General features: G+C 43.4%; 3 protein-coding genes across 17 annotated transcripts in view; 1 reads left to right on the forward strand and 2 right to left on the reverse strand.

Moving 5' to 3' along the window:
* Window positions 1-1,426: 1,426 nt before the first annotated feature.
* On the forward strand, window positions 1,427-28,980 carry B4GALT4 (beta-1,4-galactosyltransferase 4). Of its 12 annotated transcripts, none has more exons than XM_015631248.3 (9): window positions 1,427-1,587; window positions 2,636-2,680; window positions 2,900-2,971; window positions 14,808-15,288; window positions 16,851-17,083; window positions 20,406-20,593; window positions 25,351-25,473; window positions 27,809-27,913; window positions 28,342-28,980. In XM_015631248.3, the coding sequence occupies exons 4-9, from the start codon at window positions 15,021-15,023 to the stop codon at window positions 28,481-28,483; spliced, it is 1,059 nt and encodes a 352-aa protein (XP_015486734.1). In that variant the 5' UTR covers window positions 1,427-1,587; window positions 2,636-2,680; window positions 2,900-2,971; window positions 14,808-15,020; the 3' UTR covers window positions 28,484-28,980. The 12 variants fall into 12 exon arrangements, with proteins under 12 accessions (XP_015486734.1, XP_015486777.1, XP_015486758.1 ...); XM_033517433.1 differs by lacking the exons at window positions 1,427-1,587; window positions 28,342-28,980 and adding exons at window positions 1,608-1,878; window positions 26,682-26,810 and having other exon boundaries at window positions 27,809-27,904; XM_015631208.3 differs by lacking the exon at window positions 1,427-1,587 and adding an exon at window positions 1,616-1,878.
* Window positions 28,981-29,976: 996 nt separating this feature from the next.
* Window positions 29,977-44,471, reverse strand: LOC107206030 (beta-1,4-galactosyltransferase 3). Of its 2 annotated transcripts, XM_015631330.3 has the most exons (7): window positions 43,924-44,471; window positions 36,898-37,133; window positions 35,067-35,257; window positions 34,334-34,456; window positions 31,536-31,640; window positions 30,406-30,569; window positions 29,979-30,309 (listed from the first exon to the last, which is right to left on the reverse strand). In XM_015631330.3, the coding sequence occupies exons 1-6, from the start codon at window positions 44,159-44,161 to the stop codon at window positions 30,428-30,430; spliced, it is 1,035 nt and encodes a 344-aa protein (XP_015486816.1). In that variant the 5' UTR covers window positions 44,162-44,471; the 3' UTR covers window positions 29,979-30,309; window positions 30,406-30,427. The 2 variants fall into 2 exon arrangements, with proteins under 2 accessions (XP_015486808.1, XP_015486816.1); XM_015631322.3 differs by having other exon boundaries at window positions 29,977-30,569; window positions 43,924-44,470.
* A 3,860-nt stretch (window positions 44,472-48,331) lies between these two features.
* Window positions 48,332-70,086, reverse strand: part of LOC107212820 (galactosylgalactosylxylosylprotein 3-beta-glucuronosyltransferase 1-like) — a 28,198-nt gene continuing 6,443 nt past the window's right edge. Inside the window, exons 2-6 of one of the 3 annotated variants that reach the window (XM_015646544.3) lie at window positions 57,654-57,802; window positions 56,798-57,333; window positions 55,302-55,598; window positions 54,711-54,818; window positions 48,332-51,677 (exon numbers count right to left, since the gene is read on the reverse strand). In XM_015646544.3, the coding sequence (XP_015502030.1) occupies window positions 54,732-54,818; window positions 55,302-55,598; window positions 56,798-57,333; window positions 57,654-57,765 (1,032 nt within the window). In that variant the 5' untranslated portion in view covers window positions 57,766-57,802 and the 3' untranslated portion in view covers window positions 48,332-51,677; window positions 54,711-54,731. Of the gene's footprint in view, window positions 51,678-54,710; window positions 54,819-55,301; window positions 55,599-56,797; window positions 57,337-57,653; window positions 57,803-70,086 lie in introns of all 3 variants that reach the window. The other 2 variants (XM_015646524.3, XM_015646535.3) reach the window with 2 other exon arrangements.

Below are 70,086 nucleotides of genomic sequence, written 5' to 3' on the forward strand. Positions count from 1 at the left end.
GGAAGCAGCGTCTGGATCTGACCATTACTTAACATCATTAAACTTGACTAAAACTATCAATAGGTGTGACTGATGCCACTAGAAAAGCAGTCATTCATACAGCTGTTACTGGACAACTACTAGCATATCTTTTAATTTTGGATTATCAACATTCTTTACTATTTACAAGCAGAAGGAATGTAATACTACCTTCCATTCTCCCTTAGACCTAATTTTTGGCGATTTTATTGTTTTGCCTTTATTTGATTTCCTACACTTTTAAACAGAGACTTTCTCCTCTCTGGTTCTTTCAACGGAAGTGATTTCTCTTCATAAAAGAAAATGAATTTTGCCCTTTTCTTGAAGGACTTTTGTACTGCTTCACAAGAGATTCCCCATGGGTGCAGCTATATGAGGTCTGGGTGGTATATTCCATATACACGATAGGCACATATACATTACTCTAGAGCAGGGTAGCACCATGGTGATCCTCACTGTTCCCATTTTGTTTTCCTCGCTGTGGTCAGTGAAACTGCTTTGTTATTTGATCACATAATTTAAAATAATTAGCCTTTTTGGCAGGTAGGAGTGTTTAGGTTGAAAAGGTTTGCATGATTAAACAATCGGTGCTAAGGTACAGCAATATGAACTTTGGTTAATCCATACAGTGATCTAATCCGTACTGTAAAAACACCTCTGATTTTGAGGGTTTTTTTTCAAATATTAACTTCCTAGTAACACAAAAACACCTTCAGCCATCATCTGCATGTGGGCACACAAACCCGAAGAGGTTTTCTGCACTCTTGATAAGAGTTCGACACCAAAAGCCCTATTACGATTTCACTTAAGGAAGACGAAAACCATTCTCGTTCCTGAGCAATTAGGTTTTGGAAGCAGGCATTTTAAGTTCTTATCACTAAGAACTCCTGCGGAGCCCCACTTAATTTTCACAGTAAAGAAGTCACATCACAGAGCCGCGGAATCACAGAATGGTTCGGAAAGGACCTTAAAGATTCCCTGGCTCCACCCCCGCCACGGGCAGGGACATCTTCCAAAAGATACGTTTTGAGAGGAAGTGAGACTCAGCTTCTGACGAGAGCCAGCCATGCAAATGATGTGATGCCCAAACCCTCGGAGCTCCCCCGCAGCTCCAAAAAAAACACCCCCACAAACCCCAGGCGGTTCAGCATTCCCGTAAATGGCAAGAACTGGCAGAATTCTGCCACCGCCACCAGCACCCCGGGCGTGCCGGGCCGCTGGCACCGACCGAGCGGCGCTGACAGAGCCGTGCCCGCCGATTTTGCTCGGGAAGCCCAGAGCAAACAGGCGGCCGAGGCCCTGCGGCCCCGCTATTCCCGGGACGGCCCGGGAGCGGCCGCGGCGGGAGGGGCGCTGAGGGGAGCGCGGGGAGGGGCGGCGCGGCGCCAGGGCGCCTGCGCGAGGGGGTGGGCGGCGGGCCGGGGGCCGCGGCGGGAGCGTGTCCCTGCCCCTGCGGCCCCGGGAGCGTGTCCCTGCCCCTGCGGCACCTGGAGCGTGGCCGTGTCCCTGCGGCGCCTGGAGCGTGTCCCTGTCCCTGCGGGCCCGGGAGCAGCGGGAGGCGGGGGCCCCGTAAGTACGAGCTCCGTCTGCAGAGCGGGGCAGCGCGGTGAGGAGCTGCCCGTCCTGAGGGCGAGCGGTGGAATTGCGGGGCCGGGTGTGGAAGTGAGCGCTGGGGATAACGAATGCCCGGCCGGTGATTCGGTTTGGGGTCGTTAGCGAAAGGGGTTGGTTTAATTGCACCTCCTCGGACTTGGAGCATCTGATACGTGGCCGAAACTGGGTCGTCTTGTGCAGCTCAGGAGTTACAGGGAGAACCCCTCATGGACATCACAGGCAGGATTTGAGGCTGTGATCGTACAAGTAAGTCTGCCGGGTCATAATGTTCATCATAGTATAGCTTTACTGAAATAATTAGGAATAGTTACATGTTTTAAAATTACGTACTCAGTAGAAGTACTTATTGTGCTCGGGCATTATAAGTAAGGAGAACGTCTGCAATGCACTTTTAAAATTTTTGCATTTTAAGTATGGCTTTGTATGGTTTTGCATTACAGTCAATGCAGTACCGGGTGTTAATTTCTCCATTTCACACGTGGAAACCGGAGCACCGGCAAGTGATGCTCTTCACTAAACATTTTCTCACTGACAGGATATAAATTATTTCATTTGCTGCTCCAGATGTTAATTTGGAAGAGCCAGAATTGCGAATCAGTGAGCTTGAAAGGAAACTTGTACAGGTTCACGGAAATAGTTGTTTGATGAAAATACTCCAGGTGACGATAGAAACAACTACCTGAAAAGAGGCTGTAGCCAGCTGGGGGTCGGTCTCTTCTCCCAGGAAACCAGTGACAGTACAATAGGACACAGTCTTTAAGCTGTGCTAGGGAAGTGAGGCTAGACATGAAAAAATCCTCCATGGAAAGAGTGATTTGGCACTGGAATGGGTTGCCGGGGAGGTGGTGGAGTTGATATCCCTGTGTTTATAAACAGACTGGATATGGCACTTAGTGCCATGGTTTAGTTGATAAGGTGGTGTTAAGTCATAGGTTGGACTTGATGATCTCAAAGGTCGCTTCCAACCTAGCTAATTCTGTGATTCTGTGAAATGTGTTTGCAGGTGTTGAGGGGAAGCAGAAGTGGGGCTACTAGCACGAGTATTCAAGTAGGTTTTATTTCTGAATCGTGATATAAATGCTTTTAAAGTAGAGCTCTGATAAGATTTGAAACCTTGTAGATGTTCAGATTTTCACGGCACTTTGGTAGTAATAAAATAATAATAAAAAAACGAGTTACAAAAAGGAGAGTATGTATATTCAGTTTCTTACTAATGCTTGCTTGTCTCTTGTGGATTTAACATTTTTTCTACCCCTTCATTTAACAGCTGTGGAAGTTCCCAGGGGACAGCTGAGGCAGTTTACAAGACCATTTTCAACAGAAAGGTTTAGAGAAAAAGGTGAAAGTTTGATGTCTTTGAGATAGCTACTGTTAAAAGAACCAGAAGAAATAAACTTTGGGATCAGTTTGCAGTCTTCAACTTAAATATTTGCACTTTCTGTCAGTAAAGTTGGTAGCTATTTGAGATGCTATTTCTCTAAATATTTGTTTTCTTTTCCAACTCAGTGTTGATTATGTAAGTCTTCTGTTGTTAATTACATACATGATTAAATTTAGAATACTTAAAAGTGCAACTTTGGGGTTTTGTGTTATACTTTCTCACTGTTCAACTTGGATAATGTTTCATGATGCTTTCTTTTACATTGTGAAGTATCACCTTTCATCCAAGATAATGTTACTGTGACTGAGTTTTCTTTATAAACACTTCCTTTAGGTATGATTGATCCTGTTTTTGATTGATGTGTGTATTTGTGAAAGCTGTGTTTCATTTGCACAAATACATTTCAGTTAGAAGTAAGACATTTGCTACTTCAACTTTTCAAAGCTTGGGTTTTTGTTTCTCTCTTTGTTTTGAGCTGGCATGTCCTTCTCTTTGAAATAGTATGTAGGAGAAAAATAGAAATTGAGGGGTGCTTAATTGCTGGTTTTCTATTATATGATTTGAAGTCTAAGTTACCTGTATGAGTTTGTTGAACTTGACTTTTGTTAGTTTGAAGGAAGTGTGCCTGGAGATTCTGTAGCTGGTCAAATGACTCAAGAATTTGGTTAAAAACCAATTTATTTATTTTTTTTTGGTAAATACGGACTTCAAAAGTTACCCACCAGGTCTGCAGCTGGGATAGCTGTTTTTTTTGTTGTGTTTTTTTTTTTTTTTTGCTTTAGAGACTGAAGGTTTTGCCCTGCATATAAATGGGACCTTGAAAATATTGTAAAACTATGGGAGAGAGCTTCCTTCACTTTTTTTCTTTATGGCTTTCAACATATTTAGGGTGTTTTATAAGTATTTTGTCTTCTGTTTGAAGTGCTGTGGCAGGCCTACAAGTAACATGCCTTACAGCTACAATTGGGTCATCTTGGTGTTGTGAGAGCAACAGCTGGGTAATATTTATTTGTCAGGCAATGAATTGTGGGATAAAGTTATCATGTAGTATAATTCAAATAATCCTTTTAAACTGATACAATGGTGATTGAAAATGTGTGCAGTTACAAGTAATAGCAATGTATTTGGATCTGATATTGGTGGGGCATTAGCAGCACTAATCTTGTGCTTCCCCTCAGTCTTCAGTCCTGTAGTTGACTTCTGAACTCTCGTATCTAATTTTATTCATCAGTGAGATGGGAAGGGGGTAAGACCTGCACAGTAGTGAGAAGTTAAGGGTTGGAAAGGAGCCACTTCCCCTGCTCTGTTTCTGAGTTAAGTATCATCCTTCTTGACCTCTCTTCTTCCTGGGAAGAGAGAGCCTGTAGACTGCTTGGTTGGAGAGACAGGAGCACTTTAGTCCTAAGAGGGTAGGACAGGATCAGCCCAGTCACATCTCCCTTAATTCTCCAGACTCCCAAGCAGGATCTGGTTAGGTGGGGGAAGGAAATTAGTAACTGAGTGTAAGAGTGATAAGCTGTCTCCCTCTGCCTGAAGTTTTTCTGAGCTGCTTGTCCTAAAGGTTTAATAATATCCTGACTCTCAGGACTATATTTTCCAAATCACTTCTGCAAGCACTTGATGAAAAATTCTTGTTGCAATGTTGTACTAGTTTTGAGCTCCAAAATACTATTCTAGGCCGTAACACTTCAGAAGGATTTGAGTTAGAGCTTTTAAATTGTATGTTTGAAACTTTTCTATGGCATAAAAATCCACCTGCGGATTGGTTGAAAACTGGCATAGGTGTAAATTGTGTTTTAACATGGAAAAAAAATCCCATACATTTAATAGTTTGACAAAGTCGTGCCATCTGTACAGCTTTTTGATGGATGTCTTTGCAGTAAGCCCTGGGAAATTTTAATCCTTACTGGGATAAGACTGCAAAAATAATAAACAAGTAGATCTGTTCATGTCTAAGGAAGCTTTAGCTGGAACGTCTTTGGTGTAGTTCTTATGCTGAAGCATCTTCATGAGAAACAAATAATGAGATTCTGTTCTCAGTTACTTTCATATTACATGTTCAACTCTGTTAATTTTCTTTTTTGTTTTTTACAACTTTGTTCACAGATACCTGTTAACTGAAAATTATAGATTCATTAAGTAACCACGGGCCTATACTGCTTCTGTATTGCTTTAGCTATCTGTGGTTGACTCTTTCATTTAAAAAAATGTATTGTGATGCTGAAGTAAAACTATGTAATATTGCAATATAGTAGTTTTCTCAGATGTTATTTTATTATGCAGGACAGAGTTGAGTGAGGAATTTGACCAGGAATGTGCTGAAGTGTTTTTGTAAAGTGTCAAGGCCTCTGACATCTGTCATCTATACTGACTGATGCCACTCCAGCAAGGCAGCAGCTGCCAGAAAAACACAGGGTATTGCTGAGTTGAGTCGTGACCCGAACATTCCATTACACATGAGGTTCCTGTGTTCACAGAAACCTATTTTATTATGTGTTTTTTTTCAGGATATTTCACTCATCTTGGATGGGAAGGCAGTTTTTATAAACTGCTTGTATTCCTTAAAAAAAAAATATTTCTGTGGTAAGCATTAGGGAGTGATGGGCTGTGCCAGAACTGTTTGCTGTATCCCTCACTCCGTCGCTTTGGCTGGGCTCAGGCTGACAGTGCCATGTCTTACAGTGAGGTCAGTGGCTCAGCTGTAGTTGTGTAACAAGAAGGGCCATTCATAAATGTGTTTCTTGGCCTAGACACGCTAGATTGCATTTCTTAGCATAGCACCAGAGTTCACTGAGCCTCAGGAAAGCGAAAACTGTGCTGCAGGATTGGAGTAGCACCTGCTCATTTGCTGTGGCTGGGGAGAACTCTCACCTGAGTCTATAGTAGTCAATCTCATGTTGTAGCAGGCAGAGCTGCCTTGAAGGAAGCTGCAGCCTGTGAAATCCTGGCCTGGATCAGCAATGGTGTGTCCAGCAGGATTAGGATAGTGATTGTCCCCCTGTATTTGGTACTAGTGAGGCCACACCTTGAGTCCTGTGTCCAGTTCTGGGCCCTTCACTGCAAGAAGGACATTGAGGTGCTGAAACCAGTCCAGGCAAGGGCAGCAGAGCTGGTGAAGGGTCTCGAGCGCAAGTCCTGTGTAGAGCAGCTGAGGGAGCTGGGGTTGTTTAGCCTGAAGAAAAGAAGACTCAGGAGAGACCTGACCTCTCTTTAGAACTACCTGAAAGGATCGGTCTCTTCTCCCAAGTAACAATCAACAGGACAAGAGGAAATAGCCTCAAGTTGCACCAGGAGTGATTTAGATTGGATATTGGGAAACATTTCTTTATGGAAAGGATTGTCAAGCCCTGGAGCAGGCTGCCCTTTGAAGTGGTTGAGTCACTGTTCCTGGAAGTATTCCCAAGACTTGTAGATTTGGTGCCTAGGGACATGGTTTAGTGGTGGGCTTAGCAATGCTGGGTTGGACTCGATGATCATAGAGGTGTTTTCCAAACTAGATGATTCTACAATTCCGTGGCCTGCATTCCTTGTCCCCCTGCACTGTTGTGGGTTGGTGAGTGGGTAAGGTGGGAATGAATGAGTGAAGCTAAGCCTGGGAAGAAGGAAGTGGAGAGGAAGTGTACTTTGTCTCCCACCATCCTACTCAATTTTTAATTGAGAACAAATTAATTTTCCTCAAGTTGAGTCTGCCTTGTCAGTTGGTAAGTGGCCTCTGAGTATTTACCTCCTCTTCTTCTGTTCAGGTGTGGTAGAATGAGAGTCTAGCAGCCAGAAAATCAGGAGCACACAGTCAGAGGACAATGGACTTCACACATACTGGTGCTCAGTGACTGCTGCATTTGTTTAATGCATTCTCTGTGGAGACAGTTGTTACTGATCATAAACCAGAGCAGTCTGGAATGCAGGGAATAGCACTCCTTGTTCAGGGTAATGTTGAGTGGAAGAACAATGGTATCCCTGTTAAGGATATGCAAGATAATGAGACACTCCTGTTCTCTTGTCTTGCATGTTAAAAATGTGTGGAAGTTCCTCTTTCAGTGCTTTTCTGCTGTGATGTTCTCTTTGTAGGAAACGAAATTATTTTATTTACATGCCAAGACTTTCCTCATCTGCATAATTGCAGTCGCTTCTTCTGTGGTGCCCACACTCCTGGAGACAGTAAGTTGTGTAAGCTGAAATATCCAGGCTATTGCCCTGGTTTCAGCTGGGATAGGGTTAATTTTCTTTCTAGTAGCTGGTACAGTGGTGTGTTTTTTTAGTATGACAATAACTGCTGATAACACAGGCATGTTTTGGTTTTTGCTGAGTAGTGTTTACCCCAAGTCATGGACTTCTCAGTTTCCCATGTTCTGCCAATGAAAATGCTGGAATGGCACAAGAATTTGAGAGGGGGCACAGCCAGAACAACTGACCCAGAATGGCTGAAAGAATATTCCATACCAAAGGGCATCATGCTCAGTGTATCAGCTGAGGGGAAGGCTGGTCAGGGGCAGCTGCTCAGGGTCTGGCTGGGCATTGGTGAGCAATTGCATCATATCCATTATATATTCTAATTATCATTAATGTCACAGTTATTCTAATTATTATTTTATTCCTTATCTGTCTTATTAAACTATTTTTATCTCAGCCTGTAAGTTTTCTCACCTTTAGTTTTCTGATTCTCTCCTCCATCCCACTGTTGGTGGGGAGTTGAGGGAGTGGCTGTGTGGTATTGCCAGCTGGGGTTAAACCACAGCAGTTATTTCCTGGTGTGTTATGTATTCTTTTATCTTCCTTTTTAGTTTGTAATTCAGGGAGTTGGAGCTGCCAGTACCTTTGTTCTTTTATATTGAGTATCAAGCAGTTAGCAAGTTATAAAGAGTGTGGAGTCAGCACATCTGTGTATCTCTTTGTACTCTTGACATAACTGGACTGTTTGAGGTGGTAGTGGCTATTACTGTAAATCAGGCCCCACAAGTGCACCTTAGTCTGTTTCTTTTTAACTCATATGTTTCCTCTTTAAAATTGCCTGTTTCCAGGCAGTTTGTAGAATGTTACCAGTTGTTGCCTGGAAATATCTCTTATTCTCCTAAAATAACCATTCCCAGTCAACTGAAAGCTGAACTACTGTTTTTCTGCTGGTTGTCATATCAGGGTTTCTGACATTTTTCAGTAGACAAAGAATTACAGAAAGTTTCTAGAAGTTCTGCTTGCTTCCTAATCCAGCTAGCTCCATGTTTTCATGAGAGCTTGTGCTGGTGCAGAGAAATTATGGTTTGTGGACTGGACCAGAGTGAAAAATGAGATGATGACAACTGAGACCCAGACTAGTCTGGCTTTGTGATTGAGGAAGCTTCTCCCCCAAATTCTTGTGCAATCCTGAAAATAGGTAAGACCTTTGTGGAACAGAGGAGGTGCCACTGACTCAGGAAGCCTTGAAATACCTACCTGCTTGGAGTGCATGTGTTGCACAAAGAGTTCAAACAGGTTTGAGTTACAAGAGGTTTAACACTTGTCATGAGGCTGTTCCTGTACTTTCTCTCCCATCCTTTACCACACTTCACCTTACCCTGTGTCTGCTAGGTCGTTGCAATGCTGCCTTCCTGGCAGTCTGAGGGAGGTTGCCTTTCATGAAAAGGGTCAGTGAGCCAGGCTGTTTACATAAAGTAGATGCTTTGGTCTGTGGTGGGACTGTCATCAATGGGTGTGTCTAGGTGATAACAGAGGAGTGTAGTGGGAGCACTGGGACTTCTCCACAGGTACGGACAAGAGGGTGGGCACAGGAGGGTATGCAAAAAGAATGACATCTCCAAGGAGAAGATGCCAGTAGGCCACTGATAGATTGTGGTTTGCTTTCTGGAGCAAAGGCTTGGACCTTTGCTTCTAATGGAAAGGTTAGGTGTGGGGATTATTTCTGAGCAGTATTGCTTCTGTCCCAATATGCCTAAGTGCTTGTGTGCTGTTTCTGCTGTGCTGGGAGGAAAGGAGGGAGGCTGGCTGCCATCCCGGGCTAGTTCATGAGCTGAGGGAGGGGCATGTGGGACAGCACCACGGAGCCTCTTTGGCCTGAGGAAAAGTGAGATTTGTTGGCTCTTTTTTTTTTTTTTTTTTTTGGCCCCTCCTTTTAATTTTTTTTTCCCCATCCTGAGATATTGAGCTGATTCTTTCCTACAGCCTGTGAGAGGTAACCTTTTCTCTTTATGGTGTGGGGTTTCCTGGATGAAAAGTTTCTGCTGCTTGTGAAGTGCTCTCCGTAGTTCTTGGAGTGAGTATTCAACAGGGAGGAGGGATGTGGCGGCAGCAGTAGGTGGTTTAATGTGCTTTCTTCATTTGGCTTGAAATTCTGAGAAGTGGAGTTTGTTTGAGGATTGGGTTTATTTTTTTTTGTTGTTTTTTTCTTTTGAAATAGCACCATTTCTCAGTGCAGTTGGTGGGTTTTAAATAGGAAGGGGCAATAGGATTATGAAAGTGTTACATAAAAGAGGTATTAAAAGCTATTGGTTTAACGCCCTACTAAGAAACAAATCTGTTGAAAAGAAGGAAGTGCCTATGAAAGGAACAGGTATAGACTCTTGTAAACCTTGAAGACTTGCACTGTCCTGCATAGAAAAGCTGATGCTGTACAGTGATCTTTCTACCTTGCCTCTTGTCAGGAATTTTATTTCTTTCTTGGTAGATTTCATGAAGAAGACTGCAACACTTCCTGATGTTTCTGGAGCTAACCCATTGCTACTTTTGATTTTGGCCTAGATAAAATAATAAATAATTGTCTGTTTAGTACAGAGCTGATTAAATGCAGTCCCAGGGAATTCTTTCATGCTTCATTTCCTGCCTGAACTTATTACAGTTTTTAGAGTTAGGTTGAAGTGAATGTTCGTTGCTGCTGAACCTGTTCTGCTGCCTTTGGAATTTGTGCGTGAGCTTGAGGAGATTGCAGAGGTTTCTAGAAAATCCTGCGTGGGAAATCTGTTTGTACTCAACCATGCGAAACAGGTAGTCAGAAAGTTGGCTCATGTAAATTAAAAATTAATTTTCCTTTCATCAGATGAAAATATCTTTCTGGAGCTGTCCTGCAGATGTTCCCTACAGGGTGAATTTTTTTAAATGTGAACATATGCAAAGTAAAATTTAGGCACCATGTTCTCACTGATTATTTATACTGTTAAGCATAACTTTTTTTGGATAAGTAATCAGGTGAATCTAGGCTTTACCATAATTATCACAGTGATAGTTTTTATCTAAAAATATATAATGGAAAAATCATTGGAACATAATGAGTTTTTATCAATTCCAATTATTTACCAAATTTTGTTCATAAGGTTACTTTCCTTCACTAATATTTGGATCAGGGCTATCAGTTCTCAGTCTTCTGGCTGATACTGACTTGTCCAGGAGTTCTGCTTCAATGAAAAAGAACAGCCTTTAGTCCTGTATTCTTGGGCATTTCTGAGCTTGGTAGTGCTACTGGTTTCAATCAGGAGGCAAATGCACAAGCTGACCCTGCAGCCCTTATATGGGGAACCAGTTTATTTGTATGTTGCTTGCTCATTCTGTGCTTACACAGTATGTCAGACTCCAATGCATGTATGTTTCTTCTGGGAAAACCCTGGATGAGTAGGGATGGGGTTAGGGTTAGTTCCTTGTTTGCCTCAGAAGAAGTCTTGTCCATGCTGGAATCTTGCTAATAGTTTGGACTACTTGGATGGAAAAGGGCAAGTTAGGGTTTCATGTTTGTACCATCAGGCTCAAGGATGAGAACGGTGAACACCCTTGATCCTGGAGGAGTCATGCAGCTCTGTGTACTGGATGGGTTCCTGCAGATAAATCTTTTATGAGCAGTGCCAGGAACCTTCCAACAAAGAATTAGAGTTTGGCATGTGATTCAAAACACATAGCAGGCTATAGAACTTGAGTTTTCTGAGCTGCAGAGCACAGGGACAGTTGTTGGTACAGGTGTGATATTGGGGAAGGCAGAATATGAACTATTTTTGTGCCTCAACATGATCAGGAGCTATTTAGAATTGTGTTACAGCATATGTCTAGATACAAATATATCTGTGCATGGATGGAGACCTTTCATCTTTTCCATAGATTTTAGAATTTTGACTGCCATATAACTGTGGCTTTGTTCTGTTTAATTTTTTTTAATTTTGAAATTGCTACTGTGCTGGTTTAGGCCTTGTGGTCTGAAGGACCATACCCTTCTTGCCAGCTGCAACTTTCTAAACTAGGTTTGGTTATGCTTCACTGAGAATTTTTTTGACAAGAAAGTTGCACTTTATGTTTCCTAAGAAAGTTTCTTTGGTGTATTTTATGAAGGTCACATACAACTAGAGTCAGGTTTCAGAGCTACGAGAAGAGTTTAGTTGCACCACAAGTGTTCTCCCACCCATGTTAGAGTGTTGGTCACGGTGACTTACGAAGTACAGGAGAAAAAAGAACCATGTTTCCAGCTTCTGAGATACTATTGTTTATAGGAAGATTTGTTCAGTATTGAATTATTGTTTGCACATGGTATAATGTATGACTAGGTAGCCTTTTTTCACCACCACCCCCAACCAATATATCAGCCATAATCCAGGGATATCAAAGATGAAAAGATGTGCTTCATTAACTACATAGGGAACAAAAGGAAGATGGGAAATTTATCAGTGGGACAGGGGACTTGATTGGTCAGGATGTGAGAAGGACTCAGCTGCTGAATTTCTCTTCTGCCACAGTTGTTACTGTCAAGACTATTAAGGCTGGAGTAGATTTTGCATTACTATTCTAGTCAGTATTTGATTAAGACTATGCCCTTAATAATGATTTTATGTTATGGATTATAACTCTGGCTTTTATACTACTTCTCCAAGTATGGCTTTTTAGCAGCAGGCCCTGAGCCTAACTTGTTTTTTCCTTTAACAAGGGCCAAGCTCTGGTCTTCTTGACTCTAGGTTAGCTGCCTGACTTACCAACCAAGGTACTTTAGGCTTGCTGGTGAAAGATGACTTTTTTAACTCAGGAGTCCTTTGTGTGAAATAGTAACACAACACCCACCCTCCACAGGGGCAATGGCCAAGGGTATTTTTTGTTTCTCTGACAGGCAGTTACTTATTGAGGATTAACTGCTTGCTTGTCCTTTTATTCTCAGTTATTGTCTTTTAAGTTCACAAGTTCTCAGTCTTTGGCAGGAGTCATAAAAGTGACAGCTCTTCACTGTGATTTTCTTTCATAAGGGTACAGCTCTTCCACAGTTCTTCCTCCTCTGTCGGTAGAATCAGCTTTGCCTTTGTGCACATGCCATTCTCATGTTTCAGGGGGAAAAAAGCCAGGCAAACAACCTTTTATTTTAACCTCTGAAGTAATAATGTAAGGTAAATTCATGGTTAAATTGATTAATCTGTGTTTTTCCACTTAAAATACCAAAATACCTATATGTGCCTGCATTTTGAAATACATGCTGTATTCTCTGTAGATAACACCAAAAAATCAGACTGCAGATTTCTGAAACGTGAATTATTGTCCTTCTGCATGAGTGTTGTGATGAGCTGAAGGTGACTTACGGTTTTGATTGTGTGCATATTTATGCTGCCCTGTTGAAGGGCTCAAGTGTATTTTAAGCAGGAGCAGCATTCTGTTGCTGCCACAGAAGCCAGTGGAAATGTGAATTCAGTTAATATGGGAAATTATTCACACTGACAGTAGTATAGTGTGAATATTTGTCAGGGACAAATAATGTGAACTTTTAGTAGCAACTACTTAGAGAATCTTGCTAAGCTGACAAAGGAAGTTGATATGTGTGAGATCTGGAGTAGGCGTTCAGGAGAGTAGAAACAAGATTGGTGCAGTAAGGTCATAGTTTATGTCCATAACTTTAACATCCTAGTACCTTAGCAATTTAACATCTGCTCTTCCTGATATTTTTATGAAAACAACAAAATATTTCAGAAGCTGCTTCTTCTGACTAATACTGCTGCCTGCCTCTTGGTGTTTCTTTATGTCTTTTCCCATGGATAGTTAATTTTTAACTTTATTTATGAACAAAAGAATTTCTTGTGTTAGACAGCACATTTGCACTAATCTGAGTACCAGTGGTGAGCAACTGTTGAACTCTTTTCAAAGATTGTAGTCCATTTCTGGGAAAGTGAGAAGCTTTCAATATAATAAATGCCTTTTGATAGTCATTTGCTGCACGTTTAGTTCAGTATTTTAACTTTTATGTTGTCCTTTTCACCCCAGGTTAATCTGGGGTGCACTTGGGTTGGGTGACGGTGAAGAAAACTCCCTCCTTGTGCATATACTTTGTGCAGTGAGATGTTTGGTTTGTTTTGGAGAAAATTACACCCTGTGAGGGAAGTGCTTCACCTGATGAATGCTGCATAGAAGCCAAGGTGCCATGAAAGGCAGCAATTTAGATCATGCCATAGAAACTTGTAGGTACAGTTTAGATAAGCAAATTCAAAGGTCTTTGGTTTAATAATTACAGGCTAATATTACCCATGGGGTCCACACTGCTCTCAGATGATTCATAGAGCTTATCACTGATTTCCTGTGTGCAACTATTGCAGGGTGTAAATTGATGGGGGAGGGTGGATGTTTTCTCTTTCGAGTCCCTTTCTTAGAGCATTGCTGTGTGTTGCATGTGAATGGGGAGAGCAGGTTGGCTCTTCCATGAACTGCCTGCCAGGAGGGGCAGCAGCTGGTAATTAATTCCCAGTGAACCCTAAAAGCTTGGGAGTTCATCTTGTTAGTCCTGGGTCAGGCTCCCATACACATTCCCATGGATCAACAAAATGCTCAGGAAGACCTAACGTATAAACTAGTGGAAATGGGGAGTTATTGTACTCCTTGTGCCTGTGAAATCACTCCAGGGTCTCATGTGTTTTAGAGGCTGGTATAAAATAACATTTTCCATGTTTTTGTGTTTCTTCTCTTTGGTCTATCCTGTTTCATTGCATTGTCTTTAATCACTGCTTTTGCTTCACTTAGCCTCAGTCCTTGTTCTTCTCAAAGGTGGCAGTTTTCTTCTGTGTTTTCTGTATCAGAGCTCTCATTTATTAAAATTTTATTCTTTCTCTGCTATGAGATGATAACAACAGCCAGAAGAAGAGTGGTAACTATAGTATGATGGCAGTGAAAGGCTGTATGAAAATGGAGCCCTTGAAAGAGGGCAGGAAGTGGAATAAAGGACTGGCTCCTCATAGACCTAACACTTTTAAAAAACTGAACCTTTGCCTTAAGGAGCAGGAAGATTTTCCTCCTTCAGTTGTTTGTGAGAGGGAGAATACTGAACAAACACCCAAAAGGTGGTACTGACAGGCAGCAGATAATAATGATTTCTGATACCAGTCAGGTGTTGTGGGGTTCATGCTGCGTTGTGCAGAGCAATGTAGCATCAATAATACTCTCTTCAGAAGAAAACAGTTTATTTCTTCAGAGATTCATATGGTTTTTATTTTTGATGGGCTTTACACATAGTCAGCAGAATCTCTTGCTTTCCAGCTGTTGTTAATTTTTGTAGGAACAGAAGTAGGAAAACCTATGTATTGCCAGGCACTGTACACAGACAACTTTGGGTAGTGGTTGCATTTTCTGATCTGAAAAAAAAAAAGAAAGATTGAGCGAGAAGAACAAAACAGGAAAAGTGATTTGCATAAAATCATGCAGCTGGTTTGTGGCTGAACTAAGACTGAAGCTCAGTTTCTTTGTTTCTGACCAGTTGTTCATACTTGCTGTTACTTTTGTGTATTGTCATAACCTTTTTTCATGAAATTTGTAAAGGTGTGGAAGTGGTAGAAACTAATTCTCTCCTTCCTTTTTTCTTTTTTTGTAGTCCAGGTTAAAGTCATATTTTGTGACATTTGAAGAGTAAACAATACTATGGCTCCATGAATTTCAAAACTGCAGGAAGTGCGGCAGCCCTCCCTACCTCCAGCTTTACTTCCCTACTGTTCTTATTGGGATCTGTGATTTCATCCCCACTGGATATGCAGTGACCTGCCTTGGCATCAGAGCAGAGGAAGCTGTTTGTGCATCAGGGAAAGCCATGGCCTTGGGCTTGAATGTTTTAAACCTCTTTTATAAGTTCAAAGTGTTGGTGCTTGTCACTTTATTTGTGATGGTGCTATGGACCACATTCGGTTACTTAGTGGACACCAGACAGGAACTTCCTAAAGCTAAGATTATGGTGGAGTTTTTCAGGAAGGTAACCAGCCTGGAGCACAGTCAAAAGGAAGAGAAGATTGAATCCACTGCAGATGTTCCCATGGTGAAATCATTTCAGAGTCCCTGCCCAGCTCTGTCTCCGTACCTGCGTAAGTGATGGTGTTTTCCTCTCCTCTCTGACAAGTTAATCCGCTGTACTGCTGCTGATTTGGATTTCTTCCTAGCCATATTCCAGTTGGATACCTTTTCTGTGAAAGAAATACAAGCAGTTGCAGGAAGCACTCCTGGGTGAGGGAGTGTCTTGTGGCACCCAGTGCCTGTGCGGGGTCTGGCTGGGAGAGCAGCTGCTGCTGCGCTCTGCATTTCTTGACATAACAGCTTTGGTAACACACCAGAAATGTGGCTACTCTGAACAGTGTTTGCATTCGGATGAGGCTTTGTCTCAGTCTGTCCTGGCCCCCTAAAATCCAGTGGGGTGGGCAGGAGGCTGGGAGTGGATATAGCCCAGACTGCTGATCCCACCTGACTGCAGGGGCATCCCATACCTTGTGACTGCCATTCATCATGCTCAGCAGTAAAAGCTCAGGGAAAGGAGGAAGGAGGGATGTTCATGGTGGCAGCATTTGTCTTCCCAACAATTGCTGTATGTGCTGAAGCCTTGCTTCCGTAGATGTGGCCAGACACCTGCCTGCCAATGGGGATAAATGAAGGCATTTTTCTTTTTCCCTTCTTTACGTGTGCATCTTCTGCTTTTTTAAAAATTAAATTATTTTTGTCTTAACCACTAGTGTTTTCATCTTTCTTCAGTTTTTTTGCCTTTTCATCATTAAATATACTTTTGTGTCTCTGTATTGACAATTGAAGGACTTCACAACTCTGTTGGAGATAGCACTAATTATAATGAAGGTTCAAATGGGTGACTGTTTTCATGGTTTGGGCATTTTTATTATTCTACTTTTTTCTTGGCTTGATACTGCTAGCAGCACCAGGCTCCTGCTTTGCAGGATTGTGTCATTATCTTCTTTCTTTTCCTTATTGTGAACCTGACTAGGGATTTGTTTGGGAAGCTGGATTCTTCCTTCTTTCCTGATGTAGTCCAAAAAGTTTGTCTCCCTGCACACCCTCACCCTGACCCCAAGATACATTTGAATAATTAAATGCAGCAATGGCTGTAGCCATCAGAGGTGCCTGTACCATACTTTTTCATGGGCTTGCTGAGTCCAGAGGAGATGGGATGATAGCTCAGTGCAAGAGAAGGGATGAAAATTTAATTTGGCTACAGAAAGCCTTGGTATGTTTTATCTTACTAATTCATAACCTTAAGCCTGCTGTGCTTTTTTTGTGCTTTTGGTACCAATGACTTCTTACAGCCACAGTCCTATGTCTCTTTGCCTTTTCTTCTCCTCTGCTTTGCCCTGGCAGTCATTTCTGGTGAGTCGTTCCGCAGTAGCTCGGAACTTCTCTTGGGTTTTTAAAAAATATTTTTATTTTATTGCTCCTATTTCACAGTCAGTTTAAGCATGCTTGACACCCTCTCCTTCCACTGCCTGCATAAAACACTTTTAGTACTACTTTTCTCTTGGAAGGGGCAGGGAAGCCACTTGGAGCTTGAACCTGGGCATCTTACTCTGATTACATAATGCCTCATTAAGTGATTGGACCAGCCAGAACCTGAAATGACTCAGGAAAGGTTCCTGTGCTTCTCTTACAGGAGGTGCCAGGAAACTCTCCTTCAAACCATCTGTTACACTGGAGGAAGTGCAAAAGGAGAACCCTCAGGTAGCCAAGGGCCGGTACCACCCTGTGGAGTGCTCAGCCCTGCAGCACGTGGCCATCCTTATCCCACACCGCAACCGAGAGAAGCATCTGCTGTACCTCCTGCAGAACCTCCACCCCTTCCTGCAGAGGCAGCAGCTGGATTATGGCATCTATGTCATTCACCAGGTGAGGCAGCTCTGCAGAGCTGTTTGGATGAGGGTTATGGCTGCATCCTGCAGCCTGAGGAGAGGCTTCTGCTGCCTCTGCTGTCTGACAACAGTCCTCCAAGCCTACCTCCCAACAATTCTGCTTACTGGGGGATGCAAAAGTGCCTGCAGCTACTGCTGGTGGCACTCCTGGATCTTAGGCCTGGGGAGTATTGGCAGTGTCTTTAACTGGTGTTCATTTCTCAGTCCAGGTAATTTGGTTCTCATGCAAGGTAAGCAGCCTTTGCCCTGCTAATGCGACTCACTTCTCTTGCAGTATCCACACATGTAACTAGGCTGGCCTGTTCTGTCTTCACATTTGGATAGAAGGTCCCAGTTTGTCTCTAGCCCTTCTCTCCCATCAGGCTCTTGTGCTTAGTAAGTCGTGTCTATCACGTGGTTTTACTTTTGCTTTCTCAAACTAAGCACGACAGCTCCTGCTTGTAGCTGCTTTATTTGCCCAGCAAGTGTGGTGGGAAGTTGTCATCATGGAAGAGCATCTTGTTCCTGAAGGATTTATTAATTTCTTTATTTGCATTCTTTGCAGAAATGCTGTTTCAGTAAAACTTAAGCAGACTTGCCACATTGTCTTTCAGCAAGGCGCCTATGTTCTAATTGTGTGTGCTAAAAGCATGATATATTTCTCTTTTGTAATCTGTTGTCTTTTTCTTGACTGTTATGTTTGCTTTCTTTTACTGTTGTTTACTTATATGTTCTGCTTTGGCTCCAGAAAGTCATTTGAGACAACAGAAGAAAAAGGTGATAAATTAAATACAGTTTCTCTGCCCTCCTGATTAAAGAGCTTAGAGTCAATAAATCAGTGTGAGACAGTGCTTTCTAGGTGAAAACTTCCACTCTCACACTTCTGCTCAGCTGAATGTCTCAGCAGAACAGCAATAAAAGTCATGGCATGATATTTTTACTTGGAATGAACTGTTCTTTCATTGTTTAGAGTCATCATGTGGCCTCTAGAGTGGAAAAATGAGGGCTTTTTTTCCTGCATTAATATGTACTATAATCCTACATTTACTGACTCATTCTAGCAGGAAGCAGTGGTTAGGAATAAATTATTGGGAGAAAGGCTATATCTTTTTAATTTATTGAAATATGTGGAGAACTGCTGTTGTCATGTCATGTTGACAAGGTTGGAAGGTTTCACGTAGCTTTTCCATGTAGACAGGCATGCCCAAAGACTGGAAAGTAGGTCTAACAAAACTCTCCTGGGGCAAATCCATTTCCACTCTCGATTTGTGATGTCATTAGTTGTTCTAAGTCTCTTTTGCAGAAAGACAAACAGGATTTAATTGTTAAAATACACAGTCTACTTTGGAGGCAGATTAAATGGACCTTTTGTAATTTTTTTTCTGAGCCACTGAAGGGCTTACTCCAGACTTCTTCTTTATGGGCTGCTTTTAACATCTTTAAAGTCATGCTTCTCTAAATGCGTGCATACGTGAATGCTGCACTCAAAACAATGTGAGTTTGTAATTCCTAAAGGGTGAATAATTTCTTTGCCTACATAAGCTGGTCTTGTGGTCAGTGTTATTTGTCCATAGAAACAAAGGGGAACAATTCTGTCCTCGATAAAAGATGAGTAAATTTTCTGTTTGTTCAGTGTGTGATCTGACATGGAAAACTGCCCTTCCTGGAAAGCAGTGTCAGCTGGCGTTTTGCTGCTGTGGTGGCTTGCACTGATGAGGAAGACAGAACTTCAGCAGATGAAAGAGGCTGTCCTGAATTAAGCTGTGTTTGATACTCAATACAAGTGATGTTCTCCAAATGTACCTTACCAGACATCTGATTTGTTCTGTTCACTCAATAACCTATGTTTTCATCCTCAGGAGGAGACTGTCTCATGGGTATTTTTATATACAAGACATTGTAAGAAAAATAAAACACACACACACACAAAAAAAAAAAATTCAGAAATTTGACATCCTGATTTTGGGTGAATTGTATCTAATTTTTTTACTGGAAAATTTCTCTCCAGAGGATGCATGCAATTGATTATCCATCCTGTAATTTCTCAGAATGTGCACTGTATTGAATTTTTTAGACTGCAGGGATGGAGTCGTAAATCCCATAAATCTTCTTCATTCCAGAGCAGATGGTTGTTTTAGTGAAAAAATCCTGCTTTAAAGCAAAGTGTTACTTTATAGAACAATAAAACATGCTTTGTATACAACAGCTTTTCCTTACAGCTCACCTTCTCTCAGCCAGGGGAGGCCAACTTCTTTCACATTTTCCATGGACCCTTCTAGAAAATTTCCTAGAATTCCAAGCAGTTTCTCTTGAAAACATTTTTTTATATTATTCTTTAAAGTACACAGGTTCCTTGCCCTGGAAAATTACTGTCTTACCTGTTTCTGGGAGGGTAGGGGTTGGTCCTGTGGCTCCTGAGTGGGAACTTGAGGCAAATCCTCACTTTGTCCTCAAGAGCAGAAAGCCTTCTGCAGACTGGTACAGTGTGCAGCCAGGTAAAAAATGAAAATATCAGGATAAGCACACATATTGCTCCAAAATGAATGTTGACATGATAAGCTTACAAAACTGCCAGGTGTATAGGGATATACTTGTACCTCAGAGGTGAAATTAGATTTTTGAAAAGTGAATACTAAGTAACTTATAGCAAAAGCAAAGACTAGTAAAAAGGTGGAGCTCTGTGCTAGGAGCATGCCTCCTGCAACAGCATCATCAGGTTATAGGTAGGAGGTAAAAATGAAGAACCTGCTTTTTATTCCCACTCTGCCACCTGTGTGTGAGCTGAGGAAGTACAGGGAGCTCTTTCAGCATTGCTGTCCTCCAAGCTGAGGGGACAGGCATAAATCGTTCATGGCAAGGGCTCTGACATCTAGAGACTAATTAACATGAGATTAACATGGGGTTTGGTTTTGTTTTGCTTTTATTAAAAAGAACTTCCATGAGCCATACTGATACAGTATTATGGAGTACCAGTTTCTAGACTGTACTGATACCTCTTCTGTTGTGGAGCCTGGTGGTAACTCCAGGACCAGGGGCATTTATGCCATGGAGCACTCACACTTGTGGTGGCCAGCTAAGCACAGGCTTTCCTGGCCCTGGCTGGGTGTGTTTGTGGTGAATAGAGGCTGGAGAAACACTTTGCACTGTTGACCACTTGGATGCTGTGCCCACTGCACTCTGTGCAGTTACTGTTCCCAAGGTGCTGGAAAAGCCATGCAAGTGTGGTTGCAAACCCTGCAATGGAACAAATACCCCAGAGCAGCTCTGGTTCAAAAGCTGTGGCACCTTCTTCAGAGTTGTTTTTCCATTCTTTTCCACAGGCTGGAAACACCAAATTTAATCGAGCCAAACTCCTGAATGTAGGATACCTAGAGGCCATAAAAGAAGCAAACTGGGACTGTTTCATTTTCCATGATGTGGATCTGGTGCCAGAAAATGACTTTAACATTTACATGTGTGACACACAACCAAAGCACCTTGTAGTTGGCAGGAACAATACTGGATACAGGTAGGAAACCAGGAATATGGAAAGAATACCAACAGGGAAATGCCATGTTACTGATAATGTTCCTCTTCTGATGGAGCTGTGTGCTGGTATCTACTCTTCCTCCTGACACCAGATTTCTGGAGGTAACACTTCACCTCTCTGGAGTACAGGAATGGACAGACACCTCTGCGGTCAGCCCTGTGGTCTGACCTGCACAAATTATCTCTGCCATTGTTCTGGTTTCTGGAGTTGAATTATGGGCTATTTTGAGGGGAAGGCAATGTGCCAGAGGATATGCAGAGACCTTCTGGCAAAGCTAGATACACATTTGTAGTTTTCTGATCCTGTGATTTGAGGGACTGATCTTACTATAACAGAACTCGCCACTTACTTCTGCTGTTGAAGAGATAATGTCTGATATTGAGAGCTCAGGTGTGGGAATTTGCCAAGGGATAGGGCTGTCCTTTAATTATTTGACTGAACAGTATAACACAGGATCATTCTGATTTTTAAATTAGTCCCCTAAGTGCTCATGTGATATAAATAGTTTAAAGTGAAAAGTCAGGTTCAGTCCACCTCAGAGAGAAAAAGCTCCTGAGCTTGGTGAATTTAATGACTGAAAGTGCTTTCATTGAACTGACTTCTTTCAAGATTCAGTTAATGTCACGTCACTCTAAATATTGATTAGAACTGGTCTTTTCAAAAGCTGATCTCAAAGTACTTTGAAGTAAAGCTCTGCTTTGCTTCTGCATTTCCTTTGTTAAATAAATGGGAAAGAGGTGGGATGTGCCAATAGCAACACAGAATAATGCTCACTTTCCAGCCATTTAGTGAAAACTGGAACAAGTACTTACATACTAGACTTGTGACAGGCTTTTGGAGCACTTGCAGAGCCTTGCTGAGTATTCCACTGGAATGCTGGTGGCTTGAATTTGATAATTCAACTTGAATTGAGAATTAATACTTTTTCTGTGTCACTGCCTGTGTTTACACTTCCATGAAGTGGGGTTAATAATGTTCTGCTTCCAAGGCATGTATGGAGGAATTCAGATTCTGACTCAAGAATGATACTTGAACTGAGCTGATACCACAGATTGAAATCCCAGTTGGGTAACCTCAGTGTTTTGCTGCAGCTGAGGTGAGCATACTGAGACATTGCTCAGATGAGGCAGAGAAAACTGAACCCATCCATGTTCTAGATTTACACAAAATGTCCTGGGTAGGAATGCGGGTTGGTTTGTGTTTTGTGGGATTTTTATGGTTTGGTTTGATTTTGGGATGTTTTTGGGGGAGGTGGTGGTGGTGGTTGTTTTTTGTTTTTTTGGTCTGTTTTTTGGTTTTGGGGTTTTATTAGTTACCTGATGTGGGGTGGGAGGAATTATTTTTCTTCCAGGGGACTATATTTTATTGTGATTCAGTGTGCAGTAATCTCAGCAGCTATGTGCCTTTGGAGAGGAGATCCAGTGCCTTATCTTTAGCTACATAAACTACAGCTCAGTTTTGGATTCTTTTAGACAGAAGACTTGTATATTAAAGCTTTGAAGATAAGGTTGGGAAAACTCTTATTTTAATTAAGGTTTTTCCTTGAGACCAGCACAACATCTTTTCCTCCTGACGATTCCTGTTGTATGTATTTGCTGTCCAATTTTAAAAATCCCAAAGGAGGTGATGTTCTCTTGTCCTCAGGAAAGGGGTGGTTACAGGGGATGTTACAGAGATGCATTTTTGCAGGTGATGCCAGCTGGGAGCAAGTTATGCCTGGGCCCTGCTAGTTCTGTGCTGCCTGAGGAGGGTTGAGTGGGCAGCACTGTCCTGGTTACAGGATCACAGAATGGGTGGAGTTGGAAGGGACCTCTGGGAATCATCCAGTCCAACCCCTCTGCCAAGGCAGGGTCACCTAGAGCAGGTGACATAGGAACTCATCCAGGTGGGTTTGGAATGTCTCCAGAGAGGGAGAGTCCACTACCTCCCTAGGCAGCCTGTTTCACTGCTCTGCCACCCTTCATGGAAAGAAGTTCTTCCTCATGTTGAGGGGGAACTTCTTGTGTTTTTGTTTATGGCCATTGCTCTTCATCCTGTCAGTGGAAACCATTCAAGGATCTGGCAACATCCCCTTGACACCTAGCTTGCAGATATTTTTTTCCATTGATGAAATCCCTGCTCAGTCTTCTCCAGACTAAACAGGCTCAGCTCCCGCAGCCTCTTCTCCTAAGAGAGATGCTCCAGACCCCTCATCATCTTTGTGGCCTCTGCTGGACCCTTTCCAGAAGTTCCTTGTTATTCTTGAACTGTGGAGACCAGAACTGAACACAGCACTCCAGATGTCGCCTCTTTAGGGCTGAGTAGAGGGGGAGAATCCCCACCTTGTCATGCTGGCCCCACTCTTCCCAGTGCACCACAGCTCTGGCTCCTTTGATGTCTGTCTTTGCAGTGGTGTAGGGGAATTACAGGGTGAATACAGGGGTGTGTATATGGATGTGTGTGCATGGGAAGTCAGTTTCCAAACTCAGGGGTGACTGGAATGGGATGTGGTCCTGTTGGTGGTTGTCCTGAAAGCACGGCTGGGAGGGCTCTGCCCTGCTGTTGCTGTATATGGGACCTCCTTGCTGTCCATTCCATTTGTTTACTGCATTCCTCTGGAGTACCCATAGCAGAAGTCTCAAGGTAGTAATATGCAATTAAAACTTGATGGAACTTCCTCTACCTTGTGGCTTATCTCCTCCAGGGGAAGAGATAAAGGAGAGGGAACAAATCTGTTTACAAGTCAGGCCTGACCAACCTGATAGCCTTCTCTGATTTGACTAGCTTGGATGAAGGTGTAGTAGTGGATAATGTTTATCTTAGGAAGGCTTTCAACACTGTCTCCCATAATGGCCCCATTGAAAAAGTGATGAAGTATGGACTGGTAAGTGGACAGTGAGATGGGCTAAAACTGCCAGAACTACTGGGCTCAAAGGGTTCTGATCAGTACAGCAAAGTCCAGCTGGAGGTCAGTCACTAGTAGTTTACACCAGAGTTTGATACTGGGGCTGGTACTGGTTAGTCTTCATCAGTAACCTGGAAGGTGCAGCAGATTGCACCCTCAGCAGGTTTCCATAGGACAGAAATCTCACAGGGTTGTTTTATGTAGCAGGGCCTTTGTCAGGCTGGAGAATGTGGCCAGCAGGAATCTGAACAGAGTTAAACAAAGGGAAATGTGCCTGGAGAGAAGTAACTCTCTGCACCAGTAGCTGCTGGAGGCCATCTGTCTAGAAAGCAGCTTTACCAGAAAGGATCTGGGGCCAGCAGTGTGCCCTCGTGACAGAGGCCAGTGGCACTTGTGGTGGGAGTTACCAACATGTTGAGGGAGGCAATTGTTTCCTTCTACTCAGCACCATGGAGATGATACCTGGAGTCTTGTGTCCAGTTCTGGGACATACTGGAGCAAGTCCAGGAGAGCCTGAGAAGATGATTAAGGGAATTGCAGCATATGACATGTCAGGGAGGCTGGGACTGCTGGGACTGTTTAACAGAGAGAGGGCAGAGGGGGATCTTAGGAATGTGTATACGTACCTGACGGAAGGAAGTAGAGACTGTGGAGCCAGACCCTTGTCAGTGAAAGGCAAGAGGTAATGGGCACAGACTGAAATACAGGAAATTCCACTTAAACATATGAAAAAGCTTTTTTTTTTTTGTTTTTTTACTATGAGTATGGTCAAATACTGGACAGGCTTCCCAGAGAGATTTTGGAGTCTCATTCCTTGGAGATGCTCAGAATCTGACTGAACAAGTTCCTCAGCAAGTTGCTCTTGAGCAGAAGGGTTGGATTAGACTATGGGTCCCTTTAGCATTCACAATTCCTCTGTGATGCTGAGTAAAAATCAGCCAGGAAAAACAGTCTTCAGGGAGGTTGTGTTGAGGGTCTTGTGTTTATTTATTTTCTTCTTTGGTGTTTCTCAAATTATATTCATGGTAAACTAGAACTAATAATAAGCCTTGTCTGGCATGTCAAATGCCATGAGTCCTTTCTAGCCTTGGCAATTTGTTCATCTGTTTAGATTCACATACATGTACAAATGCAATCTGCAGCTGTGTGCCCATCACCTCTGAGTGAGCTGGGGCAAGGTAGTAGAGCCTGTGCTGTAATGTTACGCTAAGGGCCAAGACAGAGAAGGGCATCATAAAAAGCAATTAGCAGAACGGCCTAAGAAGACAAATAAACATGATATGTAAACATCTTTTTAAAGCAGATATGTTTTTCAGGATGAGGAAGGTAAAAGTTAGAAATTAATCTCCTTTAGAGCTGAGCTCCATTACATTGGGTTACTAAGTAACTTGCACTGTACCTTAGAATTGGAATTGTTATTGCAATAGCCAGTAGCACATGTCCCCTTGCTGTGAGCTGATTTCTTTCCAAGTTTTTCAGATTCAGCTTTAAGATACCAGTGGCTCGCTGTTGTTACTGAAGAGCTTCCACAACATTAGTGCATAGCTTTGTTGCTTTTCTATACCTCAGAGTCCCTGAAATGAAATACCTTTTTGGCTGGCAAGGGGAATTGTGTAAAGAGAGAGAAGCTTCTGAATAAGACTCTGTTCTCTCAGTTGGAGAGGTAATTTTTTCTGACCTAAAGCATATCACAATCTTTTTGTGAAGAGAGGAAGAGAGCAGGACCAACTTTTAAGAATTTGTGCACCCTTAACTCTGTGAAAGACAAGTCTAGATCTGGAGTATCAGGGTGATGCTTTCATTGTTGATAGAATTCGGCTTAATTTTTCATTCTCTCTTCTTGTACATCTAGGTTACGGTACCGGGGATATTTTGGAGGTGTAACTGCTCTTACAAGAGATCAGTTTTCCAAAGTGAATGGATTTTCTAACAACTACTGGGGTTGGGGTGGAGAAGATGATGACCTTCGAATCAGGTAAACAATGAGGAATTAGTTTTAAGAAAGAATTCTAAGAGCCTCTGAGAGCACAACGCCCCAGGGGCCTTTATTCAAAAGTATTGCAGTGGAGATGGGAAGTGTAAGACTTAGTTCTGTAAGGAGTTTCCTCTTTGCAAGGGTTAGGTGTGTCCGATGCCCAATTCTCTTCTTCACAGCAATGTTGGCTGGATGTGGGTTAAGTTATTTGATTGGTTTGGTTTTGTCTCAGACACCCAACATTTGTATTCTTACTTGGAAATTGGTTATAATTGAAGTCTGGAGTGTGGTTTGCCAGAGACACAGAAATGTAACGAGTTCCAGTGCTTTGCTAGAACGTGGGAGTGTTTTGGTGGGACTGGGTGCTTTGCATTCATTGACTACTGGATTTACTCCAAGTAGGGCTTAGTTTATATTTGTGTGTGAAAATAGCAAATAACTTGAATTTTAGAAAGGCTGCATATATATGCCTATGCCCTTTGCTCTTGTGAAAACTCATCTTGCAGATGTGCCTGTCAAAGTAGGAAAAACCTGTTGGCTGGAGAGGTTTAGTCGGACAAAGAAGTCAGCCAAACTTTTATGTTGATCTTTTTCCCTTTGCTTAGGAATAAACCTCTAATCCTGCACTGCTGTTAGTAAATAGAGAAAAAGCCACAGCAAACAGCAGATAAGAACCCACAACTCCTCAAGCTCTGCTGGCAGAGCCTATCAGTTTCTAACTTGATTTATACTCAGTCATTTTTAAGTTGTTATCCTTTTCAGTTGCTTAAATACGCAAACAAACATTTTGGGGACATAAAATTTATATCCCTGGTGGTATTATGTAAAATACACAGAGGATTAAGTTTGTTAAAAGTTAGGAACTTCCAAATTAAAGTGTTTCTTGGTGTCAGTTCAGCAGATTGGTCAGCTCTGTCTCAAGAAATCTGAAAGGTCTGCTGGAGGCATGGATTTCTGTCCCTTAACCACAGATATTTTTTTCCTTCTTACTCCTGCCTAGACACACCAACTTCTCTGTGACCTCCTGGGAGCTGACTTTTATAGTTTAAGGGGGTGGCTTGGTGCTATTTTATTCCCTGACTTCCTATGCATGACAGTTCTTTCAGATGTTCCCATGGGCAGCAGGGAAGCAGCAGGATTTACTGAGTGTCTCTATGATGTTTGCAAGGGGTTGGAAACAAGTGATGTTTTTGTGTCGCACTTTGTAGCTTTGCAGCCCTTGAGGTCTTGGTGGGGAAACTGAGTCATGACCCAGTGTGTGCTCTGCAAACTGGACTTGACTTGTTCCATTTCTCTTGGCTGGGCCTTGGGCAGGGCTGGTGACCGAGTTTGCAGAGGTAGGTGATGGCAAGCTTGCTGTCTGAGGGGTTGTTGTGCATAGATCCTTGGAGCCTTCCCGAGGGAAGTCAGCAGATGGCAGCATCCCTTCGGTGCCCTCAGAATTCGGGGCCGGGGACTCTCGCATTCTACTGTTCTGCCTCTGGAACAAACGTGATGGTCTCTTGGGCTCCCTCCTAAGGCGTTTATCACAGATACTTCAGATCATTTGTTGTATTTGTTTGATAATTTACTGCTTCAAAGTCATGGAAATCTGTAAGGGGCTCAGTTTTTTAAAATCTCCATTTCCTGTTTTTCTTTCAGCTCACGAGTGTTTAGCAAAGAGGTGGATTATTCCTTAATTCCCTTGTCATAAAGTTTCTTCCTTTCTGCTTTCAGGGCAATGTTGTGCTCCACAGATATGTGTAACGTCAGAACTCCAGCTAAGTGCCTGATGTGAAGCATTTAAATCCGTGCACAGGGCTCAGTGCTTCTGGCATTGTTCTCAGAGAAATTTGCTTCATGTAAACAAATAAAAGTTTTGCAGCGGTCTGCCAGCTGTTGAAAAACAAAATTTTTACATTTTTAAATTTTTTTTTTATAAGTGGAGAGCTATCAAGTATAGGGGTTTTATTGCAGGAGTTGAGATGAACTTGTTGCTGAACATGTGGAGACTTGCTACAGGGCAGTCCAGATTAGTCCAGTCAATTCTGATATAAATGTACTGTGTTGTATGTGTGCTTAAAGCTCTACATCTCTACTGTAGTAGCTACCTGCTTCTGTTCAAAATAGGTGTATTTGTCACTCCTTCCAGACCTGTTCTCCAGGAATGCAACTCTGAGCCTCATTTATCTGGAAAAATGAGTTGTGGAAGAGATGCATATGAGCTTTTACAACTCTCTGTATTTGCTTCCATGGCATCTGCAAGAGATGAAGTCTCCAGTTGTTGGATTTTTTTCATTAACAGCTGGTTTATAGATCTTGTCTTCTTCACAGCACTTCCTATTGCTTCTTGCAGGGTTGAGATGCAGAAGATGAAAGTGGTGAGGCCGCCTGCTGATGTGGCCAGGTACACGATGATCTTCCACAACCGTGACCATGGTAATGAGGAGAATCGGGAGAGGTAGGTCAAGAATAGGTTTCTTGCATTGTCTTGCTCTGTGGCTGAGCCAGGCACCTGGGGGACAAGTTCTTTGCCCTAAGCCATACAGGCTTTTTGTGGTACCCAGAGGCTCTGGGGGACACCTCTGTGACAACACTGTTCACAGCTGTTTTCTCTACATGAGATCATCTAGAACTGACTGGGTGGTGTTCCCTAGAAACTTCCAAAATTACACTTACATAGGTATGATTTGAGCATGATTTCAGATTGAGCCAAAGGATTTTTTTCCCCACAGGTGGTTGTGCTGAAAACAGGAAAAACAGGATTTTGCATTCCCAGTAGATAGAAAATGGCAGTAGCTTTGCTTCCAATTTTACTGCCATTGGGAAAGAGCTGAAAACGCCTTTCCTGTGTGTGTCAATGAAGATTTTTCTCCTCTTTGTCCTCAGGATGAAGCTTCTCCGTCAGGTCTCAAGAACATGGAAGACAGATGGGCTGAATTCCTGTTCCTATAAACTGCTCTCTGTGGAACACAACGCGCTGTACATCAACATAACGGTGGACTTCAGTGTGCAGCCCAAGGTCTCATAGGGGCCAGCATGTCTCAGGTTATAGGAAATGCCAACAGATCTCCTTTGTGGCTGCTGTTAGATCAGATGACTTCCAGCACCTGCTTGGAAGAGTCCTTCAGTAGCATAGGAGAAAGTGTTCCTGCACAGCATCTCATTGACTGGTTGAGAGTTTCCTTTTGTGAGGACTGGAGTTACAGACTGACCCAATGGACAGGTCCTCATGTTCTTCTATGCACTTTTTGCTGGGACTTTGGAAAAAGTGTCCTTGTTTGGGCTGGTCCAGTGGAAGGACTTGAACAAAGTCCCTGAAAAAAAATTTGATTTTGCAACTATTTCTAAAGTTATTTGTGATCTCATTGAAAGTACAATAATTCTTCAAGAATGACAAACTTGATGAGAAAAGTTAAGTTAATTTTTTTCTAGCCTAAGGAAAAACTGCTTATGTGTGAGGGAAGGGCAGTAATGGTAATGGGTAAGGAGATGTTACAAATTTCTCAATAAATGCAGTCCACTGAACTCCAGAGTGTCTCGTCCTTCACACCACAGTGTCCCCTGCTGAGGGGCTGCTGACATGTCCTGTGGCAGTGCTCAGTCTCATTCTGCAGCAGGATGCCTGTTACTCTCCAGGGATCAGGAAGAAAAGGCAGTAGTCTGCTATGTTGGAGGGGGAGAAATTCCTTTCCACATATTTTAATGCTCTGGGCCACACTGTTAGCAGAGTACAATGTATTTGTATACATAGGCCATTATCATCTGTGAATCTTGCTGAAGAAACAGGTGAAAGGCTGTGGACAACCAGCTGTTCCACTGTGCTGCTGAATCTGTCTGTGCACAAGTCTTGGTTGGAGCACTTGACTTACTGCATTGTATTTAACTGTCTTTACGTGTTGATGCGAAGCCAGGCTTGGGGGAGTTTGTTTTAGGACATTATTCCAGTTGTGGAGAAGACTGAAACTAAATGTTTTTAAGTATAGTGGCATGGGTGTAGCTTTTCAGTGATGAAGGCATTTTGGTATCTTCAAGTAAAAAGCCAAAATACCCTGTGTCATATGCTCAAAATAACTAGATCTGGCAGGCAGTGCTACAGACTGAGTTGGCAGAGAAAGTTTACAGCAAGGGCAAGGGTTTGGGCAGACTGTGTCAGTCTCACAGTCAGGTAAGTACAAATGCATTCCTGCCAGGGTCAGGGCTCCACTGCTGACATGTTTGACCTAGAAGGAAAACTAGTATTTAATTTCTCAGAAGTATTTTATATTGAAGACAGCTCTGCCTTGAATAATACTTAATGTCTGAGCAACAGCTGCAGTAGTAGATTAATTTCTCTGCCCTGAGCAGGGGGTTACAGCCTCAGGTCCCATTCAGTCTGCATTCCTTGCAGCTAAAATAAAGTAATTTAAACAATGGTGATTTGGGTCAGGAAAAAAATTATCATGGATTTAAACTCTGGCTTGTCTGGTTTCAGGGCAACACTCTCTTTGTTATTACACTCTTATTCAGTATTATATGTAAAACTATTAAGCCAAACACATAACTCCATTTATTTTACTCAAATTCACAAAAGTTATTTTTAGAACTGTAGCTGGCTTCAACACCTTCTCAAAATACAACACGTCAGAGGCCAATCTGACAGAATGGCTTGCATCCCAATTAACACTTAAGTACAAAGCAGGACAGAGCTATCCAGCTACTGAACAAAGGTTCCAGAAAGTCTGGATCAGCTTACTGTCACAGAGACATGGCTCAGGAGTCAGTTTTACAGTGAGTTGGATGATTTTTAGGTAAGCCACAGACTGTTCAGTATCTGTCGTATCCTGTTCCTGGAGCCTCTTCTAAATCTGAAACGGTCTGAAGAAAAGTGAAAGGCAAAAGGGTTAATCTCAGGTGGGGCAGACTCCACAGGAAAACGGGAAGGATTGGCTAAATGCCCATGTGGCACCCAACCTCTGCTTTTGTTTTCAGTCTCTTAAGAAAATGGAGGAGCATATCCAATGTCCACAGTGATCTTGGTATAAAGAGGATGCTTAGTCCTGGAAAGGAGCCTGAACTGTAATGTATTCATTCCATCAGCTTTCCATGTTTTCCTGGTGTTGTGTCGGGAAGGAGGCCTGAGGGAGGAAGAATACCTGCAGTTAGAAGAAAGAAGGTAACATTTGCAGCTCAAGCTGCAGAAGAAAGAGTCTTCCAGAGGGCAGAAAAGCCCTGAGACAATTCTTCCCACATACAGACTGAACCGATTAGAGCGAGTTCATACTGAGTGTTCCAAACAAGGCGGACAATTTGGACTGGACCCTGATCAGAGAGGGAGACCAGTGAGGTAGCATCTACAGTCTCCAAATGCCACGAAGCTGTCAGCAGCTTACAGAGACCTGGGAGTGCAACGCAGAAGTTTGCAGCCACGGTGTACACAGGCTGCTGTAGGTAGGTTTTTGACAGGGTTGTTATGGAAACCTGAGTTTCGAGATGATAAAGAGAAATCTGCACTGTCGGTATGAGAAGCCTCCACCACACTTGACCCAACACCCTCCTCCAGCTCTTCTATATAAAACAGTCTTTGATAAAGTCTCTCATAGCACCTTTCTCATGTCTTCAAACTACAATATTGCTTTCTGCTATTTTAATGGCATGTTGTAACTCCACACAGACTGAACAGCAAGCTTTTAATATTGGGAACTTGTAACACAGTGCCTCTTCAAACTGAAATCTCCCTATTTACAAGAGAGGCAGTTATTTTTTCCTATAAGTTTTACTTCCTGTAAATATATAATGTTATATATGTTTATTATTAATATAATAATATATGTATAATCCTTAAATCTCATGTGTTAGTTTCCTAGCTGCCATGTGCCCTTCACAATAGAAAGAAAAGGCAGGAAACCAGGAGAAACCCTTCAAATGTGAAGACAGGAGCCGAATGATTCAGTTGAAACTGACTGGGCTCTGCTTTTAAAAAGCCTTCCTAAAGCAGAAAAAGCAGCAGTGACATGGGGCCATATGTAGCGGGTGCTGGGGAAGATGACAGCCACAGCCAACCTGCCACAAGACCCAGAGTAGCCCCCAGCCCCAGCAGGTACCTCCTCCAAGGCTCTTGGATCTCTGTCTCTTCACTGTAGTCCATCACTCGGTAGCGTCCAAGGTGAGGTGATGTCCGGACTATTTTCATTCCTGCTAAGTGAATCCTTTAAAACACCATAAACAAAAGTGTTTGCTTAGGCACAAAGATGCCACTCCCAGGCTTATGGTCAGAGATGATTTTCAGTGCTAATGCAATAAAAACAAAGCGCAGAAGCAGCACAGGGCCACATGATCTTCTCTAGTGGGCTCTAGGCCAGGCTTGGGCCAGAAAGCTCCCAGCTGCAGTGCACTTTGACAGGGCACAAGGGGATTAGAGCAAGCAGGGAATGAACTACAACCTACAGAACATTCCAGAACAGTTCCCCTGAGTCTGACAAACAGTCATTATTCCACTTGCTCCTAAGAGCAGAGCTTTTGCTGCCTAGAGGTCCATCACCTAAACTTTAAGGAAAAAAAAAAATAAATAAAGAGAGACCTCAAACTTTCAGTTTCTGAAAAGAAGCCAGTCCTGAGTTTCAAAACCAGATTAAGCCTCTCTATTCTTTGAGAAGTGCCAGTCATTCAGATGGCCTGATTCGACTGGCTCATAAAAGATTAGGGATAAATACAGGCACCAGACAAACATATGTAAACTCAGTTGCAGGACAGTTAGATAAGAAAAGAGGAACTGAAAGCTCAGAATTACAGAACAGAGCTTCTAAACCCAGAATTTTGGGTGACTTTCAAGCAACCCACAACCCACTTCCGATAGCATCTATGTTACTTTGCCAATAAAAAGTGCCTGTAATAGTGCTAAGGCTACCAAACCTCTGTTATCACATGACAGACCTTAGGCAGAGAAAATTCCTGTGAATATAAGAATGAATGTTTGCACAATTGAGGTTATCTAACTGGCATGTTTGCAGCATTTGACTGCATTCCATTGGGATCTGATACAGCAGGAATGTTATAAAGCTGAAAGGCTACAGAATTGAAAATACTTGTTCGGCTTGAGCCATCAGATGATTATAACACTTCACTGACAGTGTTATAATTCCATTATTTCAGATGGAGTTTTAGACAAAGTTTCTTGCTTTCTGAATATAAGCTTATGACACATTCAATGATAAAGAGACAAAAAAGCAAGAACACTAAACTAGCTTTGCTGTTACAGTTTTTTGCATTGCAAATGAGACTAAAACTGAACCGTTAATACATTCATTTACTGTTAAGAAAAGCCCAACAGATTTTCCTGTAGTTGAAAATGTTAACACATGAGTGGTTCTAATTAGAATAGTGTTTTCTTCTAATAAAAGGTAGATCCTGGTATTTGCTACAACTTGTATTATAGAGTACTGCAGTCTGCCAACTATAAGTAGCAGCTGGCAGTTTTTTTCATTAACTCTGCTTTTAATAAGCAGTATTCCAGGAAAAAAGAATTCATTTTTGCACAGAATTTTTTAAAATTGGACACTGAAATGTCAAAAAACCAGATTCATTAATTTTTTTGCGACATGGTAAGAATTTGCTTGAGCACCTCCTAAAATCCTGATCCCAGCTGGTCTTGAAGAACAGCCAGTTCATTCCTAACTTCTGCAGGTTGAGACTTCAGAATGTGAATAAATCATTAACAAGCGTTGTCCATGGCCTCCATGTATCTCTGGGCCAAAACATTGCTAATCATTAGTGTATGTTTTCTCTGAAAACATAGGCTCTAATTCCCTTCCAGAAAAGGCTATTTTGGGAGCTATATAATTCACTTGCCTTCCAGGATTCTCTTCAAAGAAGCGCACTCCTATGCATAAATGGCATGACTACCCTGGGTACCAAAAACCAAATTAGACGCCTAAGCTGTACTAAGAACAGCTGAATAGACCCAGCATTGTAGTACTTGATGTAAAGATCTATTTTCCTGGCATTCTATTCCTTTCATAAATGCTGACTCTCTAAACAACCATACAAACTTTTAGTTGGTTTTCTCTGAAAGGCAAAGGAGGAATTCTATGTTAGAAAAATCTGGCTTTCAATTCCCAGATGAATACTGCTTTGAAAAAAGCCCATGTAACTTGTCACATTATGCAAGACCAAAATAACAAAGGCTTCCATGGTTAGTTCAGTTTTATTAACTCCCCATGAGCCTGCCTCAGTGCTGGATCATAAAGGTGCAATTCCAAAGCTGAATAGAGAAGCTGCAGCCATGATTCTGTACTTGAAGAATTCGCATTAGGCAGAGCACCTGGAACTAAACTCATCTATAGAATGCTGCTGCCATGGTAACCAAAGTACAAGAAAAACCATCAACTCTTGCTGTCACTGACTCACACTGGTACACAGGCTCCTCCATCACCCAGCACTGCAGACAAAAGATAGAATTCCTTGTGTTCCTTAATGCCAAGTGTCAGTGATTAGGTAACACTTGGAGCAGCCTAAATGCACTTAAGTTAAATTCCCAGCTGTCTGAGAATTAGTTAAGTACCTTCTTATTCGTCAAGCTTGCAGGTTTCCTTTCCTCCCTTGAGGCTGTCAACATCAGTGGAGGCACTTGTCAATTACAAGTGGTTATAACCCCTTGAACTGAAGGTACAAGGATGTGAAATAACATTCTGCCCCCCAGAAAAGAGAAAGCTTTGTTTTCCCAGCACACAGTGACTGGTACTGAGCATCTTCTGACATTAAGAATCCCCAATACCAACAGCATTTGGGATTATAATGATACTGCAAGCACATTAAGGAATGATGTCTTTGGTTCCTTTTCTAGGGTGCTGCTAGGCTTCACCTGACAGCTTAGATCCATTTCAAGCCTGTCCTGTGCATGTACCTTGTAGCAATGTCATCATTTTCACCACCATCGCCCCAGTATGTATTGGGAAACCCATTCATCCTCATGTAATGTTCTGGAGTCAGAGCAGACACACCTCCAAAAAAGGATTTGTATGGCAATCTAAAAGAGAAAACAAACAGGCAAACAAACACCACCCTCCAAAAAAACCAACCAACAAAAACCTAAAGTTCACTACTGAAGGCTAATGCCTGTCCTCCACAACTAACAGTGTGATCTAAGTCACAATACATTAATTGCATAGTTGCAGGCACTGTCATGACAATGCCAAACCCCAAAACAGTAAACCCAGTGTAATTCCCACCATGTTCCATTCCCTTCATTGTTTCCCACTACCTTCCCCCAAAACTGACCAAAGTAAAGCTGGTTTCAAAATTCATATCTTGGATCAGTTTAAAGTACCTGTATCCTACCACATTATATTCCACATGATCAAATCTTCCCACCCTTTACTTTTTCTTGAAGAAATGTCAAAGTGAAACCTGCCAGTCATTTGTCAAGCTGATTTAACTGTGGAACAGGGAACTACAGGCAAGGAAACATTGAAGATTGCATGCTTGGGTCAAAAATATCCTTTTCTAGGAAGTCACTACTGCAAAACTAACGGACAAAAAACCTCATAAAATTTGTCTTTTACTGTTCCCACTCATACTTTCTAACAGAAAGTGAACCAACTGAAATATATCCACAGAAAGCAAATGGGGGCACTTACGTGTACTGAAACTTATCCATGGCACTGGCCATGTGCTTGGGATAATATTCATCACAAATGTACAGGTTATAATCATTCTCAGGCACCAGATCAATATCATGTAGGACAAGGCAGTCCCACTCTTCATCCTTCATGGCTTCCCGGACACCAACATTAAGCAGCTTTGCTCGGTTAAATGAACCAGTCCCTACCTGGAAAAGAAAACCGACATTTCTTCACCAGAACAACAAAGAGGGTAACTCAGTTAAAATTTGTTTTAGTCAAAAAGCTGTATTCAATTGAATAAATCAGTACTGGCTGCAAATTCCATGCTCCCAGCTTTGAAAATGTCATCCATCCTCTTTACAACATTCTCAGCAATTTTCAGCTTTGCTGTCAGGGGCTATACACTGCTGGCACCTGAAGAAGGCTGACTTTGAAGACACCTATAAGCCAATCCTCAGGTGCACATTTTCACAAAAACTCTTCTTCCCTGACTACTGTTTACTAAAAGTTACAAATGAGAAAAATATCTTGGTCAAACAAAAAATCTTCTTTGCCCTCCCAACAAACTATTGGTTTTAATTGATGAATCCAAAACTTGATCCCTTGCCACTGATCTTTTGCAACACCAGTCGATTTTGTACCATTCAGGTACAAAAAGCTGTTTGACCTGGGCAGGCTGCCCCACAGCAGGGCTAAGCCACATGTCTGTATTAGATACAGACTAAAATATCCAGTTCACTTCAGCATTTAGTCTCCAGGGTTTTCTCAGTAGTCACACTGACAAGCTAGAAACAAACCACATGCAAATCTCAAAAGGAGGAAAATAGAAATTATCACTGTCCTGGATTACAAAAGGAAAGTGCTACTGTGGGGAGTAACCAAACTCTGTATTCTACTTTCTTCTACATCATTTTCAGACAAAGTCTTAATGGTGGGTCGTTTGAAGCAGCTGCCCAGCAAAGAGCCATCCCTCAGGCTACAGTTGGGTGTTAAACGAGATAAAGAAAAAAGAAGCAGAGATAAGAAAACATCGAGGCAGGATGGTGCTTCTTTTTTTTCACACCAGGGACTCAGCTGTGGTAACTCCCTCTGGTGAAGCAGCAGTCCCACCTATCCTGAAGGGTCTCTGCCAAGGGGCATCATGAACTCAATGGCACCAGCAGAACAGCTGATTTTTGGTGGTTGATTGGCAGCAACAACTCCAAGGACTCCAAAAATATTCCATCCCTCACAGAACTACATCACTCCATTGGGAAACTCCCTGGCCTGGGGGAGGTACCATCTGAACCTGACCTCATATAATTTCCATCTGGGGACGTGGGACACCACCACTGCTCAAGGGACCCAGAGGAGGACCAGACCTTCTACAGGACCACTGTTTTTGACACTGCAACCATCACTTAATCAGACTGTGACCACCATCCTGACCCAAAGGGGGACAGTCTATACTCTGTCACTTTGAGCCAGTATTTCTGTATTAATGCATTTATTGTAATCTTTCTCTCAGGTTACAGTTCTGACTTGAAATCTTTCTCAAGGTGATTGTGTGGGGGTTCATTTCTCCCGCTGGTTTACTTTCAAAATAGCATAACCAATTAGTGACAAATTTATACCCCCAGGAAAAAAACTCACAACAGACCCAATTAATAGCAGAATGATGATCTTGACAAGTGGTATGGTATTTCAATCGTTAGCAGTCATGGAGATGGGACAGCATATCTGACCTCCTCTCAGCCCACGCATAAAATATTATTTCCACATCAGAAGAGTGGCATTTCTTGTTGAGAACCCAGCCCTTAAGTGGTGTAGCTGAGCTTCCCAGCAGGCACATTTGACTTGGATTTACCTGCTGAATCAGGTAGATAGTGTAACTTAGCTGCTGGCGCTGCAGGAAAGGATGGATATAGTAGAGAAGATGGCGAAGGTACTTCTCCTGGTTCCTGTAGGCCACAAGGATGGCGGATTTGTAGCGGGCAAAGCAGTGAGGTGGCCTGTAGTGGCCACCAGACTGAACAAAAGGATTTTTTTTCATGATCATCTTTTCACTAGGGAGCACCCTGAAGGTGATGGTTAATGGACCAACTGTAACGAGAGACAGAAAAAACAAGTAAGACCATTGATGTTTCTCCACCTTTTTTCAGACTTACCAGATCAGCTACCCATGTTTGCTCCTTCAGATAGCAGCCCCACCAGAGAAGAATTAACAAAACCCATGCAGATGTGGCCCTGTGATAAATTCCACTGCTGCCTGCTGGCCACCTCTCCCTGCTGCACAGCGAGTGGTGCCCGGCTCAGCACCAGGAGGACAATCTGCCTGCCAGGCATCCTGAGCCCTGGCACGGCCAGCAAGTCTCACTGGGCTGCTGCACAGCTGCTTCTCCCTGGGACTGGCTGCCTACTGCAGTCTTGTGTTGCTTAGATGAGATCCTTGAATAAATGTATTCGCTGAAAGAAATAGCGTTGAAAATTATTCAAAATGAACAGACACATCTGCTTTTGCTACCTATTTGGAAAATTTCTCTAAGCCTCTTTCAGAAGAGATTCAAGGACAGAGATGTGCAAGTGGATATTCAGCAGGTCAGGGCCAAAACAGTTTAAAGCCTGGATGAATACAAATGCTTTTGGAAATGTCAGCTCCACCTTTAAAAGCATTTCAAGTTCAATTTGATGTTATAATCACACGCCACAATGGCTGAATTTGCTATATTATTTCATTTTATACACTGTGATAAGCAGGCAGTACTTTAAAATGTTGGGAGAAGCAGCTGACAGAACTGAGAAAGAAGAAAGATGCTGTATTTTCTGAAACAGGCACAGGAGAGCAAAAGAAACTTTATATGATTGTTCCTCTACTCAGCACTTCGTTTTTAAATACAAAATATACTGGATACGTTCAAGAGTTTTTGCCTAGTTAAAAAAAATACACATTTTTACATGAATTCTTCCATTTTCAGATGGAAAAATACAGTAATAAGTGAAAAAGAATTCATATAAAGTGTCAATACCCATTTTAACACAAATCTCATTGTTACAATATGAATAAACAGATTCTACAATTATCTAAATGCCTGTCCTCCTGGGTAGTGAGAAAAGTTTCCAGAACTAGCAAAAAGACTTGTATTTATACACAAATCATAGTGTGTCTTAATGGTTTCCTACAACTGTGAACTTTTAAAACACAGATGCAAAACAAGATTAACATCCAGTGCTTAAATGAGCTAGGGAAAACTTTCACCCAAATCATAATTAGAAACTGGCAATTTTAAAGGACAGTTCTATTCAAAAGTTCTTTGCAGGCCATGCTACCAAAGGCAAAATGGTTTTTTGCACCAGAAGTCTGTAAGGCAAGTTTGTTGTTGGTGGTGGTTTTTGGTTTTGTTTTTTTTTTAAATAGCTATAAACAAGATTTTCTTTTCTTTCCAAGCTGATAACTAATGCTATGGTTGTCCTAAATCAGATTTCAGTATCTTGTAAGTCAGACTCCCTCTTAAACCACTGAAATAAATTATTCTCTCAAAAACCTTCAGATAATGAAGCCTGAGAGAGAGCAAATATTTAGACCTGGTGTTTAGAAACTGTGATTTGAGCAGGAGAAGGTACAGGTGTGTTTTAAGACTAAATAAGCACGTGAATCCAGGATATGCTTCTTCCAGTCCATCCTATGTTCAAAACTCTGCTACAATTCTAACAAAAACAAACAGAAAAAAAATTGAGCCTGCCCACACCCACATCCTGTTGAACTGACACAGAAGGAAGCAACAGCCCTTCAATGGTTTTGGGTGTTTGGGTTTTTTGAGGTTTGATTGGTTGGTTTTGGGTTGGGTGCAGGTTTTTTAGATCAAGAACAAGGCTAAATTTGCCATAAAATTCAAAGTGTCCATTCTGAACAGGGAACACTTTGCTCCTGTGAGGAAGTTGGTATGCCTCACATTTCTGAAGAGCAAACCCATATTTGATGTCTCCTTTCCTTCCTCAAGGAACACACAAATGGCATTTCCTGAAGGTCAGTCTGAAGAGCCACTGATCCCATTTCTCATGCTGTCAAAAACGTCTGGTCTGAATCCCACAGCATGGGTTTTGTTCATTTTATTTTGTTTGTAAGTTTGTTTTTAAAAAGAAGGCCTGACTTTTGCTTGTCAGCAAGATTTTTCAATAGCTGACTCTTAAATACCACTTTTCAGTCCTTCTCCAACTATTTAAAATACAAGAGAACTGGATTTTCACTGCATTACCCGCAGCAGGAAAGCAGAGTACATTGCCATATATTTGTACCTGAAACAGAAGGGTGGCTCTTCAGAGAATCATTCTGTGGGCTATGAATCTAGGTCACATTTACAGTGAAGATTTCATGATGTTATTTCCTACTTCTGTGCACACAGGCTCCTTTTCTACCTTTAAGACCCCCACGTATCAGTCCAACAGTGTTATCAGCTTGTAGTTTATGTTGCTGTTTAGATTTATGGACTTGCTAGTTATCAGATCTTTCAACTAAAGCACCATTAACCACTGATTTGATGACAACTTGAGCTTGCTAAAGAAGTATTACATTCAGGGATTTCAACTATAGATCATTGCACCAAGAAAAATATAAGAAAGGGAATTAATCCCTTTTATTCTCCCAAAAAGGCAGGGTTTTTTTTTCTATAAAACAATTGGGACTCTGTATTGCAGAGTAGGATTCTGTAGAAATAACCCTTAAATTCTAGAAAAAATAAGATCTTAATTTAAATGTAAGGGTATGAGTAAGATAATATGAACAGCTTCACTCCTGCTATCTCCTTCCATACCCAAGCACACCATTCAGTAGTGTGACATTTGCATTTTCCAGGTTTTTCAAAATATCATGTTCTCCCATGGTGCCTGGCCTCATACCTCAAACAAATCAGCTCAGAAACTTGATCTAGAATATGCCAAGGGAAGGAAAAAATATATCAGTGTGACTTATATCCCCAAAATCTCTGGCTGCCCTATGCTCCGTGGCTACAAGCTACATTCTGGCTCTCATGTCTCCCTGCCGTCCAACTAACAAAAGGCTAATGCAATCTAATCCAATTAAATCCCAAATGTGAACAGAGCAGTTGCAGGCTGGACCAAACAGGGATAAATAAAACTGCCAAAGCACAACCTTGGAAAAGCAGGAAAAACCCATCTTACACATAATAGGAAGCACAGGATCCCTGTTGAGGCAAGGTACAGAATCAACAGCCTGAATTATCCAAGCAGTTTTTCCATGGGCTGGTTCCTAAGACTTTTCTGTGCCTGTACCATCACACAGAGGGTGTTGAATGGATATGAAACTTCAGTGTATAGTGTTAGATCTCTCAATTCCCTGTCTGTGTTGTCAGCTGGTGCCAATGACAGCACACTCCCTGCTTGCTTCACGTTATAGGCAACATATTTGCCTATCAGGGGATTTATTGACTTTGACCGTATCTATCCCACCTTATGAAAATAACTCCAGGGCCTGTGAACTCCTTGCTATAGATTTAGAGTTTGCAGCTGTAATTACCAAAGCCAACCAGAATAATCAGAACTTACACGAGATGAACAAACAGGAACAGTAGCATGGGTGAATGCTGCATTTGACGCTGCAGCACCACACAACATTGCCAGAGTTAGATTTCTGTAATTCTACCAGTGCTTGGGGAAAAAAATTAAAAAACGAACAGCTTTCATTTAAGCATCAGTTTCTAATGATATAATACAAGGCTGCCTCAATGACATCTGAAAATAAATCTCAGCATTTAGCACTGCCACCTTTTTATTTCTCTTTCAATCCAAGAGAAGAAACTCTGGCAGCATTAGAAAATGTAGCAGGAGCTACCTAATACAACAGATGGTCCTGCTCATGAAAAGGTTATGACAGATGGGAGTGAAAGGCAGTAACTCCTATAAGAAGGGCTGGGAAAAAAATCCTTCCATAGCATGAGCAAATTATAAACAGCAGAGTTGCAGACTGAACTTTCAGCTATTAAAGTCCTTGAGGGCCGTACCAACTTGTTCAGCACATACCATGCATGAAGGAAGGTACCACTTTAAACCAAACCAGAATTAATAAAATAAAGCCAAGTCTTCTAACACAAAACTTCTTCCTCAAGCATGCAAGACAGTCAGATTTTGAATTTAAAAGCTACTTAGCTTTTATGTTTAATGAAGTGTAAACCTGGTATATAAGCACTTCACTTTTTCTAAAAACAGAGGAGGAAGAAACAGGCAATAGGTTATTTGTGTAGAAACTTTAACGTTTGAGGGAACTCGAGTAATTTATTCACAATATTAGTGAAGACACTGAATACCTGCAATACTTTTCAAGTTATTGGTCACAAAACATTCAGTGGACACCACTAGGTGTTTAAAAAGTACCTCTAGTCAGCAGGAATCTAGCTCCTCTTAGGCAGACATGATTAGCAATTATAGTTTAATTCTTACTTCACAGCCCTGGAAGAACCAAGTTGCTGCAGATTCAGGAGACAGGGAATAGACAGATAAGCTGCAAGCTGATTTACATTCAAATAGTTATCAAAATGATCTACTACATATATAAACGGAAGAAGTGCTGCACTTCATAAAAGCCCTGATGCAGAAACCATTTAAGCCATTTGGCATCCTTCCAGGCACTTTAACACACTTTAGAGTGGGCACAGTGACTTATTATCAGCTCTGAACTGGAGGCTGAGTCCTCAAGAATTGATTTGAAATCTCATTTAATAGAGTTTATGAAATTAATATTAAAAGGCATTGTTCTCTCCAATATAATGCTTCCAAGAAACATCAGTCTCATGAGAGATGATGGCAACAACTATTCAAAACATTTATAAAGTATTTATATCTCAATTCATATGTGCCCATCACATACAAAACAAAGGACACCTCCCTCACAAAATAGCACACTTCTCAGTTAAGAAAAAAGCAAAACACCCAGAAGAGGTTGGCAGGCAGTGATAGAAGTAATAATTTACACCCTATATTTACAGGGATATATCACTGAGTAAAAGCTAAGTTGTAGCAGAGACCTTATTTTTCTTAAGCTGAATTTTATCAGTGCTCCAAATTACTTGTGTTTCACCTCAACAATGGTTCATACGCTCAACTCAGTATTTTCATATAGCAAAGCTTACACAATTACTCAGCCTCATGGTTGGCTTTTTTTTCTCCCAGCCAGGTTACCATTTGTTTCTGTCTATGACTAACACTATGTTTCCATTTTAGCTCCTAAGACCACCTGCAGGACAATCCCGTTCTCAGCACTCAGTGATGGGCAGAAGAAGAGTCCTTAAAAAGATTTCCCAGCTCTAGGAGCACAGATTAGCGTAATTTTACTCTGCATCTGCTTTCTCCATATACATCACTACTTTTACTTATCTGATGGTTTGCAGGTAAGCTGTGGAATTGCTAGGTTCTTTCTTTTTGACACTAAAGCCATCTCATTTAACTCCTTAGGACAGAGGATTTTCATCAGTAGTGGAGACAAATTAGGTGCAGTCACATTTCTGCTGTGCTTTTTCAAATAAAACAATTCAGCCTGAAACAAGGAATTGTAGCTTCCTGGAACTGAAAGGGCTGCAGTGCACTGAGGCCATGACACCTGGCACCTGTGCAAAAAGGCTCTGTGCTATCAGGATTTCAGGATTTAGTAGAGGCATTTCTGAGGGAAATGCTGAAACACACACCCAAAGCTATATTACAATTTCATCATACATACTGTGTGTATTTAATTTAATTGCAAGCCACAGGGAAAGGAAGAAAACATCTCAAAAGAACAAGCATCATTACAAAGTTGCAGTCTGAACAGGCTCATCCAAAGGGTCCTAGCAGAGTTCTCCAACCTATAAGCAACTTGACACAAGAGCACTGGCTTCCCACAGAACTTCCACGTGAACCAAGGTCAACCATTTGCTCCTTATGGGCAGTGATCAGCTTTCCTAGAACAGCAGTCCAAGGCTAGGTGCATACAACATTTAGACATGCAGGAACCTGTGCAGTATGGAAAAACCTGACAAGAGCAACTTACTACACAGTATTCTAAGAAGCTGGTGGCCCCAGTCCAGCTGTAAGTGCATGCTGATGGAACTTAATCCATTCATGGCTGGCTGAGTCAAAGGGATTCGCTACTGCCTGAGCAGCATCACCACTTTATTGGCAACACACCTGCTTTATAGGTTTGACTTCATACTGACTTAATATTTCTCAATTGTTTTAGTAATGCAACAGCTGGATGAATGCTGCTTCAAAGATCAGCTCTGGTTTGGTACTGCTGTGAATACAAATTAACCTGTGACCAGACTTTTAAGTCTAACAGAGAAGTTTCTATGCCCAAAGGATGTGCAACAATCATAAACTAAAAGATTACTAGGAAGAGCAAGGTGCCAAACTACATTCTCATACATCCTACTTAAGCTTATTTCAAGTCAACTTAATCAATTTATATTGAACTACAGGCTTGATATAAGGCAAAGACATTTTGCTCCTCTCAAGAACCAGGAGTTATGGTCAAAGGTCAATATTATGCTGTTTCTGAATTGTTGGGTCATTTTACAAAGGACTTACAAGAAACAAAAAAAAACATTACTAACTTGATATTATAACCATGCACTGTTTTCCCTCTTGCTCTGCAGTCTTGACATCTATGTAATGATATTGCAACTCTTAATATTAGAAATTTGTAGGTCATTAAAGCACTTTTCCTCACATAAGCAATAAAAACAACACGAGTTGCTAACACAATAAAATTCTGTCAGTGTAAGTACATCAGCACACCTGTTTCAAAGTTTGAAGAAGATACAACTTACATTTATGACACGTTCAGGGTTATGACATACCAAAGAGGTTCTTTCAAACCACGTTCCCATGGTGTTTGAGGGTTCATACCTACCCAGGACCGGGGACTGCGCTGAGCAGTACGGCATGGTGTCCTCACTGGGAGCCCGGGTGAACAAGCTGAGGTTTGTGTACACATCATGGGGCTTCGAGTAATCCACCACCTGAGGCGAGTCTAAAAACCCGCGAAACACATTCGAAGGTCCACCTCGGTAAAGGATCAGGATAAATATTGCTTGGAAGACAAACACAAACAGGAGGAAACAATGATTTTCCACACGGGAGCGGAACATAGTTTTTAGCCCATGCTCCAGGATCAGGGCGGCGAGGAACTGAACTGCGTGCCACGGGCTGCCGTTCCACGTTCTGGGCTACATCGCTGTGCAGACCTTCTCCTTCTTCTCCTCCTCCTCCCCCTCCTTCTCCTTCTCCTCCAACTTTCTGAGGCGGCAGCGTGCTCCCCTACCTGGGCTTCATCAGGACGCCGAGAGCCAGACCTCCCCTTCCCGGTGCGAGCAGTGCCAGGCGGGCTGGAGAAGAGAACGAGCTGTCCAAGGCCCCCCCGCTCAGAGCCCCGGGGCAGCGGCACGGGCTCGCTGTGGCACAGGCGCAGCACCCGCCCTCCCCCGCCCGCCTTCCGGCGAGACTACAGCTCCCAGCATGCAGGGCGGGGCAGGGCGGGCACAGGCCGGGCCGTGCTGCCGCGCGGCATGCTGGGAGATGTAGTCCTCTCGCCCTCTCCCTCAGCGGTCGCCTCTGTGGGCGAGGAGGGAAGATGATGGGGTGGCTGCTGCGACGACCCCGTGTCGTCTCCTCGGTCAACAGCCGACTGCTGTGTCCACTTTAAATTGTTTATTAACCTTGTCAGGGAGGGATGAATGAAAATTTAGACATTGCAGTGGATTGCCCAGGGAGGTGGTGGAGTGTCCGTCCCTGAAGGTGTATAAGGAAAGACTGGACGTGGCACTCTAGTGCCATGGGCTAGTTGCCATGGTGGTGGTCAGTCATAGGGTGGTCTCGATAATCTCAGAGGTCTTTTCCAAACTGATTGATTAGATGATTTTGTGGAATGGATACACCTCAGACAGTGCCTAAAAGGGACCACAGCAGCCTGGCCACTGTGAGCGGCCTCCTGCCACAGCCATGCAGTCCCCAAAAAATTCAGCTTTTATGCCCCTCTCTTCTCTGGCTGATTTTGTAAAGAGATGGCGCTTAGATTGTGATGTCAGTCATCTGCTTGCTCTCATGTGCCCACTTTTGCTTAAACGCAGGAGAGGAAAATACGTTTTACAGATATTAAATTCCTACACAGCTTCAAAGAAGAGTCGGTGTTGGCCATGTTTGCACTGGGGAGAGAATGAAAAGGAAACCTGTACCTGTGTGGGGGAGCAGACTCCCTGAGCTCAGCATCCTGCTCCAAGGCATAGCCACTGGCTGGGCAGCCAGCCCACGTGTCCTGGCCCAGACCAGGCACAGCACTGAGCACTGGACAAACTGCCCAGACAGACTGCAAGTCTCTTTCCTTGGAGATATTCAAATGCTGTCTGGACACAGTCCTGAGGAATGTGCTCTAGGGGACCCTGATGGAGAGGGAGAGTTGGACGAGATGATTGCCAGTGGTCCCTTCCAGTCTTACCTGTTCTGTGACTTGTGAAGCATGTGCTGCTGTTTGCCTTCCAAATGGGATGGCATGGGAAGAAGATGGGGGGAGAGAGTGATATTACTTTTATGAGGAGTTGGGAGTACTCTTGCTTCAGAGTTGGACTGAGATGTATGGGACACATCTCTGGGAAACTTAATCTCAGTCATTCTCCTGCAAAGAACAACCCATTATTCAATTAAAGTGGATTGCTTAAGGCCTGGGTGCAAATTGTCATCATTTCACATTTAATTTTATCTTAATTGGGTTTTTAAATAAAAAATGTAGAGAACATTTCTTTTCCCCCCTGGCAAAGTCTTGCTTTACTGAAATCCACACAATGCTGCTGCCACAAAGGTTGCTTTTTTTATACACCACAATGAATCTCTAGTGTTTGCATTCTTCTTGTGCCATTCCCTCTACAATCACATCAAACCCACCCTGCTTGCCTTCCCCTCCATAAAACAAAGCAACCCTTGCCGTCTGCTGATAGCTCCAGCAAGTACAATGCCAAGGACAGGAAAGAATTAATCTCTGCATCAGCTGTGAAACAAAGAAAGGAATCAAGATTTTCATGGTATGACCTGGGGCTGCAGATGGCAATTGTTTCAGGGCCAGTAGTGCTATATGTTTCTCTTGCAGTTCCTCCTTGGGTCACAGTAGGAAATCTCAGTGTAGGAAGAATTTGGACAAAGCATGTCTGCCTCCCTCTGTCTTGGAGGAGGGAGCAGCTGGACCCATTAGAGCTGCCCCACATCAGTGGCACTGCTATCTTCCTTGCAGTAAGGGCTTAGTTGTAAAAACTGCCACCCTGTGCCAGTTCTTGGGCAGAAGCCCAAGGTCAGATGGAAACAGCCTACCCCAATCTGTATTTTCACCTGTGTGTATATTTTTTCTCCAGACTGGAAAACTAAATACAGCTAGGCAGATCAGCTGTTTGCAGAGAAGCCAGCCAGCACGTGTTTCTGTGCGGGCTCAGAGAGCTGAATCTCTAGGAGTGTCTCCCTCAGGAACCTTCCAAACCAACTGCAGTTCCTCTCCTTCCCCTTCAACCATCAGTACTGAAATGAGTGGATCATAAACCCAACCATGAGCATTTTCCTCACCAGAAAGCATGCAAGCCGGGACCGAAGAGCAAAATACAGGTCAGAACTACATGGTGCCAGCAGGTCTGAGCCTTTTCAAGGTCACAGTGCTCCTGTTTTAAACTGAGCTGTGGAAACTAGGGTGTGTTTTGAATTAAAAAGGAATTGGATTGCTTAAATGCAAAAAAAATAATGTAACTGTCTCCACTGAAGCATGGAAGGGAGGTGGCAGGCATTTTAGCAACCTTTGCTCAGAGATTTATTGAGGGCAGTGATGGAGGAAAAAATGTGAGACTGGATCTCTAAGAACCAGGCACCGAGCTGGCTTCACAGTCAAAGGTCTGACTTTTTCATTTTCACACTCCCTGGGAAATTAAATTGAATACATACAAAAAAACCCAACCAAAACCAAACCCAAAATACAAAACAAACCCCAAACCAAACCTAAAACCATCTTCAATAGAGCTTGAAATTAAGTTTGTCTAAGATCCTCTGGATTGTGCCAAGGGAGGGGGCTTTTCCTCCCTCCAAGTGTGGTTTCACCTCCAATCAGGCCTGAACATGATGAGAGACTGAGAACAGTGCCTCACTCTGTTTAATAAGATTCATTCTTGCTTGCTCTTTTTCTGTCCTTTTCTCCTCCATACCCTGTCTCCTGGGGGCTGCACTAGATCCTTGTTGAAAGCGCAGCAAAGTGACTTTGGGAAGCTTTACCTTGAAAATGCAGGGCCCGAGGAGGAGAGGAACAGCTGCTGTAACAGTGATTGATACCAGGCTGGGTGCTCATACAGTTCTGGTCAATGTGCATTATCTAGTGCCCTCTCAGTCCCCAGGGTTTCCATTAAGGAGAGAGGAAGGTAGCATTAGTCCTTCTACAAGTGGATGGTTTCAGCCAAACAGAGCTGTCCCTCATTTCTGGGGAGTGAGGTGGTTTTAAACCGTGGTACTGTGTTTTCTAGTGAGGTGGAAGTTTCAAGTACTTTGGCCACAGCAGTCCTTTCTCAACCTTTTGCAGGATCTTGACTTGTAAACTTCACATTGTTCTAGCAACACCTTTGTAAATGTGTTTTTTTTTATTACAGAGGTAAGAATTTGGCTTGTTCTCTAGTATGCTAAATTTTTAGAAAGACTTCCTCAGAAGAGTTTTAAAACTGCTTCCATGTTTCTGAGAGGTGGATGCCCTGCTGCTAAAAAACCCGGATAGCTGATGTCATGTACCTTGAGCAGTGATGGAGTAAATTAGTGAGCACTTTAGAAACAGGACCTGGATATCCAAGCTTCTTCCAGGCTTATGGAATAGCCAGCAGTGGACTCCTGACAAACAAACATTTCACTAATACAGCTTGTGACACCCTTCCCCTGGGATGGAGAACTGGCTGCCTGCCCTGTGTTTTGACCACCACTCACTACTGAGTCATGGTCAGCACCTTTACAGAGCAATCTCAGTAGAGATGGGCACCATGCCCAAAATGACTGCTAGAGATGCCATGAGACGATGGACTTTAGGCAATATTCTCCTGTCTCCTATTTCCTGTATCTCCATAATGCAGGCACCGGTCTCAGGGACCTGAAATTTTTTTCCTTGATTTTGTCTTGTAACATTTAGGTCAGAGGAAGAGTGCAATGAGTAGCCTTGAAATGAGAACACCTAAAATAGATACTTTTCCCATTATAGATTCTTCTGTGTTTTCCTGGAAAAGGAGCAAACACATAGGCTGCAGACAAGACAGTGCAATATCATACTATTCACATCATATTTAATAATGCTCTAGTACCATTCAATATAAATAAATAACCATTAAAAAGTACTTTCTCAACATTCTCTTTTGTTCATCAATAGTATTTTCTGCAACAGGAAAGGTTAGTAATATTCATTGGTTGGTGAGTTGGATGAATCTCAGAGAACATGAATATCAGGTACTAATATGCTAGTAAAAACTGGGCGCTGGGATGCCTTCTCTAGTTTAGACACTTCAGGCTTGATCTGTGGCTTCCCTCCTTACTGCACACACTTTCCCTGAAGCCTGTAACCCTGACAGCTGCTTCTGTCCTGGGCTCTCCCACGCTGCTCTGCTGGTGAACAACCATCTTAACTTGTGGTGCCTGTTACTTGCCCACTCTTAGCTGATACGCCTTGGCCAGCAGCAGTCCTTGCTGTCCTCAGGCTGCTGCTCTACAGGGAAAAGAGTACTTGTACTGAACAGGTCAATCTGTCTGCTAGCCTGGAATATCAGCTGTGTACATTCATGCTGTCCATACAAGGTCTTGGTTCTACACAGAGTAATGACTGACAGAACTTCTTGATTCACAGAGGGTCTGCTCCACAGGGCCAGGCTGAGGCAAGAATGGAGATGGTGCAATAGGTTGGTCTTGAGAGCCGACTCTGACCAAGACTGAACTAACAGAGTAGTACATACAGAAAGAGCAATTTTGCTTTCTTTTAAGGATGTAGAGAGAATCACTCTCTAAAAACGTGTGTGGTAGGAACTGTTGCAACAGGAATAGATCCTTGCTACAAACACTCACTGTCAGTGCCTAAACTGTATGTAGGACCTGTGTGAGATTAAAGGCCAGAGAATTAATCACCACATCTCTCCTGTTCATACAGGCAGAAACCTTGCCCGTCTCAGAGGAGAAAGTGGAGGATCATAGATCAACTTCTTTATTCCCTCGCTCTTGCTCATTCATTGAAACCACAAAGAAGGGGGCTTAATCTTGGATTCATGCTGGGTAGAAGCACTGAGCCCACCTGCCTGATGGCAGGATGGGCTGGCAAAGCCCACTGGAGTGCAAGCCCTGCTACCTTCTGCAGAGGGCAGGACAAAAAGCTCTGACAAATGCAGAGTGAAAAGCATTCTGTGGATGCTGGACTTCCTTTGTGCTGTCTGGTGCCTGTAAGTTCTGTAAGGACCTGTGTACAGCCCAGAGAATACATTGCTTTCTCAGCCTATTCAGTATTTTCTTCATGCTGAGACAGCTGGTAGGGTAGCCTTGTACTGCTGGAGTGTTCATCCAGACAGACCCTGGCCTTAGCCTTGCTAAATTCAGTCTCCATTTCTCTAGTTGTTGCCTATTCTTTGATTTCTCCTGTCTCTCTCTCTCTGAAAGGAGGTATCTCATCCTCTTTGCCTCTCCCATACTTTGGCCCCATCCTATAGCAGGATGTGTGGCTGCTCCTTCTCCATTGAGGGAATATGGACCAACTCCCTCTCTGATACCCTTAAAAGAGCCCCCTTCATGGAGGCTTCCTGAGATCCCAGGGGACTGTCTGCTGAGTGAGGCAGTCCTTTGCTCATGTTTTTACCTCACTGTGATTGCTTGGGAGCCAGAAACTTAGTGCCACCCACGTTTGTTGCATAAAAGAACTGTAATTTCTTTCGCTGTACTGCCCCCCTTGCTGTGTTTCTGATTATTTTGCCAGTTTAAGATACCATTGTAAAGAAACCCCAGGGAGCACAGAACATATGACATTCATTGGTGAACACCGAGCTCTACTGTTCTGAGGCAAGAGGGAAAATATTCTTTCTTCATGAATATGTCATGTGACCTAAGCTAAAAACCAAAACTAAACAAGGAATAGGCAGAGAAGAATTCTAGTATAAATAAATCAACAAATAAATAAGTTTCCTGCTAGCCCTAAATTTCTTGGGCAAGGGTTGACTCAGTTGCTTATAACTTTTTCCCAGCTGTGAAATCCTTGATGTATTTTGAATGCCGTAAGCCTTGTTTTTCATGGCCTGAGTGAAGCAGGTTTTAAAGATCTGCTCAGAGGGGTTTCTGGGTCATTCAAGGAATCTTCCTGGAAAAGTCACAGCGACACCACTCCCCACGCACACATATGGTACCAACACTTGTGCTTTTAATCCAGTGCATCCTTCCTTCGGTCCTCATTTGCACCTCCTGTTTTGTAGGCTGCCTCCCACCTGGCTGTCTTCCTGTTTTATTGAGGGAAAGGGAAACCCTTCTACATGACACTGACTCCTCTCTCTTCACAGCACCACACACTCCTTTCAAAGTTCAGCTGGAAAACCTTGCCACATTTGTTATTTCAGTTGTCATGTATGTGCTCAAGATAGGTTTCCCGATGATGTCTCTACATTCCTTGATGTCTCACAGCAGATGGGTGCAGGCTGAGGGTTCCTCTTCTCAGAGCACTTCTCACCCACCTCCCTCTCAGAGAGTTGTCTTCCTCTCTGGAGGTCTAGGAAACAAGTCCATGCACATGCTTTGAGGCTCCTGAAGCACCTGATGGTGCTGCAGCAGGCTTTCAGGCCTTGAACATGTTCAAGTCCACCCATCTTTGCCCCTGCTTTCTGCTCTCTGCAGCAAGACACAGAGGCATGACCTCTGAGGTACAATACCTGCCACATCTCCTGGAGCAGGAGAGGAGCTTCATCCAGAGGGATCTGTGTCTGGAGATCTGAGATGGCATTTTCCAAAAAAACCTTAAGCGAGGACAGTTCAAAATCTGAGCTGAGGGATAGGCACCAGATCCCTTCTGAACTCCCAAACCCCAGATGAGGTTTGTAAGCACAGCTTCCTCTCCAGCACTGAAGGCTGTGTATATATCGGAGTGCATCCCTCAGAGGAAGAGATTCTCATGCCAGCTTTGCTTTAAAGCTGTTTTGAGAGCACACCAGCTTCAGGCCAGCAAGTCCATGTTTGTGCTTTAGTGACAACTCCTTGAACTAGTGCAGTTTGCAGTTGCTGTACTGAAGCTCAGGTTTTGCAATATGCCAGGAGAGACCTTTGGAGGCACCTGCACCCCTCCTGGATTTCAACCTCTGTGCTGGCACAGCAGAGAATAAAGATCACATCTAGTAAGTTTTAATAAATGGTTAAAAGTACAGGGCCCAGCAGGGAAGGGAAGCACTTCTCTCCTAGGTGGGGAGAATCTCAGGGCACCACCTCAGCTCTGTCCCTCCTTATTACCACCTCATTGGGCAATGGGAGCTGTTTGGAGTGGTGACATTTGGGGGTGTTTATCATCCTCCAGCAGTGGAGCAGAGCTCTGGGCAGGACAGGCAGGGTGCACAGCTGCTATGGTTGCTGATGAACTTCGGGAACAATCACAGCCCTCTGCCTCTGTCAAAACAAACACAAGGTGAGGTAAGAAGGTGTAAATACAACATCCAGTGTAACAGGGTTATCCCCCTGGGTTAGGAAAACACCTTGCAGGCATCACTGAACAGGTTCCTCAACCACACTGTGCATGGCTTTGGGCTGGGATATGGCTGAAGAGCTGCTTGCTCTATCTGCACTAGAGTCTCAGCTGGGAGATTTTATTTACAAATTAGAGAAAATTTCTGACAGATTTGTTTTGTCTGCACTTAAAGTCATTATTTTAATTTCTTTGATAATTTTTTTTAAAGAAAGAGTAGGAGGATGAGATCTGAGGATCTCTATTCAGTCTGTCTGGAAGCTGTGAATGCAGATGAACCTTCTCTATTTCCAAATTTCACAACAGCAGGAGTCCTATGCTAACCTAAGTACACTCTTCTCTTTTGGATGCCTGTAAGTAAAAATTAGCAATAAGAATAGGTAGTTTTTATAACACCAGTCTTCTGTGATAATTTTCAGGATTTAAAAAAAAAAATGAGGTGAAATTAATCTCCATTTCCTGTTCTCAGAAGCCAAAGCCTGTGTTTCAAGGGTGTTTCACGACAGTTGGCAGGGATGTATGCTGTGATAGCTTTTGGCTGCTCTGTAGCAAGCAGCCATGCAAGTGGTCCAATTAGAGATTAGGAGAGTACCAAATCCCACACCAAGCAATGTCTGCCTGACTCACATCTGCAGGATTTAAAGGGAAGGAGGGCTCTGGGATGTCTTGGACTTAACTGGTTTGATCTGATCCTCAAGGAGGACTAATTGGCAGGAGGGAAAGATAGAAACATTCTTCCTATTGTGTTTAAGAACAGAAGAGCCTCTGGGGAGCAATTTTGCCTCTTTTTTTTTCTCAACACTGGCTTATCTAGATCATGTCTATCAAGGTTTTGAAGCTCAGCAGCCTTGAAGGTAAGAACCTCCAATACACTGTAGCTTTCAGCAGAGATCTCAATTTAAACTTTTAAGAGATGCAATCTAACAATTTTTCTTGATTGCCCTTGATTGTCAAGCAATTTACCTTGCATGTGTCTCCTAGAGTAGATGCCACCTGCCAACCTGATGTGTCAGAGCAGCTGCCCCACATGACAGAGAGTGGTACAGAAAGGATTGTGGTCAAAATGACTGCTAATGCAAGTACAAAGATCCTCAAAAATCTGCAGGACTGATCCAGCCAACAATCTGCTTGAAACCATTGGAGAGGATGGCTCTGATAAAGGTGCAAGTCCTGTTGGTGAATCAGTGGCAGTGTCTTGATCTTTTAGACTGGTTGCTTTCCTTTCCCACAACAAATGACTCATAGGGAGCCATTCTCATGATTCTCCACAGCTGGTGCCATTTCTTATGGAGGATGGCTGTTTGGCCAGGGAGAGATGTGAGGACAAAAGTGCCCATCCTTAAATGGCACATTTGTGAAAACATCATGTCTTCACTGTGCATCTCCAATGGAGCAGTCAACCCCTCCTTCTGCAAGTAGGCAAGGAGGGTTTAATCTGTCTGAGTTTTTATAGGCCTGCTCATCCTGTACAAAGTAAGTGATTCCTCCAGAGCAGTTAACTGGACTGTGAGTCTTTATGAGCTGAATTTGGGCAATCATAGCTTTAGGCAACTGCAGACTCAGCATGGGTGAGTGTGCAAAATGAGCCTGTTGCTGCTAGTGGATCTCACAAAAGCACTGGTGAAAAGAGGAGCTGCCGCCTAAGCACAGGTATCTTGCAGCATTAACGGGTTTCTAGGATATCTATAATATTAATAAAAAGCTGTCAGAAATGGTACAGGGTTTGTGCCCTATAGGAGGGCCAAGTAGACAACCCCAGGGTCCTTATGGTGGCACCAGATGTCTGTGTTTAGATAACTGGCTCCAGACTCTTCCATCTGCTGCTGGGTGTGCAGGCACTGGGATTGGTTTGCATTATTTTGTGTGGCTGTCACTCAGAGATGAGGAGGTGCTGTGGCAATGCTGAGTGCAGCTACTAGTGATGTACACAGGAGACCAGTGCAGGAGTTGAAATACTCATGACTACCTGTATAAAAGCTATCAGTTTTATTTCCACTTGTAGAGCTGAGCTGAGGTGTATATTAGGGTCAAAACTAAAAGCACTCCTGGAATATCTTCCAAAGTAGGACTAAATCATTCAGCATCCTGTGTCCTGACACAGATATGAGTCATTTCAGAAAGAGCTGGGTACTTCGAAATTGGGATGCTTTCATTCTTTTGCGATTTTTGGGGCAGGAATCTGCCATTGAGATCAGAGGGCATGGCATCTGGACACTTCATCATTATTCTCTTTGTAAGAACATATCAATGATCTCTGATACATTCCTGCTGTCACCTGTGGTGGTTGCCATAATCCCCCATTCTGCTGCTGAACCTGGTTCTGTGAGCTGCAAAGGCACTTCCTAACGCATCCACTATCTCTCCTCACCAGCAGATGTACTCCTAGCTCTGGTAGCATTGGTACCAAGCACCTCAAACTGAGAGAGTCTGTGTAGGTTGTGTTTTGCTGGTTCCTGTTTTGAGGTGCTCTAAGCATTCCATCAGCCTTTCCCTGCTGCACCCACACCACAGCTGTTTATGCAGGATAAAAGCTGAAGGAGGATGCATGAAGCATTGCACAGGTGGCAGGGCTGCTGGGACAAAAGGTTGCCTGCAGGAGTGTGATCTTGTTCCATGCTGTAGAACAACTCCCACACAAGAGGGAGTTTGGAGCTGGATGAAAGAGTCCAGGGGCAAAAAATTTGGCTTGTCATTAATACTGAGTGAAACTGGGGGATTCTGCTGTCACTTTTCTCTCTGTCAGGCAAAACTCCCATATGGTCTGTAAGGAGGCTTGAATGAGCAAGAAATAAAGAACATATGTGGATAAAGATGAGAATCAACTTTTTGTCCAAAGGGTGGCACGGTGAATTACTGGAGCAGTCACATAAGCAATTTTTGAGGAAATAATAGCAGAAATAAGGAAACAGGTACAGATTATTTGCCTTGCTGAAAACAATAAAGAAAAAGATACTCACACCTTGGAGCTGGCTCTCTGCTTACACCTCTACTCTGGGGTCTGTAAACCCACGCTTGCCTTCATTAACTAGAGTGGGCCTCTCAGTTCTTGTGTGCCAGACCAACACCTAGAGGGAAGCACAAAGAGTTCAGGTGTAATGAATAGCATGGAAACTATGAGAGTACTGCACCCATGGGGTGGAATCCTCAGGAAAGTGAGGCTCACAGATGTTTGAAGCATGTGATTCAAAGGGGCTGATCCTGGGACACTTCACCAGCATATGAAACAGTGACAAGGAGGGATCACTCTAGAGCAAAATTCCAGACTCAACCCTCTTCCAATCCTCCTGGATTTTGTAGAAGCAATCTGTACATCTGAGATTCTTTATTAACACAGAATGCCTAGCACTGCTTCTCAGGTCTCTTTGAGCTTCACATCTGTGAAGAATTTAGCAGGCTTTGTCCATCTGTCTGTCCCAGCATCATTTGGCACTGACATGTGCCAGCACAAGGCAGGCACACTGGAAGGTGGAAGAGTATGTCAGGAGGCTGTAAAAGCAGCCAGGACTAAGCAAGGAAATTGTATCTTTCAGATTTCTTGTACTACTCACCTTTGTGCAGTTAGCTGCTTTGGGCTCCAGCCCATCCATAGTCACTAAATCCTTCAGCAGACTGGTTTCCTGGTAGCCTCCCTTAACTCCCTCCAGCTTGAAACTGGCGTGAGGCTTCTCCAAAATCAACTTGATGCTGATAGCAAACCCAGCCATGTCAATAGCAAAGGGACGATTAGGGTCAAAGACTGTTTTCCAGCCCACCACCTTCCCTGCTGGGCTCACTTTTGGGGATTCATATCGCAGCCCCCCGACAAAAGCCACTGGCCAGACTGAGACTCGCCTTGTGTAGCGCATCTGTGTGCCAGAAGGAGACAGTGCTGTGAGAATTCAACTCTGCCACCTTTGTCCCAACCCATTAGTGCACCATCCTCTGCTTTCATTGGCACCTGTCCTCCCCCATTGACCTCCTACGCAGTCACAGTGCTCTCGGCAGCACAAGCTCTAGTTCACCTGTGCTGCTGCTTGAAGAGCTACAGCTTCCACAGCCATGAGGCAAATTCTTAGCACATTATTCTCTGAGCAACAAACTCACTGCTTTTCTGTGCCCACATGCAGTCCCTCAGAAGAATGAAAACCTCTGGTTTTCTCATCCTGTTTGAACGTCTACCTTTTTGTTATGGTAGAATTTTATCATTTTTGTAAATGCCAAATACGGCTTTTACCAGGCCTCTACCTCTGTATTATCAACTCCATTCCAGCTTCATACTCATGCAAGTAATCTCCCTGACTGATTCATCTTTGTCCTCATCTATTCCAATTTCCCCCCCACCTCCTGCCTTGTTTTTTCATCCATGGCTACTGCCTTGAAGTGTGAGGGTTTATTGAAATTGTCAGAAAGGAACTGGAAGGAAGTAAGAAAGGATAAGCTTAACAGAGACCTATCAACTCTGAAAACTAGAAATATGTTTGGTTGCATAATTCTGCTGTTTAAGTGGCTTAGTACAGTTTGGCTTAAATTGGTGACAAGAGAGTTTACTGGATTTTTTGCAAGTTTACAATAGGCTTGGCATCTCACAAAAGCCAGGTCTCCAGCAAAAGTCTGGGCAAGCTTCAGTGATCCCAGAGGCACAGCCCTGTTGTGGTGGCTGGAACTTGGAGAACTGAAGGGCAGCCAAGGAGTAAAGGTGAATAGAGAGTCAGATAACTTTTCTATCACCCCTACAGCAGGCAGATTTATGCCTTGCCAGAAGTTTGTCTTTGATGCTTATTTAAATTAGGTCAGCTCTCCCTGAGGAGAGGTATGAATTCTGAGGTACACATCATACGGTCCCTGGCAAGAGGAACTCTAGCTGGTGCAATGGTGTGTGAGTGGCTGTTCACATCTGCAGCCTATAGCATGGCAAATGTGTTCTTTGCCCTTTCAGCTTGCATCTGCCCTCTACCCAGCTGCCACTGCATGCAGAGTGGGCAAGGTCTTCTCAAGTGCAACTGGGCTCAAGAGTCTCTACAGCTCTATCCTGCTTTTCTGTCCCATGTAATTTTATATCTCTTACCTCCTCAAAGAGCTCCAGGCTGTAGGTGTTATCATCATCAGCAAAATAGACTACGCCTTCTGGTGGTGCGGTGTTACTGAAGCTGTCCCTCAGCCAGTGCAGCCCCAGGTTCCTCTGTAGTGTCCCCCTTGGGGTGTGGGATGGGATCCAGGACAGACCCAGCTTCAGGCTCTTGGGTGTCTCTACATTGAGGTGGGTGAAGTTGAGCCCAGCCTTCTCCAGCAGGTTGGATACAAGGTTGGTCCTCCGTGGAGAGTCCTCCACCACCACCCAGTGCAGGTTCTGTACGTGGAGGAAGGTGTTGGCCAGACGGGTCAGCTCAGCCTTTTGCACTGGCCGGGTGTAGGTAGGGGTGATAACAAAGATGGTTGGCAGGGTGTCTGACCATGGTGGAGGCCTGGAGTACACATAATTCTGGATGATTTTAGGCGTTGCCCCTATGCTTTGCTGCTGCCGAGTGCATGATGGGAAGCCTTCTTCTCTCAGGGCAGATGTACCATTAAGGAGAGCTTTAGAGGTCACGTTCTCGTCTGTCTCTTCTGGGACAAAACAAAGGAAAAAAGAGGAAAAGAAAGAAGATGTCAGAAGACTGATAACTAACAGGTTGCCTCCTGTCCAGGGAGGTACACATCTAACTGGAGTTAGTGCTACATCCTCTCTCCAAAGCCAGACTAATGTGTGTGTTTAACACACTCTTATGAACAGTTTGTGTTCCTGCTGTTGGCAAACCCCGAGGGGGCCTTCAGGCAAGTCTGTCTTTGTTTAAACTTTCCCATGAGAGAGCATCTCTGCTGAGGGTTTGCAGCAGAAGTCATCACAGCTACTAGCACACTGAGAACAGAACTTTTGCACTTACTTCTCAGCAGGCTGAGGTAGTGGGTGGTTGGGTACTGGTGCCACAAGGTTAGGAGAAGAGCCCATGGCAAGGCAATCAGGAGCGTGGTAAGAAGGTTACGTCTCCTCAGCATGCTGCAGGGAGCTTCCAATGCCCAGGCATCTCTCTACCTTTCAGAAAAGAAAAAGGAGTAAAGTCTCAAAAATACCAGTCACCAAAAATGCAGGAAGGCATGACAAATGTTTGGACCTGATCCAGCAAAGTGTTGCCTAAGTTTACAAGGAGCCCCATTAACGTTTCAGGTCCAAACTATTATCCAACTTGGCCAACTCTGGTGCTACTGAATAGAAGCTTTTAGCTATTTCTGTTGCTCTAAAGACCCTCCCATTATCCCATGATGAAACCGCTGTCCTTGAGTTTGAGTTATTCATGTTGCTGGTTCTGAAGACAAAGAGGACTGCTACTTGCCCCCTCTTTCAGACTTGTGTTTATTCCTGAGCTTTGTGGTAACTGTTTAATTTGCTTCTTTCATACAACTTTTTAGAACTGTGTGCAAGATTTGTGTGCCTGAATATGCAACTGGACAAAATAGTCAGATGTCAGGCATCCTCTAGATAGCCAGCACCTCTTAACACTTCTGTAATGTTAATTCATCCTCCTTAGGCGGATGCATTGAGGCAATCAGGCATGCACGCTATCACCTACTAAGTGTTCCATGAAATCCCTGCCTTGGTCATTCCACAGTGCTGGTGATGCCTGTTGAATGTTTAATTATCCCAGATGCCTTTCTATTTCTGGTTTGTAGTGTTTGGCTATTGCAGCATTTAGCTGAAATCACAGACTTTGGAGTACCCATCAGGCCCTACCAGGTTCTCCCACACTTCCAGGTTGAAGGCATTTTAAGGAAAGAGAGTGATGGCATCATGCTGATACAAAAGATTGAAAGGAGGTTCAAATTGGTTGGCTCTAAATTCCTGCTCTGCTAGGGATTTTTAAGTGTACTGAAGGCCAGTCAGCTAAAGCCGAAGTCCTCAAAGGGACACAGGCACATTTTGTTCTAATCCTGCCCAGGATTTGGGTCCAGCAGCTCCTCATCTGTCCAGAGGGTTCAGCCTTAGGGAGTTGTGTAAGAAGTATGACAACTGGTCCAAAAGGGCTCTGCACTGACAGCAGCCACAGGGTACTCCTGAAAGATATTAGGAGATGCTACTCTAAAGTCATTCTCTGGGGCCTCATAGAATCTGTCTTTGTTTCTCTGACATTTTACCTTGGTGTCCTGAAAAAAACAAGGATTATGCAATAGTGGGGCTCATCAGTGCCCTACCACCAATAACTGTCAATCCTGTATCAGCCACATCTAACAGAAGACTAGCATGTCTCAGCAGGTCCTCTGATGGGCAAGTGCATGTTCATAAGCCCTAATAAGGAAATTACTGCAACACAAGCTCATTCCTTGTCAGTCACCAATGGTACTAACGCTGGAGCAGTCTCTTAGGGAAACATATTCCCGCTGATTGCTCCCCAAGCCAGCCATTAATGGTGTTAATATCTAATGTTTCTTACCTCCTCACTCAGGAAACACCATGGTGCCCATTTCACTACTTTCAAGCTACAAAAAACAGATGAAGAAGTGGACCAAGGAAGCTGTGTGGCCAGGGGTACACAGGAGTATTTTGGTGATGTGAGGAGGAGCCTTGTGCAGCAAACATGCTGGCTCTGCTTAACTTCATTGCTTTTTGATGACTGGGTCTGGGGCAGGCACAAGAATGTCCTTCAGGCTTTAGTGCTAAAGGCATAGGTATTTGGTAAGCTACAGATCCAGGTCAGACACAGGGCAGGATGGTGTTACCCACACCAGGGACAGCTTTCCCCACAGGAAATCTTTTCTCTTACCAGTGTAGCAGTGCAGAGTAAAGCTTCCCATCATTTCTGGCTGTGAGAACAGACAGAGCCACAAAATAAATCCAAGGATTGCTATTAACAACTGCAGATACCTAGGCCCACCCAGGCCCTAGGTCTGGGTCATCACAGCACCTTGCTTCCTCTGGTATGCTTGCACTTATAAATGTCTCTGCACCAGAGTCAGGCAGTCAGAGCTTCTTCCCTTTAATAAAAGGCCTTAATTATACAGACACAGTTTCTATGCAGCAGACCTGCTACTGCTGCAAACTCAGGTTGCTTCTGGAGGGAAAGAAAGGAGGAGGCAGCCATGGCAGCCATTTTACCAACAGAACATAGAGGAGAGTAGATCACAGTTAGAAGAATTTTTAACTAATTACCTTTCTAGCTCTTTCTCCTCCCTCTTCCAGTCAGCCCCGTTCATGCTTCCCAAATACTACAAACAAGTGGAGATGCTGTGTGTGCAACTCCCCTGGTGCTCTGTGCTCATTTATTTCTGCATGCACCTTCCCTCTATTGCGTTTCCAAAGCAAGCAAGGCTGAAGAAGTTAAACCCTGCATAAAGCCCCAGGTAACTTGTGAACTTCACAGAGGAGCTGACTTCAACCCCATTTCAACAAATCTCTATTGGAATACTTTATTTTCTCTTTAAAATGTTACCTTGTCTCTCCCACTGTCTCCCCCTTCATCCATCACGCGTGCTCTTCTCCGATGCTTTATATCTTTCACCTGCTTTTTCTCAGGCCTTCAGAGTCCCTTTTCTTCCCTGTTTCCAGGACTACAGGAATCCCTTGGCTTACTAATAATTTTAGCCTTTGTCTTCTGTCCTTACCCACACAATGCAAAGGCCCATTGCATTCTCTTAATGTCCAGCCCTCACGGAATATTTCCCACAAAGTGGTCCATTAAAGCACCAGTCCATCCTTTTGAAAACACAGCATCAAAATCCAGTCACATATCAATGCCTCTGGGTAGCCTGCTGATGGCCCCAGTGGGGCTTACAGAGGTTTACTGCACATATTTTTACCTACTTTTTATAATTAAAACCAAAGTCTCCTAAGTGGCTTGGATTAATTGCATGCCTGCTGGCAAACATTACAGTGTGTATTCTTGGCACAACCAGCTACCTTCCTTCTGTCTTTAACCCCTCTCAGAGTAGGTCCTATTAAATGAGATTCAAGATCAGAAGAAAATTTTGTGATCATCTAAACCCATCTCCTGCATTCATCTGGTAATTCCTGGGTTTAAGCTGTAGAGGGCAGGGACCATCTCTTAATGTGCTTGTACAGTCCGGCACTGATCCCAACGGGAGCCTTTGGATGTGATTGCAATACAAATATTATTGATTGTACTCTCTTGCTGGCTCTTCTCCTCACTTGCTATTTCTCCTGTCCTGCCTATTCCTTGTTCTCTTTCCTTTTCTTTTTTTTTTTTTTCCCTTGTGTCTCCTGCAGCCCTTGTTTGTGTTACACACCCTTAACAACATTAGCTGAATGCTTGATGGATGCCTTCAATATGCTGCCTGTAGCCTTCTTGCGCTGTTTTCCAATTACACATCCCTCTTCTTAATTTCATCCATCAATCTTCTGTTCTCCATTAAAAAATAAACAAACACACAGAGCACAAAGCTGAGTATGATAGTGAGAAAAAGTTTTGCGTACTACTCTGGCTTCACACTGCTTTGTCAGACTTCTCAGCTCCTGGGATGCAACACTGTTCAGTCTCCATTTAAGCTCCTGTGCTGACATAGGGGGCATTATTCTGAAAGGATTCAGGAGAAGACAATAAGAAAAGCACACGGGGAAGAGCTGGATTCCCCAGAATGATGCTGCAGAGAGGCAAGATCTGCCTGAGGCTCAGACCATCGCATGTGACCGATCCTTTCATCTGTTGTTGACTAATTACCAACAGGGTACAATTTGTTACACTCAGATGTTGAGAGAGGGATAAGGATTCCAGGCTGTAAAATGACCTAGGCACTGACTTTCTCCCTGAGCTGCAGTTTTTGAAAGGATATGCTGGGTGAATGGGAGAAAGGTGAAAGTTAAGGAGAGATGCAGCTAACTTGGGACTATAAAGCTGACATGTTCCAGTTCCTCTAGTTTTCCTACAGCCCTGTTGAGAAGCTGCTCAATTTACATCCTTTCTGATAACTCATAAATGGTTAGGATCACATGGGCTTTAGTAGTTTTTTAGTAGCAGTAGAGTAGTTCTCCTCTGAGATTTTGGTTCTGCCCTTTGCCTGCCTGATCCAGAATAAGAACCATACCTTTCAAAAAGTTTGCTCTGCAAGAAAGGTGATTTTCCAGCCTCTGGCTCAGGGCATCTGGCCTCTCTGAGCCAGGCTTACAAGACTGTGAATGCTGGACTAACTCCAGCCCCTGGACTGTACAGTTTTGGTCGGAGACACAGGCTCTAAAGATCCTTACCTTCCCAGAGGGACAAATTTCACAGTTCAAATTATCCCTTGGGAACATCCCACCATCCAGTTTAACTATTTTGTAGGCAAGCACCCAAAGCAAACTAATCTCAGGTAACGGAGCCAAAAGTTTCAAGCAACTGCTCCCTAATCTTGGTTTGAGCCATGTTCGCATGGCTCTACCGTTGTGTGTGTATCCTGGGAGGAGACAGGTGTGGAAAGGGGAGGAGACAGGGGTGTGTGGAGCAGGGCTGGAGTACACCTGCAGGTAGCTGCAGATGACTCTTAATTTCACACACCAAAGCTGTCAGTAGGGTTTTTGGTTTGTTTTCCCTGTATTTTGCTGCCTCTCTCCCCTAGCCCCTAGCCACCTTGAGGAAGTCCATGCAGATTTCATGAGTTCCCTAACTCCCGGTGTGGGAGATGTGATGCTGAAGGCAGAGCAGGGAGCTTTCAATTATTGATGAGAGCGACCTCTCTTTAAACAAGGAATGCATAATTCATGGCAGCGCCGGTATTTGTGGTGAGCAGCAATGGCTCAGTCTCTGCCTTGCTGAAATGCACAGGAAGCCACTGTCCCCTCTCCCCCTGTTCCCTTGGGCCCATCAGAGCCTTCAGCCAAAACTACAATACTGCTAAAAATTGAGACAGGCCGAGATGCTGCAGCGCTTCCCCTCGCCAGGCAGCTGCCTGCCTGTTTGAGATGTGCACGATAAAGTGGGAGGATGGATTCAAGGAACCACAGAAGTGGGTGGAATGGGTTATTGCTCTGGGATAAGCATGGGTAATTACTGTGCAAACACAGTCAAAACAGGGCATTTCTTAGTTGTGAGAGTCCTCTGGCCCCCAGACAGGTCTTCAGGAATGGCATTGTTGTAGGACAGAAAGGGTAGGCTAGATTTAAAGGACAGTGCCTGAGGGTTCACATCCAGCTGTATGTCCTATGGGGACGGGAAAAAGAAGGGAATAGGCAGATTTGGTTTTCTGCTCAGAAAGTAGCAATTTCTCCCCTAATCTCTGCTGGAACTGTGTGACTGAAAAGCAAAGGGGGGGAAAAAAAAAAGCAGTTTTTTCTAGGAAGGGAGATGTTAATCATAAAATCATGGACTGTTTTGGATTGGAAGGGACTTTAAAGATCATCTAGTTCCAACCCCTCTGCTGTGGGCAGGGACATCTTCCACTAGACCAAATTCCTCAAAGTCCCATCCAGCCTGGCCTTGAACACTTCCAGGGATGGGCTATCCACAACAATGGTGCTGGGCAACCTGGGCCAGCAGCTCTCCACCCTCAAAGTGAAGAATGTCTTTCTAATATTTAACCTAAGCCTACCCTCTTGCAGTTTGAACCCATTCCCCCTCATCCTTTCACTACATGCCATTGTAAAGAGTCCCTCTCCAACTCTCTTGTAGCCCTTTTGAGGTATTTGAAGGTGCTCTGAGGTCTCCCCAGAGCCTTCTTTTCTCCAAGCTGAACAGCCTCGATTCTTTCAGCTCATCTTCATAGGAGAGGGGATGAACAGGGAAGAGAAAGGCTCTGATCCCACAGCTGGGATCTTGACCTCCCAGGAGCACAGACAATAGTAGGAGACTGCAGTTACACCCAAGGTGGAAGAGTGTTCTTCTGCTGGGAGTTTTAATCGTCCCTGTGCCGCAGACCTGAAGGGCTGCAGGCAAGTGAAACTTGCAATCTGAATGAGGTGAGAGCTCCCCTACTGCTCATGGGGAGAGAGGGCAAAGGAAAATTAAACGAGTCCCCTGGAGAGACAAAACCCAAGGAACTACAAATAATAAAACAATACAGGGAAGGATGGCCAGGTCCTTCCCCACAGCAGGAAGAGCAGAACTACCAGCAGCTGTGTAGTTTCAAGGCTCAGCCCCATCAATACTCTGTCCCTTGGTGCGCAGGCTCCTGTGGGGACAACTTCCCCAGGAAGTGAGTCACTCCCAATGAAACAGCTGCCCTTCCCAAGCCCCTGTGCCTTTTCCTCAGATGCAAAGAAAGGCTTTATCTTCTCCTGCCAGCTCTGATGCCTTCACCATATGGGAGCACAGTTACTTCAGCCCACAAACCACGCTTGTCCCCTGGGAATACACCATGTACAGTCCCCATCCCTCCACTGCCCACATGAAGCCACGTTGAGCATTCCTTAAAGCTTGGTCCATAAACTGCTTGACACAGGACCTTTCCAAAGAGCATCCTTGTCCTAGACATGTGGCTTGTGTGTGTGAGAAAAGACTGGAGAAGGGTGATGCTTTATACAGGGATTTCTTCCAAGTAAAAAAAAACAAACAAAAAACCAACAGAAAACAAAAAAGACACTTTGACGGGGCTAATTAAATCCGCTGGCTAGGTCCCACGGGATCCAGTACTTTAGAGACAGCACGTGGCTCAGCCTGCTATCCCCAGGTAGATCAAGGGTATCCAGGCACTATCTGGGCTATCAGCAGGAATGGAGATAACCCAGTTTGAATACAGACTAGACCTTGAACTTGGCTGCAAAGCCCGTCCTTGCAGGGAGCCTTCCGGAGCCTGAAAAAGGAGGTCTAAGCCAGGCTATTTTTAATCAGCCCAGACCCAAATGTCCTTCACGATTGATCCATACAACTTGTCACCGCATTCCTGCCCCCTGAGCAAGGGTGGGCCATGACTCAGAGGGACACAGCCCTCTGTCCCATCACAGTTTCCCTGTACTGCAGAGCCATAATCCAGGGGTGCCAGAAATACCCAGAGAAAGATTAGCAGCTCAGGCCTGAAGAGAAGCAGGGGGTACCAGATGTCTCCTGAGAAAGCTAGCTCTCTCCTGAAAGACCTCTAAGCTTGGAGTTATCCTCTCTTGAAAGGAAACTCAGGGGCTTATTCAGATGTCAGCTTGTCTTCCCTGCTGCAGAGCTCTGGCAGAAATGAGGTCCTTTTTAGATGCTGATGACTATTACAGAATAATAATTCCAAACGTATCAGCATGAATCAGCCCAATATCTGCATTAGCCAACAACAACAAAAAAAACCAGCATTTTTTTTTCCTAAGGAGGCAAAATTTTGCTTCTAAGGAAGCAAAAACAATAGTGGATTGTTCCAAAGTTTCTCTATATCTCATTCAGAGCTTTCCCTACTGAGTTAACAGCTGATGCCTGTTCAGCAGGAGTGGGAGCTGTCATTTTACAGCTTTTTTACAAGGAGACAGGAAAAACCCATAGTATTTCCTTTCAGAACATTTTCAAAGATGGAGAGGAATTACTTCTTCAGAGAAAAAGGCACTAAGCATTATTTGATGGATAATTACATTTCACAGGTGCTTGTTATGGGGGGAAGAAAAAAAATCACATTTATCACGAGCTCCTTGTACAGATATGGGGCCCAAAGGCCAATGCTGTTCCTCTGGTAGCAGCCAGGATACAGAGACAGGCTTTGATCTCAGCTATGTGTCAATATGACATCAAATGCAGACCTCCAGAGGAACATGCTATCACTAATGCACACTCTTGATTGATTTAGACAGCTTGTTTTCCTCCTGCTTTCAAAGGAGATGTTGAAATGCTCTTCCCTGCTGGACTTCCCCATTACTCCTAGGGAAGGCAAAAGAAAGCAAAGGAGAAACTGCTGTGGCTGAAATCACAGTGCAAATGAGTGGGGAAGCAGTTATGCCATTTAAAACACCAGTGTAGCTAAATATGTCTACTGTCTTCCCAAAATCTGTGGAAATACTGGCATTTTAATGGTTACATTTGTGTGCTTGTCCCCTGAAGAATCAGAGCCCTGATCTGTTATTGGATGGAAAGAATGATGGGTAGGGAATGAGTGCAGTGTAAACGCGAGAATTCCCCTGAGTTTTTATTTTGGAATGCTGGCTGAGTTATGTGATCAATAAAAGCATCATGCAAACAGAAACTTTGTGTGGAATGCTCTTGTGGGTGGCCATTCCATGTAGATTAAGACAGAGAGGACACAGGACAGCACTGATGCCACATCATGCAGGTGTTAGTTGTGTGAGATTAGAGAGGAGAAACACCACTTCGGTATCTTTGATGGACATTTCTGCTGTTGCAGCTCTCTGAGCTGTGTGAAATACGCTCGCTTTATAACTGGCTGAGATGGTCCTAAATGCTAATTCTGATTTCTTCCTCCAAATAAATCATCAGCACTCATTATATTTGCCACTTGCTGTGCAGCATCCAAGTGTCACGCGGACACTTTTAGAAACAAACGTAGAATGGATAAATTGGCACCTAGAGAATTGTCTTATTGCAACTGATATACGTTATGGTCCACTGCTTGATTTGTACCTTAAATGCCACAGCTCATCTGTATAGCTTGGGCTTGATTAAAAAAACACTAGAATGAAAATTAGAGTCAGCAGACTGTTTATTTTTTCTGCCTTCTGCATGTGAAAGAAAAAGGGAAGAAGAGAGCAAAAGAAAAAAGGGCAGGAAGCTGATGGTCAGTGTCCTGCTAGGACTGTCCTGCTAACAGGGAAGCTGTTGACTCTGGACTACAGGCAGGCCACATTCAAATTACGTGCCAAGGTGTTTGATAACAAGAGACCCATATGCAATTCCCACCTTCCGGGAATGCCAGGGGAGCAAAATCTAACTTGAGCACTGGCAGCAGCTGCTAGTATATATCCCTGCATCATGATCAGAGTAAGTTTTATTTTGTAGAAAAAGTAAGCAGTAGATGCATTTGGGTGAACAGATGGAGCTGAGGAGTAGCAAAAGTCAAATGCCCCTTCTAACAACAATCCAAGCCTACCAGAAAAAAAAAATATGTGGGTTTTGGTTTCTGTTTTTCAGTGCCTTGCACAGTTAAAATGGAAGAGTCTGTTGGGAAGGCAGGGAAGGCTGTGAGGGAATTGAGGGCAAATGAGCTCACAGCATGAGAAACAAACTGCTCTCTCTTAGAGTGCATGGGCCTTGCCACAGGGCTTGCTTGTAAAGGGATTGCTCTTTGCCATGCTCCTTAATTGCACATGAAAGCAGCCTGGTCTGAAAGTATCTTTCCATGGAGTGTTTATAAACCTTCCCCTGGGAGGGAGGTCAGCCTGTGCTCTACCGTACTCCTGGGCTTATCTGTGAAATTGTGTTCTTCAGGCTGCTCTAGGCCTGGATGCAAAAGGGTGTTGATACTACCCCCAGGGCTGGCAAGATTGCCTGCTCGATCTGTTTCCTGAGACTGGAATATCATCTTTGCAGAAATACAACCACGATAACCCTGGGAGATGTGCCTCCCCAGCTCTTACACCTTGCACTCAGGGTGTGCTGTCCTTCCTACCTTCCACATTCATGGGCTGCCAGTTGGCCTTGGACAAAATAACTGATGAATAGATACTTCTGGCTGGAGAGGAAAGATGAACTAGACTTTTTTTGAACTCTTCTCTGCAGTCTGAAAGACCTTGGAGCTTCAAAGGCAGACCAAGGTGGCCTGGAAGATCAGGGCAGACAAAGAGCGGTTTATTGTTAAAACCAGAAATGGCCTGCTGCTGTAAATCTGAGAGATGGATATGAATCTCTACTGATTGTGTGGATGAATCTGGCTCCCTCCTTGTGCTTGGGGAAGAAAAGTTCTCTCTGGTTATGAGGACATTTGTGGAGGTCAACAAGCAAGGTTAGGTATTTCTAGCTTCACACATTCATACCTCCATACATTACCAGCTCTGCAAAAAATACCCTTGAAGGGTCAGCAACAGTTTCTAAATATCCAAAAACTGCTTGTGAAGGAAGAAGGAAGAAACTGGATTTTTGCTTCTGCTGCTAAAACTAATTTCTAGGCCATTTGTGTTTGTTCTGGTGTTCAGTTTAGGACCCATGTTTGGGTTAGGAAAGAAATACTTGGTATCAGATTTTATCAGACTGGTAAGTACAATGCAGAACGGAGTATACAAGAGGAGAAATCTTGCTTAGTGAGTATTTTGCACCAGTGTTTAACAGTTCCAGGACTTGGTTTGACTTCAAGAGAACTACAGTCCAAGTGTGGCTTGGCTTGGCATGGCTTGATGGACTATGAATAAAACTTGCTGAGATGGCAGCTTATCTACCACTGAACAGGAGCTGGTGTTGACAAAAGAACCCCAAGCATCCTCTGCAGCACCTCCAGAAGAGCCTGCTAGGTGGGAAGAAGTGTACAGAGTTTGTCTAGCAGGCTGACATGACTAGGAGCACAAGTGGGGAGACTGGTCATGATACAGGAACAGTCTTGGATTTATTCTCAAGAGGGTGACAAGAGAGGCTCTTTGAGGTGGTAAGAACAATTTTAAATTATCCTTTCCCAAAGAATCCTTTGGGGTAAACTATATTCACCCCTAAAAGTCAGCACAGAGGTCAGCAGTGATGATTTTAGCAAAATGCTTATCAGTGTCCTGTGACTTCCTTTGTAATGGAACTGCTAATGCATATCGAGTAATAAGAGATTTATTCTGTTTTCTTTAATGGTCCAAGAGCCCTGTTCTAACATAGAAGTTAGAAACCTCACTTTGGCTGTAAAAAAACCCCTCCTGTTATAATTGGATGACATGCTGCTGAGCACTGTAGGTTTGAGGAAAATAGGAAACAGTATGAGAGTTGCTAACCAGAATGGGAAACACACCAGGATTACTGGAGGAGTTATGGAGAAGCCTGTGGGCTGCTACAGTTCAAGGGGTGCTAGTATCCCATGCTGGAGTGCAGACATGTGAGTTAAGGCAGAGCAGGGGACTGGACTGGAGAGAACAGCTGAAATAACTAATTGTTCACAAAACAGAAAATGTAAGAGGTTGGTGGGAGTAGGATGGAGGAGGTAGTTCCAAGGGCAAAAAGAAAACAAAAACAGGCTGGGGGAACAATGTTGACCAGGCTGAGATCTGCCACTTAATAACACTTGACAAAATGCAAATAATTTCTCCTTCCTAAAGATCTGCCAGGGGATGCCTCAGCTATCTGGGGTCAGTGGTTAACACTCCTACCTCCTTTCCTATTGCTCCATGGAGACGAGGAGCTGGCACGCATGTCTGAGGGAGGAAAAAAACTTGCCGCGGACCGTGGAGCAGCAGGATTTGCCAGCCTGCCTCTGACTGCCCAGCCCAGCCCTGAGATACAGCTCAGCTGGGCTTGTGTTTGACTTCAGCAGACACTGCTTGTGGGCTTTGTAGAGGTGCACTGGGATAAATCAGGATTTGGTTTCTGTTTGCTTGCTAATTTCAGCGCCTGCTGTGAGATTTGGATGTTTCTGAGGATTCTGTATTAGCTTTAATGATTAAAAAATTATTTCAATGCTTAGTGAAGAAGATGCATGATCTATCATTGAAGCCGCTTAGCAACAAGACTCATTAAGACACGTATTAGTACAGAAAGATATCCTTGCCCCAGCGCCCTCTTGGAATGACTATCCACTCATCTAAACAAGATAAAGGTCTTTGCTGGCCTCCTCTGAGGCCAGAGGATAAAGCAGTCAACTGTGAAACAAGATTTCTTGGTTCTTTTTCTGGCTGCAACTATGCGTCAGTGTGTGGATCTGGGCAAATCATTTCACCTGCTTCAGTGCCTCAGTTCCCCCACAGGTAAGATAAGCACAACAATGTATAAGCACTCTGGGGAAATGACTTTCAAGTGCCTAAGCTCATTAGAGAAAAAACAACCAGTGCAGTGAATAAAACTGTCTCAGCTCCTTGCTGGTAGTCTGTACTAACCACACGGTTCACTTTGTCCTCCTGAAGCCCCACATACAGTTAGCTAATTGCAGGGGACTAAAAAAAAGATCTTCTCCTAGCTCTTTACCACCTGGTGGTGGTAGCCAAGCACAGATGTTAAAACTTGTCATTTGGCTCAAAAGAATTAATTTTAGGCAAAGCATTTCTGGTTATCCTTCAAGGAGGAAAGAGTCTGCCAGTTCTGGGACAGGATCTAATTTTGCTCAAAGGAACACTGTTAAATACCATGTCTGAGAGGAGAACAGTAAGACTTTGTGTTTTATTCCCAGTCATTCACTGCATTTCTCAGGCAGTAACATTCTTAGGAGGAAAAACAGAAATGGGGTTGAAGAAGCAGGTGTAAGAGCAGACATTTCAGTCCACAGTGAAAAAGCTGAGACACTCCTGATTCTTTGGCTTGATTCCTTCTACATGCAGGACATTGAACTTCATACCTGGATGAACAAACCTTGGTCACACTT

This window comes from Parus major, chromosome 1, assembly GCF_001522545.3.
Source record: "Parus major isolate Abel chromosome 1, Parus_major1.1, whole genome shotgun sequence".
Classification (NCBI taxonomy): Eukaryota; Metazoa; Chordata; class Aves; order Passeriformes; family Paridae; genus Parus; species Parus major.

Coding starts and splice junctions, on each gene's coding strand:
- B4GALT4 (XM_015631248.3), top strand. CDS start 15,021: ATGGCCTTGGGCTTGAATGTTTTAAACCTCTTTTATAAGTTCAAAGTG. Junction 20,594..25,350: donor AGGAACAATACTGGATACAG/GTAGGAAACCAG, acceptor TTGTACATCTAG/GTTACGGTACCGGGGATATT. Junction 27,914..28,341: donor AATGAGGAGAATCGGGAGAG/GTAGGTCAAGAA, acceptor CTTTGTCCTCAG/GATGAAGCTTCTCCGTCAGG.
- LOC107206030 (XM_015631322.3), bottom strand. CDS start 44,161: ATGTTCCGCTCCCGTGTGGAAAATCATTGTTTCCTCCTGTTTGTGTTT. Junction 34,457..35,066: donor ATGGATAAGTTTCAGTACAC/GTAAGTGCCCCC, acceptor TTTCTCTTTTAG/ATTGCCATACAAATCCTTTT. Junction 30,570..31,535: donor ATCCAAGAGCCTTGGAGGAG/GTACCTGCTGGG, acceptor TTCCTCCCTCAG/GCCTCCTTCCCGACACAACA.